Below are 72,089 nucleotides of genomic sequence, written 5' to 3'. Positions count from 1 at the left end.
ATTTTATGGTGGATATTTTTGTAGGATGGATTCCCTGAATTTCAAGAATTTTTTAGAAATTTTTTCTAAATTTTTAGGAATTTTTTGAGCATTTTTATGATTAAAAATGTATTTTTATACATTTTTGCGGGTTTTTTTCTGCGGGAATGCGATCAAATTTCTGTCAATTTCTACTGAAAATTCAGTAGGGGACAGTGTCTTGATGCATGAATTGCTCTCCCGTATGCGTGGGGCTCTCTCCGTCTCTCAAATCTGATTTTTCCTTCTCTTTTCCGTGAGAAAATCTCTTTAAAATAATTTTTTTAAACATTAATCATAATTAATGATAATTATGATTAAGATATGTTTAATTAAAAACTTAATCATGGATTTAGTTAATCTTTGATTAACAGAGGAGTAGAGAAGAGAGGGAGATGTTGGAGTGGGTATGAAGAGGATAGAGAGGAGAGGAGAGGACTATGCTACCTCCTCCTCTGTGGTTTTTGCACGCAGCAGCCGGCGGGCAAAAGTCGCCCCCCCCTTAAAAAATTAAAAAACCATATAAGCTTTAAAAAGCTTATTATTATTTTTTTCCCATTTTTTTTAAAAAATGAGTTTTTTATTTAAAAAAAGAGCTTTTTGATCTTTTTCAAGGAAAAAGCTTGGAAAAAAAGCCTGAAAATTTCAGAAAATTTGGAATTTGAGGTAAAAAAATCTCTGAAAATTTTTTGGAAATTTCTAATTGAAAAATTTTGGCTTTTCATCTTCCGGAAAACCTTTGGCTTTCCGTTTTTCCGAAACCCTTTGGCTTTCCGAATTCCGGAAAAACTTTTGACCTTTCGTATTCCGGAAACCTTTGACCTTTCACATTCCGATTTTTTTTGTCTTTTCATTTTCCCAAAACTTTTGGCTTTCCGTATTCCGGGAAAACCGTTGGAATTCCGAAATTTTTTGACCATTCGTATTCTAAATGCGTTCGAGGTAATTTAAAAATTTCAAAAAATTCCTAAAAATTAGTGGAAAATTAGACAAAGGTTATTTTAAATTTTGGAAAAATGTGGGGTTGGTGTTTGGCATGTGGTGTGTCCATTCGGGCGCCCGTGACCATTCAAATTCTTTTAAAAATATATTTTTTGAGCCAGAAAATTAGAAAAATCCATTAAAATTAAAAATTTTCATTGGATTTGAGAATTGTCGGGCGGAATTGGAAATTTCGTGAACGATGGGATTCTCAGGGAAAATTAGGAATATTCTAGATATTATATTTAGAAATCCTAAAAATTGGTATTTTTAAAATATCAATGGTATTTTGGCAAATTTAATTGCTAAAAATTTTCTGGAAAAATATAGGTTTGGAATGCCATGAGATAGGTTTGGTGGAATTCAAAATTATTATATTTTGAGGCCCTATAAATTTGGAAAAAATAGGAAAAAATCATGATAATTCTTTTTCTCGAGAATTTAATATTTTCGAGGGTTATTTAATGTTGAAGTACGTTTTCTCGTACTGACATTAGATAGATGCGTGTTATTCGCATATTATTAATATGATTATATCTCGTATTAATGGATATTTATGTTTGGATTAATTCTAAACGATATATTCATGATTTTTTACCATTGTTTAGCCATTCTTTTTGGACATGTTCCTTAATTTCTTTTGATGGCTATAATTTACGTTCAAAGTGTGTTTCACCTTTGACATTTTTCCATGATAATTTATTTTGCACTTATTAAAGTGTGGTTTGTGCTTAATTTCTTAAGCCTCTATCATGGGTTAGTTGATTGGTTTATTTTGGTGGATTTCTATTGGATGTTTTCCAAGTTTTATATGGACTCATCAAGTTCTGCCTAGATCACTTATGTCTAGGGTTTTCTTATGAGTGCTACACACATGTGTTTCACTTTCTTACTTTGGAGTTTTATTTGAACAACACAATGTTCATATACTCCGGATTGATGAGTTGGCCACCAATTTTAATGCTTCTTTTGGCATGATTTATGTCCATTAGATGGTATGCATTGATTTTTATGATCAACTATGGTTTTTATGGATTTAAGGAGCTTCTATGCTTTTATCCATGGTTTTATAAGGATCTTTTGATCTTTTGAATATTTACATGTGCTTGAAGGTAGCATTTGCCTGCACATAATTTTGGAGTATATTTCTTATACTCTTGTATATATTCCAACTCGGATACCTAGTTGCTTATGTATCTAGGTGAGTTATTTTTCTACCCTAACTTTATTGTGTTTTGGGTAGTTATCATTAGAAAGGCGCCAATAATACAATTTCTTTTCTAATGATGTACTCAGAAGGAGTTATTCCTTGATGTAGTCTCTCAAGTATATAGAGACAGGTTTAGTATGTGAAAGTCTGGATAAGGCCATCTTATTCCTTTTATACAGGATTTTATTCATATTTTCCTAGACGGCATACTAGGGAGTTTCAAATTGTTAAGGTATGTATGGGTGGTATCATGGTGGTATGGGACGCTAGGGATCCCTCACATATATTATCTTATGGGATAATTTGGGCTCAAGATTGTTGCTTTGCTTACATCACTTAGCATGTTGACCTCAACATTCATAGACAATCTTATTTTCTAAATTCACTAGAAGTTATAGTGTGGGTATTCTCTAGATAAATTTCTTTTATCTATAGCCTGCATGTTTTGATGAGGGAAATCTCGTCGGCATTTTCACTTGTTGAAAACTCTTTCTTTAGAGTTCAAACAAGTTTATCTTGTTGTGTTCGGATAAGGAAATTTGGATTCTTCCTTTGTTGGCATTTCTTTCTCTAGTTCCGTACTTTAGGTGATTTACACAATCAACCTGATAGGTTTACGGATGGACATATGTGACTCATCGAGACGTTGATGACTCTCTATGTTGATATGGGTAACTCGAGACGTTGATTATTCCATATGCAGATGTGGGTATGTCGGGGCGCCGATGAATCCCTGGTTTCTGCTGTTATAATGCCATGTTTTTCTACTTTATTCTGAATGTTTTACAATGAGAGAGTTACTTTGAATGTGAATTGCTCTGATCATCCGCAATAGTCTGATGGGCAAACAGAGTGTATGAATCAGATTGTAGAGGATATGCTTCGTGCATGTCTCTAGAAAATCATCATATTGGGAAATATCTTCCAATGATGGAATTTGCCTATAACAGTTCTAAATTTACGGCTATTATTTTAGTCCGTGCATACTTATGTATGGGTATCAACTCAGGGCACCTATTGATGTCAGTCTTAAGGACATCGAGCTTGATGCATCGAGGGATTTCTTGCGAGATATGCAGGAAATTCTGACCGAAGCTCGGGATTCTATCAGGAGTGCTCATGATAGGGCACGGTTTTATGCTGATAGAGAACGCTCATCTCGGTCTTTTGAACCAGGAGCGTTGGTTTATTTTAATGTTCCTAAAGATTTTCAGACTTTGTCAATGGGAAAATGCTCGAATTTATCTCCTAGATATTGTGGTCCATTTCGAGTTATATATCGAATTGGCACGGTTGCGTATGAACTAAAACTATCTCCAATTGTTAGAGTTCATCCAGTCTTTCATATTGATAGATTGAAAGGGAAACTGGGAGGTGAGGATGACATAGTTACTCCTCAAGAACTCGTTGAAGTCGATGAATTATCCTATGTTCCACATGAACTTGATAAGGTACATGAATTCAGGGAAAGGAAACTTTGTCGTTGACTTATCCTTGAGGTTAAAATTAGGTGGAAAGATAGGGAAATTGAGGATTCGACTTGGGAGTCGGTTGAGATTGTTCAGCGCAGTTCTCCTTCTTTTCATTGCAAGAGTGCAATGTTTTGAGAGAGGGGAAGTATGTTATATGTACATTATGTGTGCTATGTTATATACACATTATGTGTGCATATACTAGGAGGCTAACCCACATTAGACTTGTGAGCATGGGAGCATGGGAACAAGCTCTAGTGGAGCATGGGTTAGGACTAACCTTAAGGTTTAAGGTTAGGGTCAGGCATCCAAGGGTCACACATGAGAAATGGAAAGTCAAGAGTCACTTGAGGGCCCTCCTATATAATAGGGGCATGGGGCACACTCAAGGGAGCTTGGGGGACTTGGAGGTTTGGGCTCCATGAGGCCAAGGCTATGTTATGCTCTCTTTGTAGAGGTTCATATCTATTCACCTACCATTTCACACTATAGCTATATGCTATTGGATTGTGTTATACCTCTTGATGGTATGGGACATCAAGATAGAGGTATGATGTATTTCATTCATTATTCATGTGTGCATCCCTTGGGCTCGGGGGTGGTTGGGTGGTTGAGTTTATGCCTGATTTATGCATGTTTTATGCATAACAATTATCTAGAGAGATCTTAGGGTTTTAACACTAAAGTAACCTGGAACTTCAATGTTTTGTCCATTGGCTCCTCTTGCAAGACTATTGTTAGTAGGGATGAGTTTAGGTTGTCCCAATGACACCAAAGTGTCTATTGTCATGATGTTATGACTAGCTCGAGAGCTAATCAATGCGCGTTTACACTTAACATCATTCCTTGGGAAATCCAACCATACCATGATAGAATCTTCAAGAGGAACCATGGCTGTTTCAATTTTTGTTTCAGCTTTAGATCCTGTTTCTGTTTCATATTCCCATTCACTTTCATCCTCTGTTTGGCGCTCAGCTTTTTCAAGAGTACCCAATGTGTACACTGGCACACTTGGACCTCTGACAATTCTTAATGAGGTTGGTTTGGAAACTTGTGAATCTTCGCAGTCCTGTTCTATGGAGTTCTTTATGTTTTGGTATGTTGAGCCCTTAAAGGTGCAAGTGCTGATGTTATGATGGCTTCATGAAAAGATGCAGGGGGGAAGAGAGCTTGAGCTCTTGCAAGCACACACACACACTCACAAAACCCTAATAGTAAACACACAAGGTGAGAGGCTGAAAATCTTCTTCTTCTCTACACAACACTCAACACACCATATATAAGAATAAGAGTACACACAATATGAAAGGTACTCAACCAATACATACACGGGTTCTCTATAGTGTAAACCCGACTAAATGAGCTGGCGCTATAACTATGCTAGTCTCTAGAATGGCTGTCACACAGCCTGTCATCCCACTGGCCGCATATCACCCAAGATCTCACCAACCATGCCAGTGGTGTAAGTGCGGGGCCTATCCCCCAGGCGGGTCATCCAGTGTCCACCGCCTCACTAGAGCTCGATATCTCAACACTCCCCCTCGAGCTCAACTCCATCTCATGTACACCAAGCGAAGCCCTGAATCTGCGGAGCTTCTCTGTACCCAATGCTTTGGTGAAGATGTCAGCTACCTGATCCTCTGTGCTGACATAAACAAGGTCAAGGTCTCCTGCCAAGACCTTCTCTCTGACGAAGTGGTAGTGGACCTCTATGTGCTTCGTACGAGCATGAAAGACTGGGTTCCTGGCCAACTGTATACTACTAATGTTGTCACAGAAAATGACAACTTGTCTATCCACTGATAGACCCAAATCTGCAAGTAGCTTTCTCAACCAAGCTACCTCACATGCTGCCATAGCAGCTCCTCTGTACTCGGCCTCTGTACTGGATAAAGCAACTGTAGGCTGCTTCTTGCTGCTCCAAGTCACAGCAGCACTCCCCAAAGAAAACATGAATCCACTGGTAGATCTTCTATCTGAGATACTACCAGCCCAATCAGCATCTGTGTACCCATGTACACATATCTCTGTCCCAGTCTCATAGAATAGTCCACAATGCAAAGTAGACTTCACATACCTCAGTATGCGTCTCACTGCATCCAAATGCGGTTTCCGTGGAACCTGCATAAACTGACTCACCAACCCAACAGCATAGCTCAAATCTGGTCTGGTGATCGTCATGTAGATCAAACTTCCTACTATGCATCTGTACATAGTAGGGTCCTCCAAGATCTCTCCTAAATCTGCACTCAACTTGCCATTCTGATCCAATGGCACAGAAACAGGCTTACAGCCTGTCATACCATACTTGGACAACATGTCCAAGCCATACTGTCTCTGCAGTAATCCAATACCATGTGGTGACCTAATCACCTCAATGCCCAAGAAATATCTGAGCTCCCCAAGATCCTTCATCTCGAACTTCTGTCTAAGCAAGATCTTTACATCAAAGATCTCTGCATCATGGTCCCCCGTAATGATCAAGTCATCTACATAGATGACAACAAGCACAACCCCTCTATCACCATGTCTCACATACAATGAGAAATCTGCATTGGCTACATGAAAGCCAATAGTGACAAGATATTCAGAAATCTTGTCAGACCATGCTCTTGGTGCTTGCTTTAAGCCATACAAGGCTTTCTTCAACCTGCAAACATGCTCGGGGTGACCCACATCCTCATAACCAGGTGGCTGCAACATATACACCTCTTCTTGCAAATCCCAATGCAAGAATGCATTCTTTACATCCATCTGATGTAAAAACCATTGCTTTGACGGAGCCACTGCTATCACAACTCTCACCGTTGCCATCTTGGCAACTGGGCTGAAAGTTTCCTCATAATCAATCCCATATGTCTGCGCATATCCTTTGGCTACCAATCTAGCCTTGTACCTGTTTATGCTTCCAGCACTGTTACGTTTAACTTTGTACACCCACTTGCATCCAATGGCTTTCTTGCCTTCTGGCAATTGCACTAAATCCCAAGTTTCATTTCCATATAGTGCATCCATCTCCTCATCCATAGCTTTCTCCCAACACACATTTCCAATAGCCTCATCAATGCATGTGGGCTCAACAACCTGCACAACCTTTGCCATATATGCATAGTGATGTGCCACATAACCATCATAGGTAAATCTCTGCACAGGATTTCTCACTCTCCTAGATCTTCGCAGCTTCTCATTCATGGCTTCCATAGCCTTCTTTACACCAAGTGTTCTCATAGCTGGGATCCCAAGCTCCTCATCAAGGCTCATATCTGAGCCACTAGACTCTCCATCAACATGAGAATGCCCTGCAGAAATGTCAGGCATACCAAGGGGCTCAACCATTTTCTCTTTTTCTTTACGTGATGTAGTAATCACATTTGCAGGGCTGGTATTATGACGCAGCCTGCCACTCCATGGTCTATCAACAGACCCACTAGATGAGGACTCTCCTGGTCCACTCAAAGACTGTGATTGCTGACCTGCATTCTGTGCAACCACACTTCCACTCAAATCAGCCCCAACAGCTTCTTTTTCAGCAGCATACCAGCTGCTCATCTCATCAAATACAACATCCCTGCTTACCCTCAACTCACGTGTAGCAGGGTTATAACACCTGTATCCCTTTTGCTCAAGGGAATATCCAATAAACACACATTTTTCAGCTTTTGGATCCAGCTTAGTTCTCAGCTCATCTGGCACATGCACATATGCAATGCATCCTAACCTGCAAACCCTGCTCAATCATCTGGCCAACTGAAACCAGATTCTTTGTTATGTTCGGTACATGAAGTACATCTGCAAGGTACTTCACTTTGCCATCCTGCATAGACAATGGCACATCTCCAATGTGGGCAATTGGATGAGCAGTGCCATCCCCTGTTTCCACAAAACCTGGTCTTTCCGGGTTTTTCATCTCCTTGAACCACTCCCCATGACTCGTCATGTGGTTTGAAGCGCCTGAATCCACATACCATACATTATCTTTTTGTGCTGCATCAACATTTTCAGACATGGCATTCACAACATGCTGCATAACAAACAACCTTTCATTATCCTCATTATTTCTGCTTGAGGATGCATAGTTGTTTTGCTGCACTTTCCCATTTTGCATGTCAGCCTGCTTCTTATAACATTCTGCCTGCACATGTCCAGGCTTACCACAATAATAGCATTCACGTGTATCATTATATTGCCTTTGCCAATTTCCACGGCCTCTTTGACTCCCCCTGCCTCTGAATTTGCCTCTTCCACCTGCGTGTTGTTGTTGTTGTTGTTGATTCTGGGACTGTTGTTGTTGCTGCTGCTGCTGGCCATAATTCTGACTACCTGTTCGGCCACCTCCTTGACCGCGTCCACGGCCTCCTCTACCTCGTCCTCTTCCTGAACTCGTGTAGAAGGCCTGTTGCTCTGAACTGTTTTTGCTTTGTGAAGACTGTTGGTCTTCACCCAAGCTCTTCTCTTCGATAATCAGCATAGACACCAAATCTGTAAAGTTGGGAATGTTTTCCCGAGTCTGAATAGACGTCTTAAACGCCTTATATTGTGGCCCGAGACCACGTAGACAGACTTCCACCTTGTCATCATCATCTACTGACACACCAATAGATGCAAGGGATTCCACAATACCCTTTATCTTCAACGCATAGTCATTCACAGACATGCTCTTTTTCTCCACAGTATGAAGTTCATTCTTCAACTGTATCTTACGTGCCTTGGTATTTGTTTCATAAAGCTTTACCAAGGTGTCCCACGCCTCCTTGGGGGACTTGGCATCCTGAATGTGCCCAATCATCGTGTCCTGTATACTAATGGAAAGCCAATACATTACTTTCCTGGTTCCTTGGTTCCAGTCTTTAAACTCTTTCACATCTGCAGCAGTAGGATTTATGTCCGGTATCTCCGATGCCTCTTCATGTTCACCTTCTATGTAGTCCCAATAGCCTTTTCCCATCAGGAAATTAGTCAACCTGAACCTCCAAGCATGGAAGTTATTCTTATCCAGCTTCTCAGCCACAATCTGTGTTATCCCATCATTTGACATCTTGCCAAACACACAATTTTACCAGAAATTGCACTCTGGTTTTTCTGCACAACTGCTGTATTTTCTGCACAGCGGTACTGTAGTACTCTCAAATGTCACCAACAGTGACTTCAATGTGCATACATACACCCAATGGCAACTGTAGACCTCTTTGCAGCACCCACAGTGTCTGCACAGTCAATCTGTCTTCCTGCAGTTCGTAAAACAGAGTTCTGCAGAGAATTGATGACTTACCTGCAGTGCTCGAAATCGCCTGATTTCTGAAAAACGGAGGTCCAGACGCGCCCGAAACGCGTTTTCGGCTCCTACGAAGAAAGCTCCTCAATCAGAGACCATTTGCCGGTGCCTCCCGTAGAGCTCCCGACAAGGGTGTAGTCACCAACACAATAGGGAAGAGTAGTTGAAGCTCTTACCCTCGTACCGCTTCCTGTGGTTCTCTTGCTTGCAGCTCAGCCCTTAGCACGAACCAGGCTCTGATACCATGAAAAGATGCAGGGGGGAAGAGAGCTTGAGCTCTTGCAAGCACACACACACACTCACAAAACCCTAATAGAGAACACACAAGGTGAGAGGCTGAAAATCTTCTTCTTCTCTACTCAATACTCAACACACCATATATAAGAATAAGAGTACACACAATATGAAAGGTACTCAAACAATACATACACGGGTTCTCTATAGTGTGAACCCGACTAAATGAGCTGGCGCTATAACTATGCCAGTCTCTAGAATGGCTGTCACACAGCCTGTCATCCCACTGGCCGCATATCACCCAAGATCTCACCAACCATGCCAGTGGTGTAAGTGCGGGGCCTATCCCCCAGGCGGGTCATCAGTGTCCACCGCCTCAGTAGAGCTCGATATCTCAACATTCACCACCATGAGATAAGAGCATTCCTAAAAATGAGATTTTGAGAGACTGTTTTAATCATGTAAGGGAACTATCAAATTCCTCACGTGCTTTTTTTAGGGTATAATTCGTGCAATCTGTCACAAATGACTCTTCTGTAGAGAATATATCATCCTCTTGAAAGGGGAAGTGGTACTCCTTTGAGCTTTGTATTTTGGTTGCCCATGCGACGAGATCGAATTTTCTTTTGGGCCTTTGTACCATGTGTCACACATATGGGTTTTGTGGTTTGTATGGTGGCCTTTGAGGTGGACGTTTCTGCATCATGTATAGCTTTTGGCTCTTTTGGGTTTATGTCAGCTACTACAGGCTCCTTTTCCCTGTCTTTTAATTCAACCTTGGTTTCGATAGTTTGTAGTCCCTTGTCTTTCTTGGGTTTAGAATGTTTTGTTTTCTGTTTTGGGTTCTGGTTTAAAGCATGTTCTTCTGCCCGTGTTAAGGTATTGTCTTTTGCATTCTTTTTTACTATTTCTCGTGCCTTGGCTTGTGAGCGTGTAAGCACATTCAAAGGTACCATGGACAATTGCCCGTTTTATACACTACTTAAGATGTTAAGAGTTGTATTTTGTGAGACAAGTTGCATTGAAGCAATTTGTCTTGGGGCAATGTTGGAACATATGATCAATGCCACATCGTTCATACATGGGTTGCAAGGTGTCAGTGATTATGGACATGGAAGTATTCCAAACTATGCAGTCTACCACCTTGTGAGGTCCACAACAATAGAAACACTGAAGTGTTTGATTAACTGCTTCCTGAGCAGTTTCTACCCTTTAGACTGTTTCTGTTTGGTGCACAGGACATGGAGGTTTTGAGTCAATTATGGATGAAGTGGGATGCTTTTTAGTATCATGGTCAAAGGTTTTATAATATATGCAGTATAGAAAAATAGGTGCCTTATATGCACAATGGGGATTGGGATGGTCGTAGAGTGATTGCACTCAACACAAGGCATTTCATTCGTCACTTGTAGAGGCATTAAGGATGTCTGGTTTTGAAGGAGTTCATCCTCTCTTAGAGATGTCAATTGAAAGGTTTTAAGCAAGGTTGCATAGAATTCGGGGAATGTCAATTCCGAGATGGATCTTTCTTTTGTCCATTGCTTCACTTGGTTTAGATGAGGAACACCTCGTAGCATGATCATCTTCGAGCATGTTGTCATCTAAACGTATTGCTTCTTTACAACATTGATCGAATGTTTTCATATTGGATACAATGATCAAGTTGTGTAAGCGTTATTCTTTAAGCCCATTATGAAACATCTTTTTAATTGAATATCATTTAATTTTTCCCATGACTCACATCGTGAGTCCAAGAGTTTTATCCGTAGGATAAAGTCTCTAATGGATTCATTTGGTTTATGCTTAATTGAATATAGTTCTTTTGCTGCACTCCACCGATCACCTTGTCTGGAAAATCCATGTATTAAGGTTAATTTCAAGGTTCTGAAGTTGGTCTTGATTGCCGGCATCAATGTGATGAACCATCGACTAGCTTTTCCCTCTAAGTAGAGGTTCAACACATGTACCTTGGTAGGACAGTTGGGATTTCCAAAGACTTCACATCTATGTTCAAACATTTGAATGAATTGAATAGGGTCTGTTGTTCCATCGTATTTGCCCATAATTTTGGAAATCAATACAGTCGTATTTTTGTATGAGTCACTGAGGCCATATGTGAGTGCTCTTGTTAGGAGAGACTCACTGAGTCCTTGGGCTACCCCCCTTCCTAGACTAGCAAGTATGTCCAAGGTGTGGGCATCTAGGAAAGGGTCGGTACCTATAGGATTTGTGGGAATGTTAGGTAAGGGACCAAAGCCCAGTGGGATTGAAGTGACAGGTGTAAAACCCGATGACACGCTTGTTATGAGCATGGCCAATGGTATTGGGAGGTGCATTTGCGGCATAGATCTCAATGGCTCAAAGATGTCAGCCATTGGGTTCAGTCCTTGTACGATCCTTGGCAATCCCTCTATCGTTGCCATGTCTGATTGCCTAAATGCTCCTTAATGAGCAAACACAAGATCTTTTTTTTTTAATTTTTAAATTTTTTCACAGCCTGTTATAGCGTCAAGAGGCTTGGCGTTCTCTTCGTTGGGTCAAATGGGTGTCCGTTCGCCCTAATTAGCTTAGGCAATATATGCACGCGAATGATCTTTTAGAGATAATTTTCTAGAAAAAGCGAATGCTAGTAACTTACCAGATGGAAGAGGAAGTCCTAAAACCTATTTTCCATCACTGTCTCAAGACGAAAAAAATTCTGGAAATTTTTTCCCTCTTTCGCAGCATGTTTTTGAGGGTGTTCCAAAAGGAATTTTGAAAAACTCTACATGAGAGAGTTGTAGTATTTTTAGAGTACTACAACTTTGTTTCCCTGAGTCGTCCATGATTTTTTCATTTAGACTCTCAAAAAGTAACTTGAATATAGTTCATCGTCATTTTTGCGCCGTTTTTGTGATTTTTTGTGGTTTTTGGGCTGTATTTTGCCTCGATTTCTAGGTCGAATTTTGAGCCTGTTGGTCGAAGGCCAAAATGATCAATTTTGACTTTCGACAGCCAAGTCCAAAGTTGAAGAGCTCGATGTCAGCTTTTCAATAAGCCCTACAGCGCCTTCATCAAATATATGATTTAGGAGATATGGGCCTCCAAATAGTGGTGTTTTCCAGTCTCTTTTTTTTTTGCTGCGTAAACGAAGGATCTCATGCCGTGAACCCTTAACGGTGCACGTCATGAAGCGAACTTCATGAAAAATTTGCATTCGATATATATTTTTTTGGCCGCGTGAACCTTCAAGGGTCTCACCTCGTGAACCCTTAATGGTTCATGTCATAAAGCAGACTTCACGAAAAAATTAAATTCGATATTTTTTTTTGGCCGCGTGAATGAAGGGTCACGTCGTGAACCCTTAATGGTTCACGTCATAAAGTGAAAAATTAAATTCAATTTTTTTTCCACGTGAATGAAGGGTCTCACGCCGTGAAGCACACTTTATGGAAAATTTAAATTCATTTTTTTTTACACAAACTCCGCATCTACTCATTGAATGCTCGTTAGCCTTAATGAGTTATGTAAAAAAGTGATTAAGAATTAATCTAAGATTAATCCTTTCACTAATCTTTTCCTCTTTTACACTAATAAAGGACTCTAATTAACCACCACTAATCCTTAATTAATTCACACAATTGAGCACATCATTAGATAGAGCAAGGCAATGCTAATCTATGTGCATCATCAAATGTGTAAATTAATTTAAAATAGGAGAATAATTAGACGCTTAATTTTGGTCTCCTCTTTTAAGGCAAAATTAAGCAAAGAGAGTCAAATTTCTCTAATTAATGAAGAAATTGATGTAATGAGGTGTTTTGATATATCTAGATGCTCTCAAAACACTAACTTCAACTACTCATATGATCAATTTAGACCCCAATTAACACATTTTCTAAAATTTTTACCTTTTAAATAAGATTAATCACCCTTAATGACAAAAACCAACCCATTAAGAGAAGTTAGTCGAATTCAAGGATTTTTTGATGGTTTTAAGAAATTTTTTGAAGGATTAAGCTACTCCTAATGCTTGCTAACACTCTAATATAAACATAGTCAAACAAAAAACACATAATTAATGATTTTAGTTCTATGTTCAACACTAAAGAGAGCTAACATTCACTAAAAATTGCATTCTATTACATTGTTTGATGCAATGGATGCAAAGTAAGCCTAATACAAGCTATGTGCAAGCCCTAAGAACTTGAAAAACCACAAAAATAACAAATTAAGCAAAAAAAATTCTTTACAAAAACAAAAAAGAGAGCCATTCTACACTAAATCTCACACAAATCATCATCAAATCCACATCTTTTTCATGGGAAACCATTAATCAAGATAATGGGAAATGGGTACTACGTAGATTAGAGGAAAAACGATGGAAAAAGCCAAGGGATAGCTCCTCGATAGCGACGCCAAAAATGTTAAGGCTCACCCTATTGAAACACATCCAACAAGAGATTACCTGGTGAACCGCAACTTTCGTGAGGATCTTTCCAATGGCCGAGCTCGTAACCCTTGAGGTCTCCAAGCTCTACAACTCCTTGGGAAGCAATTCCATCGCACCTCCTGCAAAGCGTTGTCACACCGCCGCATTGCACTATGGATACCCGTCCCTCATCTCATGTAAATTCGCTCACACACACTCACTACCATGCATTAGGGAGAGAGATTAGCAAGAGCAAGGGTCGATTGCACAATGGGAGCGTATGTTGTATTATGAGAGATATTCACTTATATACATGGCCATAGGTGTTTACACTCACTTAAACTATGGCCAGCTGAGCACTTTAGGCTATTACAATGACTACTCTCATAATATATCTATGAAGTACATCACTTAGGACTTCATCCTAACTTGCTACCACACGCTCGACAATCACCATAAATACTATGTCACACCATTACGGGTGCCCGTCCAAGTTGTAGCATTAGACACCAGCACTTCATATCTTGAATGTATTATGACCCTTTGGTGTATCTATCGTGAATCCTTGATGTAAGATAATGGTAGTAGATCTTGTTAACCCTAGAATTGGGTTAACAATAGAGTAGATTAATCTTTCTGAAGGGGACCATGTGCATGATGGGTTTCCCGAAGGAGTGGGTTCGAGGTGTTTCGGGACTGTACACGGCTTCATATGGCCAGGTTCTTATTCATAGAGGTAGAGGGATAGATTTTTGCTTTCTCGCTTGTTCTAGTAGGGATATCCTCCAATACCTTATCTTTTCTTATTTGTCAGCGAGACCATGAGTGGTTTTCTCTCTGCCTCGGAGGCCAGGCTCTAGAGATTATGTCTTCCCATCCATGCATAGGAGGAGCTGCTTGATTTCGAGTTTGTTCGTTGGTATGCCGATGAAGCTATATCATATCTATCAGGACAAGGGGAACCTACAGAGATTCATGGAGGCAATTGAGATCTTTTGTCATGCATCTGGAGCACAGATCAACTACCACAAGTTGTGTGGATTTTGGGTTGACTCGTTGTCTACTCCGACTTGGCATCTAGTTGAGGCTTTTCAATGGGTCCCGAGGGGCATTGTAGTTTGTTACCTTGGATGCTAGGTCAGCATTGACATCTCCTGTGACAGCAGCAAGCCCCTCTCTTTTAAGCATTTGGAAGATCACTCTTTTCATCTAGCAGTACAAGGTGGCAAGCTTAACAATTGGCACTTGGTTGGCCATTGTGGGGATAGACCAGCATCATGTCAGAGGTGTGGCCAACCATCATCACTAGGAGCCTCAGCGTCATTGTCTTTGGGCTTGCTTGAAGGCTCATTAGGTTTGGTAGAGAATTCTACACATTTTCACTATGGATCAAGCCCCCACCTGTATTGTTACGTGGGGCATAGTTGCTTGGGCCATTGAGGCAAACATGCCATATGAGAAGGAAGGTGGGGGACTAGCCCTTCAGGTCTCTCACCTTCATATTTCTGTAGTGCCAGTTCCACCTCCTCCTACAAGTTGCTGGTCTCTAGGTTCTAGCTAGAGATGGGAGATAGTTGCGTGGCATGCATAGAGAGCTCAATGCAGCAAAGCCATTGAAGGCACCCTCACCCTGCTAGTAGAGTCTATCTAGAGCATGTGGCTTGATATCATTCATACCCTTCGTGGTCAATGGGGGTAGCTTCAAGGTGGCTCAAACTGCATGCAGAAGCATCGAAAGGCCTTCTTGAGGATTTGGCAGCACGGTCTCTTTCTTTCAGATAGTGGTAGCAAGCCCACTTTGGCACCTGTGTGGTTGTTTCCCCCTCCCCCTATTTTATGAGATAGCCTTCTCCTCCTAGAGAGGCCACGCAGAGGAGAAGAGCATCCTCCCCTTTTATACATCTTGACTCTCGCTTCCCATTTGGGGACAAGTTTTTACTTAGCCATTTTGGTTGTTTTCTTAGTAATTAATAGAAGATCTTTTTCCCATGAGAAAAATTTACTACCGATAATAACTAGGATTGGGAATCTTAATCACACCTATCAAGTCCAAAAAACCTCAAAAATTTCCAAAGGCCAAACCAGCCCTTAGGTTGGGAGACATGAGCCCATAGTCTCACAAAAAAAGACGTGAGTCACACATGTGAATCAACACACTTAATTACTTGCATAACCATCATTAACTAGGATTAGGAACCTTAAAAATCCCTATAAAATTTAACAAACCTATATAAACTCAAAAATCTAGGTCAAACCAGCTCTTGGTTTGGGAGAGACTTACCATAGTCCTACAAAAAAAAGACATAAGTTTAACACACATGAGCTTGGAGATATAGTCATGTTGCGTGACAGGCTTATTTAGGGCTCTTGTAAAGAGTTCCAAGTTGTAGATGCATGTGGGGATGGGCTTGACAATAATCCCACATGGGAACTTTTGGGAGTTTTAGAGTTTTTGTATAAAAAGTGGCTCCTTTGAGAGCTTAGACACACATTGGGCTAAACTCATGTTTGAGCTCTCTTGAGACTAGCTCTCCCTCTTTTTCCATAGAGGTGCAAGCTCTTCTCTCTCCCCATCTACATTATTGTATGAGCAATGTTCTTTTTTTTTTAATTCAATGCAATGAGTTGATGTTTGTCTCTCTTCTCATGTCTATTCTCTAGTGTGCATGTTTCTTTGTTGATAGCTTCAAGGTTTGTGTGCATGCTAGGGAAGTAAGAGCTTGAGAATGAAGTATGCTTTGAGCTTGTGTATGCATTAGCTTAGCTTTCTTCTTGTATTGGATGCACGAATGAGTGGGATGATGAGTGAGTGAGCAATGGCAAGACTGAGCTTGTGTGTGTGTGTTAAGTCTATGTCAATAGTAGTAGTATTCTTAGCATTCTCTCCATTTGTGGATAAGCTTTTGTGCACCGGTACGGGTTGAATCCCTAGCTTCGAAAGGGATGAAAATCCCATTGGATTGAGCTACACGTGGATCATGCTACTCTTGCTACAAGTGAGAGAGTTTTCCGTCTCTCCATTGGTGCCGCTACCAGGGAGAAAACTCAAAACCGGTTGAGAAGCTTGCATTACTACCACTATTTCTTTTTGTTTTTAGGTTTAGGGTTAGCATGAGTGGGGAATCTCGGAGCTAGTGATTAGAAGAAAATTAGTACTTCTTGTGCAGTTGAGATCTACTCCCGCTAATGTTTTCTCATTCATGTATATGCTTTCCATGATTGTTTTCATCGTTGTATTCATTTTTTGTTCATAGATTAGAAACGAAAATCTGAATAATACATTAAGCTCAATGCATTATGTGTGAGCTTAATTATTGTGCATTAAACTTGTGCTTAAGGCAATATTCCATAATGCATAATGCACTACCCGCAGAGCAGTGGAGGCGTGAAGGAGAGGCCGGTGTGAAGTGGCCCCGCAAAAGGAGTTGTAAAAAAATAAAAATAAAAAACAAAAAAAAGCCACGCGCTGAAGGGTGTGGAAGCGAGCGGCGCTGAAGGGCCGGAAGGGCAGAAGTCTGAAGTTGTCGCCATAGCCAGCACTTTTTTGAGCAGGCATACGCTGCGTGTCTGTGTCTTCTCCGTGGAAGGCGTCTTTGCACGTCTTTCCCTAGAGAGTGTTCGGCCGTTTCATCCTCTCTCTTAGATCTTATCTCCTTCGTTTCACAAGAAGGTAAAGGTGCGGAGGAAGGTGCGGAGAAAGGAGTGAGAAGGCGTGAAGAAGGTGCGCAGCTGCGAAGTGGCTGCAAGGAGGTGGTGGCTGTAGAGGCGAAGACGTGGCTGGCGTCAGTGGTGGTAAGGTGGCTGAAGGCAAAAAAAAATGAAGGGCAAGGCCGGCGACTCAGGTGAAGGGGCTGGCCTGACGAGTAGCCGGGTGGTGAGAGCTTGGGAAGGCGAGTGGCTGGCTGTAGAAGGTAAGGCCCAGGCGACTCAGACGCTGAAGGCCTGGTGCGAAGGCCAGTGTGAAGGTGACCGGCCGACTGCAGCAGTGAAGGGCGGCGGCGGGCTGCCAGTGGTGGAAGAAAAGAAGGCAGCTGGCGGTGAAGAGGGCGGCAAAGGCTGCATTGTTGAGTAGCAGAGGCGAGAAGGGTGTAGAAGTGAAGGTGACTGCAGCAAAGTGAAGGGGCGTAGAGGCCAGCTGAAAGCGAAGGAAGTGGCCGCTGAAGGGCCACAGGAAAGCAGAGGAGCCAGCTGGTGGTGAGGCGAGCGAAGAAGGAGTCGTGCGAAGCATTGAAGGCAAGGCAGTTTTGCAGGGAAATCCGGGAACGATGCAGAGACAAAGTAGGCAGAAAGATAAGGTTAGTACCTTTTTTTATTTTTTATTTTTTATTTTTTTATTAATTTTCATGTTTTTATATTTTTTTAAAAAAATAATAAAAATAAAAAACAATAAAACAATAAAAATATTTTTTTTTTTTAAAGAGAGAAAAGAAAAGAAAAGAAAGAAAGAAAGAAAAATTAAATTAAAATAAATTAAATTAAATTAAAAAAATTTATGTGTTTTATTTTGAGTCCATATTTTTTACATAATTTGTATTTTTTAAAAAACTTTTGTATTTTTTTTACATAATTAGTGTAACTTGCATCTTTTTAAATTTTTGTAATTTTGTGCATAATTAGTATTTTTATGTAATTAGGAAAAAAGTAAAAAAGTAAAAAAATAAAATCAAAAATCAAAAATAAAAAATAAAAAATAAAAAATAGATAGTTACACACATATTCATGTTAGTTACATTTAGCGGTTAGGTAGGGTTTATATTTAAAAAATACATATATATATATATATTGATTTATTTATTTTTGTAAAAAAATAAAAATAAAAAACAAAAAAACCAAAAAAATTTGACCTTATGCACTTGCGGTCGGGACGTCACATATACACTGCCATAGGGCCTAGGGCACCTTCTAGAGTACTTATGCAAGAAAGTGGGACCTAATCGGTAGGAAATTTGGTAGATATTGCTGAAACCTTTTTCGAATCCCAATCTGATACCTTTTCCAGAACAACTAGCTCATTGTCCATGGACAATCTAGGGCCGTCAAATAGTCATCCCTTAGCCCCAAATAGGACACCCACAAGATCTTTTAATCCATTTGAAGCCGACACCATGGGGTTACCACTCAATGTGAGACTCCAATATGTCTACACGAATGCTCAAGGAGCTGAGATCTTTAGGGATCCACAACAACGATATCTTGTTAAGATCGCAGACTTTTTCTCAGAACTTGATAGAGCACCTCTAGTCAATGTGACCAGGGTAACATGTACATGGGTGGAGATGGTGTTCGCTACGAAGTCACCTATCATCCAGAGAATGTAGACAAATTAGGGGAGCTCTCTAAAAGCGAGTTCTTAAACTTATCAAAGCTTTCCAGAGCAAGGGAGTCTAGAGATGATTGGCTCATTGAGCCGGACATGCTTGGACCATCCAATGCCCAGTCCTCAAAGCCATCCATAGATGATTTACTTCTTGTAGATCTAAATTTGGAAAGGGACAGGAAAGGCAAGAGCAAAGTGGATCAGGGGGCTGAGAACCAATGGGAGTTTGTACGACAAATTCCACTGACAAAGGTCTTACAGGATGACCCACTTCAAGAGGTCTATAAGGACTCTTTAGAGGGATATTACACCACAACTAGATTGCCAGAGCTAGATCTTCCTCTAGCACTTGTGGTGGTAGTCGAGAAGCTTGCAGGACACATGAACCGAATCGTTGATAAATGGGCCACGAACCTTAGATTGGAAGGAGATTCGGGAGCTCATGTGGAAAGGACAACCATTATTCATGGAAGTGTTCTCAACAAATACAGCTAAACCAGGAGAGACAGCCTTTCTTGGAGAAACTGTTGCTCCTCCCCTAAGAGAATTCACTAGAGAGGGACCCTCAACATCAAAGTGGACCACTGCAAGTAGCCCAACTCTAGCACCAAGATATTATCCTACACCAAAAGTGCGGCCACAGATCACACCACAACAACGTTTCTCTCACTATGACAATCGGAGGGTAGGGGAGCCAACTCGGCCTCCCATAAATGCACCTCCTGAAATGCGGGTAACAAGATCTTTGGAGGGGGTTGGTGAGGCAGGTAATAGGGGGGTTGGTGAGGCAGGTAATAGGGGACCCACACCAATTTGGGATGCATGTGGACCATCTCACCAAAGAGAGGAACAATTCCCACTGAGAGTGAGAGGCCGTAGGCCCTATGATGAGTATTCAAGACAAGTAAGGCCATCAACTCTTCAGAAACTAGTAAAGAAGTACGAAGGGTCGGGAGATCCATATGACCATGTAGCAGCATTTAGGCAAGCAGTTCGAGCTGAGCAAGTGACTGACAAGCATACGCAAATTGAAGGATTTGGGCTCACTCTTGAGGGAATGGCCCTTGCTTGGTTTCAGGCACTAGAGGCTTTAGACAAATCTTCTTTACGAGTTTTGGAAGAGAGATTCATTGCTGCTTTTTCCTTGATGGGGGTTCAACATGACATGGTAGCAAACATCTACTCTTTCAAGCAAGGCGAGACTGAGAGTGTTAGAGATTGTGTAAATAGGATGAAGCAGTACATTAATCGTTGCCCAAAAGATGAGAAGCCCACCCAGAGTCGATTAATTTCTCTCTTCTTAAAAGGACTCAAAAATTCAACACTGCATACACATCTCTATGCAAAGAAGCATATAAATTTCAATGAGTGTTGCCATGATGCTATGGATTTCACTGATAACTTCAAATTCCAAGATGGTACTGGCCCTGAGGTGAAACCTAGAGATCAGTGGGGTGATGACCAAAGTTCAGGGTCTAGTGCGCTAGTAAATCTAGACCAGATAGCTAACCTAGTACTAAGGAGATTGGGACAGACCTATCGCCCACCCATGCAGCCACAACAACAGCAGTAGCGAATGAGGAGTGTACTACCTACAGGTCCTCATCTTTGTGGAGCATGTGGCAGTAACCATAAAACCGAAGAATGTAATACCTTTTCTCCTCTAGTCACAAACCAATCCACAAAGAAGTGGTGCCAGGCCTGTGCTTGGAACTTTACCCACACCACACAGGAATGTACTCGCATTGCCAGAATGAGACAAGAGCGTGAGCAGCAAAGGGGTGGAGTGACTCCACAAATGCATCAACAGTATACTAATTTTGAACGTAAGCCATCGATGGCACAAGAGCAAGCACGACCTATTCTTGGAGCTCAACCTCCTGCTCCTGGGATTGCTCTTATGAGGGTTGTTGACTACGACAATTCAAATATGTGTAGAGACTTGGTAAACCCAGGCTATGTGGAGGAGGAATATGCATCATATTCATCCACGAAAAATCTCTTTGAAAGTCCCGCATATCCAAGCCAAGCATTGGCCAGGGGAACAAAATTCTTTGATGTTGCTAGGTGGCTACCAACCTAGGACTCCAGGCCCCTCACGTCAATGGCAGCAAAGGAAAGTAGAAGCCAAACTAATGGGCCCCTGTTATGAGTGCGGAGAACCCCATTGGGCTCGTGATTGTCCACATCACTCAAGGCAAGCAGCTCGATCCAATACAACAGTACCACAGTTTCCACCAATTGAAAGATATTGTCTAGGGTGTTGTGTAGAACACTTCCCAAAGGATTGTTTGCTGAAACCACATGAGGAAGGCACCTCTCAACCAAAGGTCTCACTCAACCTTGTAGGGGCAGTTCCATCGCCACCTTCATCAGAGAATGAGGATGTCGTGCCACTTAGAGTCATGACTAGATCACAGACACGAAATGCCGAAATGCAAACTGATGAGACACCTCGAACTAGGGATGCAAAGGCAAATCTAGTGGACAAGACCCTACATTCCAATAGAAAAAGGACCACTAGGAGGAAAAAGAACCGCAACAAGCAAACTAAAAGTGCATCCACTAGTTCTCAAGAAGTCTCTAAACAAAACACGAGGGATCAAGCTTTTACATCCCAAGAAGTGCATGAGGAGCATCAACCTCAACCTGGACCTAGTGCTAAACAAGATGAGGCTAGTACGACCAAGGATAGTTCTAGGGGTTCTATTTTTGTGGATAAGGTGAATGAGACTCTAGATGCCATCATTGATGCTCATAGAAGTCGCATTGCAGCTTTATCTGAGCTACCCAAGAAGCTTCAAGAATACCCAAACCCTCGTGGAGGAGAAGATCAATCTCGCTGTACATCAGCAACTCATTAGGGAAGCTCAGTCAATACTTGAGGGCCCACCTCCACCTATCCCTCGGGGCCCAACCTCTCTGAAACCAACATTAGAAACCATACCAGAAGTGTCATCAAGTCGGGAAATGAAAAGTGAGCTCATCTCACAATCTCATAGCGAGAAGTCTGCACCAATTGCCACCCCATTGAAAGAAGGTATTCTGCCACCACTTGTCTTCCCAGGCAATGATGAAGTTATTGATGCTAACGAGGACATGGCAAATGAGATGTGGGCAGCAGTTCATGAGAAAGTTAATGAGAATATGTCCTCTATTATTTCACCTCCATTCTCTGAGGTGGATTTTACCAGGAGCATAGAAAACAACTTTAGATGCCCAAGCATCCAGGAGGAAGTTCAAACAATTGTTTCTCCTAGAAGTAAGCATACAATGAAAACCTTACCATCATATTTGGGAGAATATGAGAACTGTTCTCAAACCTTGAAGATACCCTCCATGCATAAAAGGTTGACAAAGGAGATGGATATGGGTATCGTGCAAGCTATTTTGTCAACACCAGTGGCTTGTACCTTACCTTTGCTTGATTTGATAAAGCTTTGTCCAGAGTTGTGGAATGATATTGCCACATGTTTGTCAGAGCAGGTATTGCTACAAAAGGGTCACCATCATTGTACTATACACCCTGAGACAAAGCATGTTATGCCAGTTCCTATCAACAAAGTAGGAAAATTTTGTGAGGACGATCGGGGAAATGCTACCCTCCCATTAGAAGTGCGAAAAGTAGCTTCAACTGCAATACTTGGTAATGGTGCAGGAGTGGGCATTGTGACAAGGTCCATTTGGGAAAGGTGGGGCAAACCAGCTATTAGGAGTACCAGGATGCGCTTCAGCTAGCAGATGGAAGCTTAGAACATCCCCTTGGGCTGCTTGAGAACATATTGGTCACCACATGTGGGATTGAATATGAGCACACCTTTGCAGTAGTGGATTTTGGAAAACATCCAAACTATGAAGTGATATTGGGTAGACCATTCATGTGACAATTTCATGTGATTCAAGATTGGGGATACAATTATTTGTACCTCCGACATGATTCTGTCATCACAAGGGTCAACCTAAAGAATCACTCATATCGTGATGTAACAAGGTCTCCAATAGATGAGTTTGATTCTGCTTCATCTGAGGGCTCAAGAGTTACATTGTCAGATGGGTGAGAAGATCTGTGGATGTGTGGAGCCTCATGTAAGGATTTCAACACTGAGAGATTTAAGGGTAATCGAAGTGTATCAGATGAGGCATACATTCCACAACCCTTCCCTGAGCACTTAATTGATCCACTAGAATGGAGTCATGTCCTTGCAACATTATCGACATGTGCTTTACCTAAGCCAATTCAATTTTGTGACTCAGATGGATATGACATTATTCCTATACGAATGGTACAACCACGTGATCTTCTAGATGTTTTGTACTATGGGGATGCATCCACAACAGCACTGCATGTAGAGGAAGTCTCAGTGGAGGATTTAACACTCGAATCTGCTAATGATGCTGATAAGGAAGATGGATGGGACTCTGATTTTGATAATGATGTGATAATCCTTGAGGAAGAGTTAGGAAAGGCACGCCTAACTCTTGAGAGGAAGGGAGGTTCAAGTAGAGATCCCTCGAAGCCAACCTAAACGTAAATGCTGTAAGAGCCACAAGAGAATCCGTAAACAAGATGAGAGGGAACGACGTGAGAGACTACAAAAAGAAAAGGAGGAGTTCAAGAATGAACACTCTCGACCACCACCTCACTTCTCAGGAAAGAACGGATATCTATACTATGTCCGAGCACAAGATAGTATCAAAGACTAAGTAAAACGATCAGATGGATTCCAAGCAGGAGAAAAGCTAAAAACTATTAGCAAAAATCACAAAAAAACGAAAAAACAAAAACCAAAACTCAAGTCTAAGACTGATTCAAAAGAGAGTGTTGAAAGTGCAAAGATAACGGTTGAACAAAAAAATCTGATGCAAGATTGCAAAGGAGAGCTCAAAACCGCATGGTCTTCAATGAGTGATGACTCAAGTGGACAAGAACAAGGTCTCAATGTTCCCCCCAACTTCACACAGTACACTCTTCAAGATCGGAAGATTGTTCTTCAACAGCCCATGCGACAAAAACCAAGCGTGCCAGGGGTTTCATATGATGGTCCAGAAGATGCCAAAAAAAATTTGATATCGCTAAGCGAGGAGAAGAGCCTCGCTATGTGTGGATTGCCACAGACTTGTCCTTAGATGAGGAGAAGTTATTAATTCAAACAATAAAGGAGAATCGCGATGTTTTTGCTTGGAGTTATAAAGACCTCAAAGGAGTTGATCCAAGCATATGTCAGCATACAATTCCATTGTGAGAGGATGCAAAGCCTTCCAAGTAACGTCCTTATACTTACAATGAGAATTTTACATGAAAGATAAAAGAAGAAATAGACAAGCTCTTAGAGGCAGAATTTATCTATGAGATTGAACACATTGAATGGGTCTCCCCTATTGTAGTGGTGCCCAAGAAAAATGGAAAATTTTGAGTATGTGTAAACCTCAAGAAGGTAAATGTAGCTACTGTACGTGATCATTACCCACTTCCAATCAGGATCATGTTCTGGAACGAGTTGCAGGGAAAAAGGCATATAGTTTCTTGGATGGATTCTCCGGTTACAATCAAGTGTCAATTGATCCAAAGGATCAACACAAGACAGCCTTTGCTACTGAAGATGGAATCTTTGCCTATTGTGTTATGCCATTTGGTCTAACAAATGCACCACCAACCTTTCAGTGTTAATGAGTCATGTATTCAAGGAGTACCTTAGGCAATTTCTTGAGATCTTCATAGATGATTTACGTGTTCACTCACAAGAGCGTGATGATCATATAGAACACCTCAGACTTGTGTTTCAAAAGTGTCAAGTTTATCGTATATGCTTGAATCCTGACAAGTGCAAATTCATGGTAAGACAAGGGAAAATTTTGGGCCATATTGTTTCTCGCAATGGGATTTCAACAAATATGGATAAAATTGATATCATTGTCTTATTACCTCGGCCTATCAACCCTAAAGGGGTACAAACATTCATGGGACATTGTGGCTATTATCATCAATTCATCTACATGTACGCTGTCCTAGCCAGACCATTATATGCTCCTTGTAAAGTTTAATAATTGGACTAATGAGTGTGAGGAATCCTTTGAAAAGTTGAAGCAAGCATTAGTGACTGCACCCATCTTACGGGCACCAGATTGGAACCAAATCTTTCATGTCCATATTGATGCTTCAAACTTTGCAATTGGATGTATTTTGGCTCAATCGGGAGAACATAATAAGGATTTCCCAATCTCATATGCTAGTCAACAGTTGAACAATGCTGAGAAGAATTATACCACAACAGAAAGAGAAGGTTTGTCCATGATATAAGCAGTGAAAAAGTTTTGCCATTACCTTTTGGCAAACAAATTCATATTTTTTGTGGACCATCAAGCATTGCTATACTTGGTGAATAAGCCTTGTGCAACTGGAAGCATTATGAGGTGGTTTATCATCCTTCTTGAGTTTGATTTTGAAGTGGCAGTCCGAAAAGGAACAACTCATCGTAGGGTAGATCATTTGTCTCGAATCACCTCTGGCGAAGTTCCTGTGGGGTGTGGATGATGATATGTTAGATTCAACACTTTTCCTTGTAGAGACAGCTCCTAAATGGTCTGAATTCATCTTAGAAATTTTGACACAAGTGGGCATATACAACTAGCGGGTCCTAATGTGGACCTATGGTGACCATTCAAGTTAATCTCAGGGAGATTATATCGTCAGGGTAATGATGGAGTGTTGCGGCTTATACCTAACCCTGACCAATATGAGGAGATCTTGGAATGGGCACATGCGGGTATCGGTGGAATCCATGCATCAGCTACTACTTGTGTGCGATGTATATCTCAGGATGGGCAATGGTGGCCTACCATGCATGCGGATGCTGAAAAATTTGTTCGTAACTGTGCTTCATGTCAAATTCAACAACCGATTCATAACGTCACATTATTCCAAATTTCAACTACACCAAGTTGGAGTAAGTATATTGTGGACTATCTTCAGCATGGTCATACTGATCAAAAAATTCTTAAATATCGAAAGCATGCTATTGAAGTTGAAGCGGCAAACTATATGATGATAGAGGGCCAACTCTACAAGAGGGGCAAGGATGGCAACTTACGCACATGTGTGTATGTGAAGCTGACTACTTGAAAATCTTGACTCATGCACATGCAGGTGTTGGGGGTGGACACTTTTCGAGCAATACCATAGCTAAGTTGATTAGGTGGTCTGGGCTTTGGTGGCCAACCTTACAAATGGATGCCGAAGAATATGTAAAACGTTGTGATGATTGTCAAAGGACCAAACCTCCCATCACAAAGGACAATATGCCATTGCGGCCTATGTTAAGCACACGTGCTTTTGCAAAATGGGGTATTGATTTTGTCGGTCCCATTAAACCTCCAGCTCATCACACGCATGCCAAATATATTATAGTCGCAACTGACTATTTGACCAAATGGGTAGAGACAAAGGCTACAGTTAAAAATGATGCCAAAACCACAGCCAAGTTCTTGTATGAGTACGTGTTTACACGCTATGGCTTACCTATTGAAATTGTTAGTGATCAAGGTGTGCACTTTGTGAATGAGGTCATAGAGTTTTTGCTCCAAGAATTTATGGTAATTCACAAGCGTTCTGCACCCTATCATCCCTAGACCAATGGACAAGCTGAGAGTACTAATAAGATTCTCTGCACAACACTCACAAAGATTGTTGAGGGACATAGGACTGATTGGGAGCAAAAGTTGCACTTAGTTCTTTGGGCATATAGGACAGCCTATAAAACATCTGTGGTGGGCACAACCCCATTTGAGCTTGCTTTTAGGCTAGATGCAATTCTTCCCATTGAATTTCTTGTACCTACCCTACGGGTTGCTAAACAATTAGACTGGACTGGTCATGAGCTTTCACAATGCTTTGATGAATTGGAAAAGCTTGATGAGACCCGCTTATTGGCGGTAATGGGAATGTATGCCGAGAAGAGGAGACAAAAGCAATGGTATGATAGAAATGTAACAAGTGGCCGATTCAAAAAAGGGGACCTTCTACTCTTGTACTACATACTTAAGAAGCATAAGAGAAAGCTCAAGAAATGTGGCCTGGGACTGTTTGTGATTAATGAGCTTACTCCAAGTGGTGCAGTGCGTTTAGAGGCACTAGAAGGTGAGCAAATGCCTAACTTTATTAATGGAAGTCGTCTCAAGAAATACAATGAACCATTAATTGAAGCCATGCTTCAACAAATGCATGCTACACACACACGGAAAGAAGCACATGACCTACTTAAACGTCAGGCTCAAGAAGAGGCTAAAGCTAGAGTTGCAAAAGCCAAGGAGCGTCGTAAGGCTTCTATGTTGGCCTTACAGTTGGCTACTGATGAACCATATGTCGATCCTTTCAATATTCAAGTGTGTCTTCATCTTCATGCGACTACCTACTTTGTCTCTACCTTAATTGACTCTGGTGCAGATTATAATGTTCTCTCGTTTGACACATGGATAGCCTTGGGACAACCAACACTTGTGCACATTCCTATTGACTTACGAAGCTTCTCAGGTGGTGAAGATAACCCTATAGAGGGAAAATGTGTCATTATGATATCCATTCAGGATCACCTGATGTCAATGCCCTTTTACGTGGCAAGTAAGTCCAAGGCAGTGGTAGAGGCTGTTCTCGGTCGATCTTGGTTAAGTGCTACCAATTGTTCATTAGATTGGAAGAATAGACAATATAAATTGCAAATTGATTCTGATTGCGTATTGGGATCTGCTACTCCACGAGCTTTATCATGTCAAAAGGTGGTGTTTCTACCTTACAGAACCCACTTTCAAAATCTGCTCTTGAAGCTCCAACACAAATGATATGGATAATCGATGAGTCCTCAAGTGAGGGCCATGGCTGGCATGTTCCAACTACTTTAGTCACTGCTCAAAGAAGGCCAGGCAAGAAGGAATTATCAATTTGGCTACCCAAAGATGCGTACAAACTTGTACCATCTAGCCTAGTTGCTAAGCCTCCTAAAAGGCACATCTTTTCCAAGCCTAAACCTCAGATTATTACTCGTTGGGTTCCAAAGCATGTTCTTAAAGCACAAGGCTATTATGAGGGTGCAACAGCACTTTGGCTTTCCAAATGCCATGGTTTGCTAGAGGTAAAAGAGTGTATCAATAAGATTCCAGAAGCCACCCTTGGTTTTCCATATCAGTGGGTGCAAAAGAAATCAACACAACCTCTTCAAGATAGGATAGGTGGTTGTGATAGCACCTTCAAATCTCCTTGTGTTGACCTTCCCAAAACAAGTATTGAAACACCAGTTGTCCCAATTTCTCCTTGTTACACAATTCCACCATCAACTTGTGTACCTAAGACAAATCCAACTTTACATGAGTCTCCTTTGAGCATAGATTCTAGCACTTCAATGCCTAAATCCTCTTATCTTGCTCAAATTCCTCGACAATTGCTAACCTTCTCACCTCTTAAGAAGGACATACCCAAAACCAAAGGTAAGGCATTAACACTACAATTGAAGCTCTTTGGTAGATCAGTGTTTGAATAGTGTGGTTCCTTATGCCTTTAGAGGATTGTGTTCTTTTTGAGATGATCGATAGGGATTGTAATGATGGATATGAGTGTTTCTAAATTTCATTGTTCTATGCCCAGATACCTCCTGATGGATACTTGGCAAGATACATGTCCACCATGCATTGACCCTGATAGTACTCAACCTAAACATCGCGGGGGTTATAGTGCTCCTCCTTTTCAAACTCATTCTAGGTACTTTTATGCTCCCTTAGGTGAAAATTGCTGTGGGCATCACTTTGTCACTTTATTCTATCAACAGCATCACCCATTTCCACATTGTCAGGAGTGTGCACGACTCGTATTAGGAGAAGCTTCACACATTTGTTGGATATGCCGCTCTTACTTTCGACGATATGGCACGGGCTTAATGAAACAAATTGTGGAAATTACACCCCAATGCCATAACCTTCTTAATGTGAGAATACCAGAGAGAGGACCAAATCAACGTAGATTACTTGAGGAGGTTCAAGCACAACGTTGCAAGATAGGTTGTGTGTACGTCTATAATAGTGTATCGTACATCTCCCCTAGTATGCACACATTTTACCATTAGAAGGTCAAAAAAGGGGGATTAGAAGGCAAAAAGTGTGTGGGAAGAAGGCATTAAGAAGAGGGGCGACACTCTCCACATACTCGAAAGGTGAGGAGAGGAAAAAAACTTAAGGCTTGAGATATTCTCTGAAAGTGAGACAAGGGGATTTCTCTCTTGGCTTGGAGGGGAGTGGATCCTTCATAAAAAGTAAAAATAAATCATGTCAAACTCCTACATAAAATATTCACAAGAAAGTCTTGATGTATTTTGTTACACTACATAGTTGGTGCACTTGTTTAAGAACACAATTAGGATGGGTGACATTTTTTGTTACACTATTTTTAGAAGCTACATGGTTAGTACGCTTTGTTTAAGAGCACAATTGGGATGGGTGACCTCCTTAGAGTTTTTTTTCTCTACAAAGTCTTGAACATTCTGACCATACACATAGTTTGGAGTTGTTGAGCAAGGAAAGATTGGCTACTTGGTCATGCGTAGGCCTAACATAGGGACTCCACAGTGTACCCAAGCTCCCTCTTTGAGTGCACATATGTACGGACATCAATATAGCCAATTATCTATATTTACAACCAGTGTGCATTCTTAAAGACTCTCTTGTGGCCTGCTAAGCCAACATCTCAAGGACGAGAGTACACACGATTGCTAGTCGAGGAGGTATGAGCTTCACCATGCACATGGAAATGCCTGATATAGATCTGGAAGCCACAACCTTAGGTAATCACTATAATCCATGCTACACACACAGACCCCTGTGATATTACATCCTCTAGGGCTTTCACACCCACATTGGACCAGCACTGTCTACATGAATGTGCCATCAAGTCTCCTTGATTCCACCAATCATAGCTCCTTTGTATGACAACAAGTTTCATTCTAATCACTCCCTAACCCTCTTTCCCCTTAATAAAAAAAATATTTTCATGCTGAGTAGTCTAGGAAGGGGGGTTTCACAAGGGTTGTCTAGCATACTAAACCTTTCAAAGCCACCTTAGTGGAAATTTCCAAGCTTATGAGCAAATACGATGGAACCACTGATCTTGTTCACTTCATACAACTATTTGAACATAGGTGTGAACCTTTTTTAAAAATCCTAATTGCCCCACCAAAGTACACACCTTGACTTTACCCCCTAGTGGGCAAGGTCAATAGTTGTTTCATCACTTTAAAAAAGCTTGAGAACATTGAAGGAAGCTTTTCATTTACGGGTTCTCAAGGCAAGGTCCTAGACAAAGTACATCAAGGGAACTCGAAAAACAATAGAGCAAAAACCTAACGAAACCATACGGGATGATAGCTTACATATGAAAACCCTAAACTCACAAAATCTTTCTATGGAGGATAACCACTTACCTATTAGAAACAAGTTGAATTTAAGAGGCATGGGATTAACACTTTGTCCTACATGTAGTGTGCACTCATAGACAATAAGAGAGTGATTTTGGTTATGTTCCTCCTTGAGTATGTGTGTGAAAGGCTACCTCCTCTTAGTTTGAGGCATTATTTCTTATATACAAAGATGTTTGGCAATTGGAAAGTCCCCTATGAAGAGCTCCAAGTTTTATTTTGTTCAATAAGGGTTGGGACTCTTTAGAAAATACGGAGTACGAGGAATAGCCAATTTTTGCAGGAAAAGGTCTAAGCATCGAGTTTTCAATCTGCAAAAGCTCAAAGGACATGGCACATGTCTATAAAGTGTATGGCGAGGGCATTGCTAGAGTAAGCAAAATTCTCTAAAGGGTGATCTAATTCACTAGTGTCTGCTTTTTTTTTTAATACCTCACTTGCTTTGTTATTATATTATACTAGTATTGGACCCGCGCGTTGATGCGGCAGGTAGAGTTCCAGAAAAAATAGGCTTAGTTTCTCCAATTTAGGTCATGTTTTAAGTAAACACAATACATTATTTCAAGTGACTTCATATATACATATCTCAAAATAACATCCATGTCTCATAGATTTATAGCGAAAACAAAAATATCATAGTAATGTAGCATACGAAGATGCAAAAAAGGACCAATATTACATATTCTCAAAATGCACCACAAAATACATATTCTCAGTCAGTAATGTCAGAATCAACAAATTGAATTCTTCTCTTGTGTGAGAAGGATCATTCATTTGTCTCCTCACAATATGCTCTCTATTGTAAAGCGGTGATCCATCCCGCACATGCTCTATTATCAATGAATGCAAAGGACCTGCACAAACGAAACAACGATAAATCAAATCTCAAAAGGACCTGCACATAACGACACATCGATAAATAAAATCTCAAAAGGACCTACACATAACAACACATCGATAATAAAATCTCAAATAAATCTTATAATAGAAAAACATAATCAAAATTACCTCGTACAATAGAACATTGAGTGGATGGTACATGAGGAGCTCTAATATAAAACCCATAATGAATACCAATGGTCATGAAGGATGTAAGAAACAACCAGTCATCACATCGGGTACTGAATACCCCTCAAATGATGCAAAGTATCTGTCCATCTCTCTCCAAAATAAATAGACACCCCACTCCTCATCAGGAACACCGATCCTGTACATCTCAATGCCTTCGTTGACAACTCTTACCATAAACGTATCAATGTCATGCAATATCCTAAAATCAAAGCATAACAAATAGGTTATACAATTATTTATATATAGGTTCAAAAAATATTTATACAATGCCTAACGATTACACTTATACTTACCCATCCCTATAAGCATCAATCATAATCCCTGCTACGTGACTTGCAGTAATAGGAGCTGACCATAGCGGTGGCTCTGTGCAGATAGACATCAGTATAGAATGTCATGTTCCATACTTTGTAATCAAGAAAAGTTATGCAAATATAGAGAATAACTCACCTACTATCCTCGACAAAGGCATGTCCAATGTAAAGGTAATCTTAGACATGTCTGTCAAAACATAAATAACAAAAATAGGTATTTTTACCATGGACAAATATGTATAAAAAAAGAAATCACGACAAAATTAATCAAATTGTAGAACTTAAATAAGAAACCTGACTTGTCATCAACTTTGAAGTCATCAAGATCTCCTTATAAATAATATTGTTTGTTGTAGGTGTATAACTTTGAAGATCATCAAATGAACACTCCACATTAGCGTTATCCTCAAGTAACACCTTCACAGCATGAGGAGACCGTGCTTGTGACAACACGACATACAATTGCCCATGAGTAAACACTGAAGTCACCAAATACAACCCCAAGACATTTAGGGTTTGGCCTTGTGATTTATTTATTGACATGCCAAATGCCAGCCGCACAGGAAACTCTCTCCGCCTCATGGTGAATGGTAGTTGGGCCTCGCTGCATATAAAGGTAATCCGTGGAAGAAATACTCTTTCACCAACTTTAGTACCAGTGATGATTTCAGTCTCCAAGACTTCAGAGTGAAAGGCCTTACATATCATCCGTGTACCATTATAGAGTCCACGTCTTGGATCCAAGTTACGAAGCAAAATAACAGGAGCTTCTAACTTTAAAACCAAGCAGTGAGGTGGATATCCGCCCCGAAGGTCGATTGTGTTCAAAAATTCTGTGGAATATAGGAATGAATTTTCATCATTTTCAAGAATTGAATCTGCACTAAAATATTGCTTAGGCTCACTAGGCATTTCATCCAAAGCTATCTTATTCACAATATCCACTTGACTGTTTATTGGAGCAAGAATAGCACGCTCACTAAAGTATGAAGCATATGTCGTTTAGTGATAGCCAATTCAGAGTATACCCAATGTACCAAGTCTTTAAGAGTCGATCTTTGCAAGACCATATTACTTGGCAGTGTCACCATCGTATTATCATCGCTACAATCCACTCCATTCCCAATATTCATGACCCACTGTTTAAACTCATTGCATCCATTAGTATTGCTTGATTGAATATGCATATTTCCAGTTAACTTTAGAACTTTGATAGAGTTCCATAGAAAGGAATGACACAATGCTGCATTAACAATATCTTCATGTCTTCCCTTCATAATAACAGGCAAGATTTGTCTAAAATCTCCCCCCATTAATACAAGCTAATTGTTCAATACCAATAAACTGACTCCTGCTTCTCGATAACTGGTATAGAAAATCTTCTATCATTTCTTCTCGAAATCTCTTCCACGATATTCTTGGACAGGAAGGCTCACAAAATAGCAATATAGTACCAAAAAGACATCTCAACTGCAAGGCATTTTGCATGGATGATGCTTCCTCCATACATGCAAGCTGCCTTGAAAGAAGGATAGATGTGACCATTGAGCGAACGCAAATCTTCAAATGACTTAGATCCTTTACATATTGTAAGAAGTAGGCGAACATAGTATGCCTCACCTGCCAAAGGAGCTACAAAGTACATGCGCTCTATAGTGTTTCCAATCTTTCTTTTGGTCCATTTCTTCAACCTAGAGTTCCAAACCCATTGTTGAGGGAAATCACTATACAATGTATTGTTTGCTTCAAGATGTTATTGATTACAAGTAAACCATTCAGTCATAGTAGTCGCCTACATTTTCCCTCTGAAAAACATCTGCAATCATCTCTGAAGATAACGTTATAAATCCCATCTAAGTGTACCTACAACCGTTGCACATCAGGCTTCTCATTATGTAAATCATACTCAAAGAGTCTCCAACATGCCTCTAATGCAGAGACGTAACGTGCATCCAAATACCTTTGAATCTCATCAACTACACAAGCAGCATTAACATCCCCACCTTGTACAGTGCTAAATCTTATTGTTGCTATGTCATGCCCCTTGTATATGTACTTGTAAAGATATTTCACTGCTACTATTGTTGAGCATATTTCCATATTTACATGAGCATTATATGTGACTGAAAGATAAGGGTTATATGGCACAACCCATCTATTATCAACATTACACTTTTTCAATGCCACAGTTCTTCCATCATTTCGATGCATATACACGGGGTAACCACTCTCATCCATAGTAGTCTCTTGTGCAAAAGCTCGCGGATAGTTCCTTGTGCATTTCCCTTTATCCATACAAATTGCACTTGGATTGAATGGCCCACAAGGTCCATGGATATTGCAATGCAACACGACATCATGCAGAGTAGGAAACATTTGCTTGTCAGGTAATTCGGCACATACTAATTTGTCATAGTCTTGGATAGTCTTAGGTTTATGGGCACTATCCAAGATCAATAACGTGTGTGAATGAGGCAATCCTCTTTTTTGGAACTCAATGACACTCACATATCCAATCATCTTACCAAAGAGCTCCTTCTTCACGATATTTTTCATCATATCTGAATGTTTTGGGTGAAATACTCTAGTAGTCAAATCAGGCCGGTCACATGCACTTTGCCCCGGGAGTAAAGCATCTAATACCTCTAGCCACTTTGGGTTACAGGTGAAAGTAATGAATAAATTGGGCTTGCCCTTTGAACGAACAATTGCCATGGCATCCTGATAAAGTTGATACATTTGTCATGGCCCACCAGTAAAACTGGAAGGTAACACTATTCTGCTTCCCACTGTCCTTCCTGCAATACCACTTCCACTTCCTTCTACATGAAGCATGTCTGCTAAACCACTATAAACCTCTGAACGCAAACTTTCTTGAGTATGGCATAGCCAAGATAATCGTGACTCTTCAACATTGCAATAGGCATCAACCATAAACTGTTGCAACAATCTTCCACCACGTAGCAAGCATGCATTTGTATCTGGGTGAATTTGCAATCGATAAGCATAGTATTGTCGTTGAGTCACACAATGACCATTTCTCAATGCACTCACTTGTGCATCAGCATAAGGGATTCTCAAGTGCCATCTGTCCTCCCCTCTTGGAAATAACATGACGTACAAAAGAGGCATATAGCACCTATGCAAATTAGAGATGTGTTTGCATGTGCCTTCTTGAGTATGCAATAAAATATCACGACGACCAACATTATGATCATCACCTTGACCAATCATGATACCAGCAATCTCAGAAGCTGTTGGCATTGAGTACTGCTTAGATGTGGATTTCATCTCACATATAGTCATTTTCAAATCCAAACTCGGATTGTCACTCAACATTCCTCCCACATATTTAAAAGCTTGTGCAAATGGATTAGAAGTGTACATCATGGATTGAAGTGCTTCTAGGGTTGTGGATTCCAATCCATTCATGACACCTAGTCGATTTTGTAATTCGTGCACAGTATCAAACACATACAACTGTGCAAACTGTGGCTTAGGATTGTACATATTATTGGGGACCAAGGACCCAATCCGATGATAAACAGTCCCATGCACCTTGAAAGTATAGACACTACTATTGTGAAAGAGGGAGTCATCTATTTGTGCACCCAATGATGAAAAAGCCAACACACTGTTATAAGCCCTGATGTTTTCTCGATTTTTTTTACTTGTAGTGTCACTACCAATCAAAAGAGACCTTAATGGCTCAGGTGGTTCAGCAAGTGAAGGAACAGACACACGCCCATGTTTACAACAATATTTACGAAGAACCTGTCCACAACTCATCTTCTTTTCACTTGCCCATAACTGTGCTCCACAAAACCGACACTCATGTGTCATCCCTCCTAAATATATAATAATGAGTGACTTAAAGTGCACAAATATACCAAAGGCCAAGTAGCTGCATGTGTACAAGTAGCTGCATGTGTACAAGTAGTTGCATGTGTCATCCCTCCTAAATATATAATAATGAGTGACTTAAAGTGCACAAATATACCAAAGGCCAAGTAGCTGCATGTGTACATAAGAGGGAATTTCCCCGATACTCTCCCTTCTTATTGTATTAGCAAATGGCACTTCTCTCTTATTCGTTGAGTCTTCTCATTATCTTCTCTTACCTCAGATTGTTGAGGTCTTGAATACTCTGCACGATGGCTTCTATCCTCAACGTCCATGGAACACCTCACAATTTTCCCCTCGTTATCCATACTGTACATCATTAAGAAATATATTAATGAAATATTATTTAAATTTTATTTACTCTAGAAAAAATTATGGATTATGAAAATAATCCAAACGGTGAATCACAAACTAAATCACACGTATGTAGAATAGATTAAGACCCAACTACGCTCAAGTGAATGAATGGTAAAAAGGTATCCACATGAATATATATATATATATATATATATATGTATGTATGTATGTATGTATGTATGTATGTATATGTATATGCATATGCATATGCATATACATACATATATGTATGTATATGTATATGTATATGAATATGAATATGAATATGTATGTATATGTATATGTATGTATATACATATATGTATGTATATGTATATGTATATGAATATATATATATGTATATGAATATATATATATATATATATATGAATATATATATATATATATATATATATGTATGTATATATGTATGTATGTATGTATGTATGTATACGTATTTGTATATGTATATGTATATGTATATGTATATGCATATGCATATACATACATATATATATATATGTATATGTATTTGTATATATATCTATATATGTCTGAAGGCGGTTCACCTAATTTTAGCTTTTAGGAAGCTCATTTAAAAATATGGATGAGAGTGCGGGCTCAAGGGATTCACCTAGGAATATGTAAAATATCATGTGAGTCAAACAAAAGGAGCTTACAATTTCATCGACTTACATAAAGTTTTACATATATCCTCGATTTTTTAAATACAAAGAATGAAAAAAGTTGTAAGTTTAACCGTAGTTTATTACCTTGAAGTTAACAAAATGGGTATATTTAAAACATCAAGCTTCATAGATCAAAGAGTTTTAAACTACTCCTTTAGTGAACTCCCTTACACTTATCGTGAGAACCACTCTCTTTGTCTCAACAACATGCATGTTCCCCATGTAGAGGACACATATTGTGTCAACTTTCATAAAGAAATCTGTTCTTGAAGGCGTTCATGTCAATAATTCGAGCATAAGAGGTATGAGGGGCAATGCTCTCTGGTGTCACCAACACCAAGAAGCCTTTCAACATACACGATGCAGGTCGCGGGATCAATTGCAAGGCAATAGCTGTCAATGCAGAAGGGATTTGGTCCCATGGGCTTCTCACGTATCACAACAAAAACCAAGGCAGTGATCGATCGTTTCCTTCTGGCCATGGCAAAGGGGCTGCGTTGGCCGCACCGTTGACATCGAGCCGTTCATGAATAGCCTCCTCTCCCATCCATGAATGCATCGAGTTCAAGGTAACAACGCAGTACCAGTTCTGGTTTGTAGCACATTTTTGTGTACGTTTTAAAACCTTCTTCTGCCTCCTACTGTCAAATTATAAAACTAAGCCGAACATGGCATTGCTTACTTATCAAATTATACCTCCTTTTTGCATGCTTGCCTTCAAAGCTAGCCACCTCGATGCAAATTATACCTCCTTTTTGCATGCTTGCCTTCAAAGCTGGCCACCTCAATGCACACTCTGTAGAGGCCATGTTGAAGGGGCTGCTGTTGGCCGCACCGTTGACATCGAGCCGTTCATGAATAGCCTTCTCTCCCATCCATGAATGCAGTACCAGTTCTGGTTTGCAGTGCATTTTTGTGTGTGTTTTAAAACCTTCTTCTGCCTCCTACTGTCAAATTATACCTCCTTTTTACATACTTGCCTTCAAAGATGGCCACCTTGATGCACACTCTGCAGAGGCTATCCCAGTTCAGGGCTTGGTTTGCAACACAGACGGGGGGTGAGGCCTTCAGTCAATTAACACAGTTGCACAGCTGAGCGACGGGAGATGCTAGATAGCCTTTAGACAGACGCACACCGATGATGTGTCACATGGCTGGACGGCTGTGCGCTCATATTAGCATCACCATTATACGGGTACGGAATGTAGAATGTGGAGGTGGACTGAAGCAGGTGAACATGTAGGTGGACCGTAGGTGTGAAGTGCAAGCGTGATCAAACTTTTGGCTGGAGCACATATTTTAAAAAACAAAGCACCTCCGTATTTTGCGCTAATTAACCCTCCTTTTGAATTAACCTCGCTTTTGGCTGGCCACGTGGAAGGAGGGGGAGTCGTGGTTAATCTTGTATAGATATAGATAGACATATATAATACATTTTGTTTAAAATCTTTAGGTAGTCCTCTCTCTCTCTCTCTCTCTCTCGTGGTTAATCTTGTATAGATATAGATAGACATATATAATACATTTTGTTTAAAATCTTTAGGTAGTCCTCTCTCTCTCTCTCTCTCTCTCTCTCTCTATATATATATATATATATATATATTCTATATAAATAAATCTTTTATTTAAAACAAAACAATCCAAATCTTTTTTATTTAAATCTTATACACACACACACACACACACACACATATAACACTCATGTATACAATTGGACCTATAATTAGTAATTATAGATCGTCAGATATGATAATGTTTTTTTATTGATGCGCAAATTTAAAACAAAACGAATCATTCTACGCTCTCCCTTTATCTTGTATACACTTTGTTTATATAATACATTTTGTATATATAAAATGACCTTGAGCAAAATAAAAGACCTTGAGCAATGAAGCACTTGGAGGAGGAAAAGGCAGTCGAGGAGCTCGAGGAGGCGAAGGCACGACCACGTGGAGCTCAAAGCTGGCAAACTGAGGTGCCTGGCATACATAGAATAACCAAAATTTTTAAAAATCTGAAGGCTAGCCAAAATGCAACCACTTTTTCTCAATCATTTTTTTATTAAAAACCCAAATTATTCTACTTTCTCTCTCTCTCTCTCTCTCTCTCTCTCTATATATATATATATATATATATATATATGTGTGTGTGTGTGTGTGTGTGTGTGTGTGTGTGTGTGTGTATAACAAAACAAATCATTTTTTATTTAAAAAGTCCAAAATCATTTTACAAAATACACTTTTAGAACTTTTAGAAAACTAATTCATAAAGATGGATGAAAATAAGTCTGAGGAATATGTAAAATATCATGTGTGTTAAACAAAAGGGGCTTACAATTTCATATATATATATATATATATATGCCCTTCAATTTCTAGTTTTAGTTTTATTGGTATTGACACACACACACACACACACACACACACACACACACACACACATACTCAACCCGTAACATTTCAGGTCCAGACTCCAGAGACAGCTTTCCAACCTCCTTTTACACTTCCATGTAGATAGATAGATAGATATTTAAAAATCTGTTATTTAAAACAAAACAAATCATTTTTTAATTTAAAAACCCAAAATCATTCTACTCCCTCCCCCCCTCTCTCTCTCTCTCTCTCTCTCTCTCTCTCTCTCTCTCTCTCTCTCTCTCTCTCTCTCTCTCTCTCTCTCTCTCTCTCTCTCTCTCTCTCTCTCTCTCTCTCTCTATTTACACACACACACACACACACACACATATATATATGTAAATATTTCTTTTATTTAAAACAAAACAAATCATTTTTTATTTAAAAAACCCAAGGCTACCTTCACCTTGCGGATGTCGAAGGCTGGGAGCAGACGGGCTAATCGGCGTAGAGTGCTAAGTGTGGCCTTTGACGTGGGCGTGGTGAGCTTGTAGGTGCGCATGAAGGCCTACCTGTGCAGCACGTGCTGAGAACAGGGCGGCTACTCTCCTTCCAGCTTAGGGTTGCTGGTGATCACAGGGCACGCGGAGGATGTTCCCCAAGGCTAGCTTCACCTTGCCGATGTCGAAGGCCGAGAGCAGATGGGCTAATTGGCGTAGACTTGGCCTTTGACGTGGGTGAGCTTGTAGGTGCGCAGGAGGGCCTACACGTGGAGCTAGCAAGACGGGTTGAGGACACCTGAGTTGGCGGGGGTAGAAGACGACTGGAGCTGGAGAGCAGAGGACAAATGGAGCTGCAATCGCACGCGATGACGTGGGTGAGCTTATAGGCCGGCATGTGGAGCTGGCGACGTGCTGAGAACACTTGAGCTGGCGGGGGTAGAAGATGACTGGCCCTTGCCGATGTCGAAGGCCGAGAGCAGATGGGCTAATTGGCGTAGACCTGGCCTTTGACGTGGGTGAGCTTGTAGGTGCGCAGGAAGGCCTGCACGTGGAGCTAGTGTGACGGGCTGAGGACACCTGAGTTGGCAGGGGTAGAAGACGACTGGAGCTGGAGAAGCAGAAGACGAATGGAGTTGCAATCGCACGCGAAGATGTGGGTGAGATTGTAGGCTAACATGTGGAGCTGGCGACGTGCTGAGAACACTTGAGCTAGCGGGGGCAGAAGATGACGAGCTGGAGAGCAGAAGGCGACTGGTGATGCAATCGTGCTTGCAATGGTGACCCAGCGTTAGAGCGTGAAGTTCACGCTTCTCCACCTCATTCAAATTCAAAATGTCGAAAAGCGGACACACCTCCGAATTTCGTGGAGAGGACCCAGATTCAGCACAAAGGACTGGTGCCACGTCAACGCCAACCTCCTTCTGCTTAATCTCTCTCTCTCTTCCCCCCATGTACATATAAGAGACAAAAAGCCATAAAAAGAGAATTTTCTATAAAAAATCATTAAAAGAGACATTCTCTATAATCTCCATATAAATACTAAGAGATTATATCCACATATATAAATCAATCTCTCTCTCTCTCTCTCTCTCCCTCTCTCTCGCAATGATATCTGAGAGATACAAAGGACCATCATTATCATTCGAGTACTTAGAGCCCAAAGTTACAAAAAGATAATATTGTCATAAGCATTACAAAAGGATCATAACATCAACTGCTAGTCGGTGAACCAAATGAATAATTACATTCCACATGTTTGCAATCTATAACTCATTTTGGTAAGTAAAGGACCATCATTATCATTAGAGTACTTAGAGCCCAAAATTACAAAAAGATAACAGTGTCATAAGCATTACAAAAGGATCATAAGATCAACTCCTAATTGGTGAACCAAATGAGTAATTACATTCCACGTGTTTGCAATCTACGACTCATTTTGGTAAGTAAAGTCCCAAACCTATTCAATGTTACTTTAAGGCTTGATACTTCCATTCCAAGCCTATCAACATGGGCACTTAACTTGTCTTGTTGCTCTTTTATAGCATCAATTGTCTTTCGACAACCAATATCACAAAGGTGTGCTTCTCCGAAAGCACCACATGTATCCATATGAGGTAGGTAGCTTCAACAATATCCTTGATCTCGTGATTGCCACTTATAATGGCAGAAACTGATTCTTGAGTTGAACTGCTCTCCCCACTTCCATGATTTCGTATGCACTGACCAAGACCAGCAATCAAGCTCTCCACATTTAACACATGGGAGTTTGTGTCGTTGACCAAATGGAGTATATTCTCTGATGTTACATTTATTATCTTCTTTCCATGGTTACGTCGCACCCACTTAGTAGAGGTTTTTAGTTTCCTCTGGCATTGCTTAAAAGCATGCATTATTCGTTGAGTCTTCTCATTATCTTCTCTTACCTCAGATTGTTGAGGTCTTGAATACTCTGCACGATGGCTTCTATCCTCAACGTCCATGGAACACCTCATAATTTTCCCCTCGTTATCCATACTGTACATCATTAAGAAATATATTAATGAAATATTATTTAAATTTTATTTAATCTAGAAGAAATTATGGATTATGAAAATAATCTAAACGGTGAAACTAAATCACACGTATGTAGAATAGATTAAGACCCAACTACGCTCAAGTGAATGAATGCTAAAAAGGTATCCACATGAATATATATATATATATATATATATATATATATATGTATATGTATATGTATATTGCATATGCATATACATATACATACATATATGTATGTATACGTATATATATATATATGTATGTATATGTATATGTATATGTATATTGCATATGCATATACATATACATACATATATGTATGTATACGTATTTGTATATGTATATGTATATGCATATGCATATACATACATATATATATGTATATGTATTTGTATATATATCTATATATGTCTGAAGGTGGTTCACCTAATTTTAGCTTTTAGGAAACTCATTTAAAAAGATGGATGAGAGTGCGGGCTCAAGGGATTCACCTAGGAATATGTAAAATATCATGTGAGTCAAACAAAAGGAGCTTACAATTTCATCGACTTACATAAAGTTTTACATATATCCTCGATTTTTTAAATACAAAGAATGAAAAAAGTTGTAAGTTTAACCGTAGTTTATTACCTTGAAGTTAACAAAATGGGTATATTTAAAACATCAAGCTTCATAAATCAAAGAGTTTTAAACTACTCCTTTAGTGAACTCCCTTACACTTATCGTGAGAACCACTCTCTTTGTCTCAACAACATGCATGTTCCCCATGTAGAGGACACATATTGTTTGAACAACATGCATGTTCCCCATGTAGAGGACACATATTGTGTCAACTTTCATAAAGAAATCTGTTCTTGAAGGCGTTCATGTCAATAATTCGAGTATAAGAGGTATGAGGGGCAATGCTCTCTGGGTCACCAACACCAAGAAGCCTTTCAACATACACGCCGGTCGCGGGATCAATTGCAAGGCAATAGCCATCAATGCAGAAGGGATTTGGTCCCATGGGCTTCTCAGGTATCACAACAAAAACCAAGGCAGTGATCGATCGTTTCCTTCTGACCAAGGCGAAGGGGCTGCGTTGACCGCACCGTTGACATCGAGCCGTTCATGAATAGCCTCCTCTCCCATCCATGAATGCATTGAGTGGCAGAAGATGACTGGAGCTGGAGAGCAGAAGACGATTGGTGATGCAATCGTGCTTGCAATGGTGACCCAGCCTTAGAGCGTGAAGTTCACGCTTCTCCACCTCGTTCAAATTCAAAATGCCGAAAAGCGGACACACCTCCGGATTTCGTGGAGAGGACCCAGATTCAGCACAAGCACAAAGGACGCATATGGTGCCACGTCAATGCGAACCTCCTTCTCCTTAATCGTGTATAGATTATTGTATTCCCACATTTTCTTTTTCAAATTTCACTATACATGTGCTATGGATCAGACCTAAGGTTCGCGCCACTGCTACTCATTCTATTTCCTAGTACGTGATATGATGTGAAAACTTCGCTCGGGCTCATATGGGGAGGATTGCAGCGATGGCGGGGGCTTTCGCCGCTGGCTCCTACATGGCCTGTCATCACCAAAATGCGGCATCAGCATATGCAGAGAAGGCCCGCGAGGGCTCTTCGTTCTTCTTCCCCTTCATCTCCCGTAAGGCTCCAGCTGCGCCGCCATCGCCGCCCGAGGATGCCCCCACCGCAAGGCCAGAGGACGCCAGCAGACATCCTTCTTATTCCTATGACGACTCCAAGGCTGCTTTCGACCCCGAAGCCCTGGAGCGTGGCGCCCGTGTCCTCCGAGAAATCAACAACTCTGTCCACTCCAAAAAGGTTTTCTAAACCCTAACCTCGACCTCAGGGGATTGTTGCTATTGCTGGATTTTTTATTGGGCTGGATATGGCAAATTAAATAGTAAGGAGAGAGAGAGAGAGAGAGAGAGAGAGAGAGAGGCCTCTCTGAGACTAAAGTAGTGCACTGTATACAATCTGTGCCTAGAATGGAAGACCAAAAGGCTTATGAGACCAAAATCTAAGTAGATCATGCCAGACATCCCATGTAGGGGGGATGGAGGTGTCTAATACACCCGACACAATATGTATCCCAGACAGGTCTGTCCAGAAGCAGTGCCTAAAGCCCCCAGGCCTGCGGTGTCTCCGAAACACGTCGGAATTCTGCAGCTGTTGTCTACTAATCTTCTCCGAATCTCACTCTTGGGGCAAAGTGCCAAAGTCTGCTGTGAGGTAGTCTTAAAACAGGAGGGAAGTGGTCTCCATGCAGGATCTGATGTGAGAGACTGGAGCTGTGAGTGAGCCTGGCTACAGTCCCAACAAGTGCCCTGGTGCCTCGTGAGTATGTCTGACTTTTGGGAGTTCTTGTTCACTGTCATGCCCAGTTATTGGGTCTTCCGAGGTCATGCCTTAAGGACGTGGCGAAACCGTTCTCACGACCGAGACGGCGAAGCTAATGACAAAAGCGTTTCTTTGCTCGAGTCTCAAGACGAGCATGCTCGTCTCTGACCCCGGCTTGTAAAACAAAAAGTATGTCTGACTGTAAGGGGGCAGAGCTATATCTGAATCAATTAATCGTAAACAAGATTAAGATCACTAATGGCAACACAACACATGCACTCAAACAATAAATGAATATCTGCACAGTACACCACATTGGGGGGTCAAAGATGGGCCGCCCCTTGTTAGCAGTCCTCTCCTGTCTGAACCCTGTCATACCATACTTGGACAACATGTCCAAGCCATACTGTCTCTGCAGTAATCCAATACCATGTGGTGACCTAATCACCTCAATGCCTAAGAAATATCTGAGCTCCCCCAGATCCTTCATCTCGAACTGCTGTCTAAGCAAGATCTTTACATCAAAGATCTCTGCATCATGGTCCCCCGTAATGATCAAGTCATCTACATAGATGACAACAAGCACAACCCCTCTATCACCATGTCTCACATACAATGAGAAATCTGCATTGGCTACATGAAAGCCAATAGTGACAAGATATTCAGAAATCTTGTCAGACCATGCTCTTGGTGCTTGCTTTAAGCCATACAACGCTTTCTTCAACCTGCAAACATGTTCGGGGTGACCCTCATCCTCATCTCAAATCGGCAAACCCTCGACGTCCCATTGTCTCCAAGCTTCAAGCCACCTGGGACTCTGATACCATGTCAAAATGCACAACGGAAATGAAGACAACTGCTGTAGGGAGTAAAACGCAAATGAAAGGGAGAGAGAGAAGCTATGCAACTCTGCTATATACACCAAAGAAAATCCCAGAATGACAAGTGAAGTGTGGGGGAAAGGGGGCCATTTTATATGACTCTAGGCTGCTGGTCGACCAGCCAGCCTAAAACAGGCCGACAGCAGCCCATGCTCACGACCAGCCAATGAGCAGCCCCTGACCAGCAAATAAGCAAGTCAGCCAGGTGCCTGAAGTCGGCCAGGACACCTGACCAGGTCGGGTACCAGAGCAGCAGTTGGAAAGCTTCTGAGGACAGCCGACAGCCCTCCACATCTCAGGGAAAAATGGGAAAATACATGGAGTGAGGTGCTCATTGGAGATTGTTTGGGCTGTACGAGCAAATTTTTCTTTATCCTTGGAACATACAACACTTTTGTCATACATATATTGGCACCATTAGCTGCAACAAGTATGACATTGCCAATCCCCTTTATTGGATAAGTGGTACGATCTGCACATGATAAAGTGCGGCCATGAGAAGCATAAACCAAGTGTTGAAATACATCTTCCACTATCAAAATACCATGATACTATTAGAAGTCATCTCCTGTCTTTATGTAGACACTAGGGCCTTTGTTGTGGGTGTGGCCGCCCTTGTAGGTGTTGTTCTCATTTTTCCTCACTCCCCGTATTTTTCTCCCATTTTTTTTGTGGCTTGGGTGGTAGCCCTGATGTGGCAGGATGTCCTTTTTGGTAGCCGATTGCATCAGTCTTCTTAGTGGTGCTGGCCGACTGGTGTATACAGTCGTGGGCACTTTTGGACTCTTGTCGGCTGTCCTGCAATTGGCCGACTGCTGTTTGGGGGCCATATAAAATGGCCCCACAGCCCCTTGCCACATTGTATCTTGTATTTGGGATCTTCTTTGTGTATATAGAGGAGAGTTACACGCCTCTCTCTCTCTCTCTCTCTCTCTCTCTCTCGTGTTATTTTTTGCATTGCGTTTGCTCGTGTTCCCAGATTTGGTCATCATCTCCGTTGCGTATTCTGACATGGTATCAGAGCCCTAGGCTCTTGATAGTTCTTGGGATTTGTGTGAGCAAGAGGGGGGACTGTTGTGTTACTGATTGCTGGACTGTACGGGACTGTTCAAGAAGAAGAGAAGCAAGAGGACGACGGGTTGATTAGCTGGACAGCTACTTGCAGGTGTAAGTTCTTCTTTGTTTCCACCCACCCACCCTTTTTCAAAGTACATCCCCTCAATGGTAGATTTGTTAGAGATGGCTAAGAGACATGTGAAGATCCCTACACTCCCCACGTTCCCGGTGGACCGTCGGTTGGATGAGAACAACTACGGCATATGGAAGGGTATGATGGAATCTGTTCTGGAGTCTTACGACCTCGCTAATTTCATCGTTGTTGGGGTTCCACGGCCGGAAGTAGAGGAAGGGGAGTTACTATCGATTCGTAAGGACCGGGAGGCACAGGCACAGCTGTGGGATCGTGTCAATGCTAAGGTCTGATTATTTATCTTCCTTAACTACACACCGCAGGTAATCAATCATGTAAAGCATACGACGTTGGCCAGAGGTATATGGCAGCATTTGGCTTCTCTTTACAACAGGGTATCGCCCATGAAGAGGATTTCCTTGGAAGTACAGATGCGGGTTATGAGCCCTGCAAAGTCGTCGACGATGCGAGAGCATATTAACAAGCTGCAAGCTCTTCAGCAGGAAGTTCTTCAGGCTAGAAGGAGATATCGTCAGAGAACATGGCCATAACGTTGTTGTCGCACTTGCCCTCTCAGTACTCAGCATTTTACTCGTCTTTGATTACCAGTGGGAGGCTCAGCACCATCACGTGGGAGGAGCTTGTGCCCATGGTCTTGGACTAGGAGGAACGATACATGAACCCTCCACAGGGCGGAGGTTCGGAGGCCTTAACTGGCCAATGGTCGAAAGGCCGTAACACGGGCAAAGGGAAGGCTTCATCGGAGAAGTCTTCTGAGAAGAAGTCCGACGCTGACCGCGAGAAACTAAAGGCAGAGAGGACATGTAATGATTGTGGCGAGAAAGGCCACTATTGGAGGCAGCGTCCCAAGCGGAAGACCGAGAAGGGTGAAGATTCCTCAGCAGTAGTCATGAAGACTCCGGCTTTTGTGCACTTGGAGGTGATTGACACCGATGTTTCATTCTCTTCAGGCAGGGAGAAGGTTGGAGGACTCTCCGCAACGGATACTCGGGAGTGGATTCTAGATAGTGGTGCTTCTAGGCACATGTCTCCTTCCCATTCAGATTTACAGGATCTTTGTAGGTATTCTGGTCACATTCTTAGTGGGGATACATCCACTATCCCAGTTCACAGTGAGAGCAAGTTGGAGATAGTTCTCGATGGCAGAGGGGGGAAGCATTCCTCCTAGGTATTGTATGTTCCATCCCTTGGTTTTCATCTGTTGTCAGTGCATCAGGTTTGCAAGACTGGCGTACGAGTGGAGTTTGATGAGCATTTTGTTGCTCTGTGGGACAAAGCAACAGGCCAAGTAGTTTAGGAAGGCGGAGTGGACAATGGAGTTTACAAGCTTTCAACACTCTCTCCCAGGTCCTCGGGTTTGTGATGAGTGGCAGTCTGGTAATGGCCACTGAAGTGTGGATACGCTGCAGGTGCAGGCTTTCCGGGACCAGATGGTGGATAGCTTGCTAGTTGATGGCAGCAGTTGGTAGGAACTTTTTAGTACTGATGTTGGTGGTTCTTGTGTTCGTTAGTCAGAGGAAACTGAACAGGTAACTTATGCTTTGATGTCTCGTAGTATTCGGGACAAAGAAACTCGTGTAGATGAGGATGTTCTTTCCACGGGGACCTTTTGGAAAGCCAGGCAAGTAGCAGTTGATTACTCGCAGAAGGAGGTGGATTCTCCAGGCTTTGTGGTTCCAGATTCAGAGGGGGTGTTTTACAGGTTTTAGAAGGCCTTGCGTGGTCTTCAACAAGTTTCCAGGACTTGGCTTTCTATTGTAACAGGTGTTGATCCTTGTGAGCAGCGTGATGCCTATTTGACTCAGAAGCAGAATGGTTCATTGATTTGGTTGATGGACACCAGATTGGACGTGAGCTTCTTGATGAGGTAGTTGAGCTCATGGTTGCAGATAACTCTTTGGGAGACAGGATTGCGTATCTTGTGGTTTCTGCGGCATGCGAAAGATCATGGACTCTTTTACGTAGGAGGGGGATTGATGGATGGGGTCCGACTCCACGGTTAAAGTGACTCAGATTGGGGAGGAGATCCAGACACGAGAAGATCTACTTCAGGCCCAGGAGCAGTTTTATGGAGCAGTAAGAGGCAGTCATCTTTTGCCTTGTCATCGACAGAGGCAGAGCACCGGGTTGCTTGTGAGGTGGTGAGGTTTTGCCTTGTCGTTGCTGATGACATCTTGCTAGAGTTCTGTTCGACGGAGGACAGTACGGTGAACCTCTTCACGAAGTCGCTATCTCAAGATTTGCGCAGGCGGCACCCCAGCTCCCTATGGTTGGTTTCACAGCCAGGAGCTGAGAGGGGGTGTTAGAAGTCATCTCTTGTCTTTATGTAGACACCAGGGCCTTTGTTGTGGGTGTGCCCTTGTAGGTGTTGTTCTCATTTTTCCTCGCTCCCCATATTTTCCCCCCATTTTTTTGATTTTTTTTGTGGCTTGGGTGGCAGCCCTGAGGTGGCAGGATGTCCTTTCTGGTAGCCGACTGCATCAGTCTTCTTAGTGGTGCTGGCCGACTGTATGTGGATGGGTCGTGGACCTTCTTCGTGCTTGCCAACACCCCTATGAGCTGGCCGACTGGTGTATACAGTCGTGGGCACTTCTGGACTCTTGTCGGCTGTCCTGCAGCAGGCTGACCGTTGTTTGGGGGCCATATAAAATGGCCTCACAGCCCCTTGCCACATTGTATCTTGTATCTGGGATCTTCTTTGTGTATATAGAGCAGAGTTACACGCCTCTCTCTCTCTCTCTCTCTCTCTCTCTCTCGCGCGCGCGCGCGCTGTTTTTTTGCTTTGCGTTTGCTCGTGTTTCTAGATTTGGTCATCATCTCCGCTACGTGTTCTGACAAATACATGCTGTCTGTCAGATGCAATGCAAGACATATCATTGTCTGAAGCACTTGGTGTGTCACTAGTGCATGTGATCAAAAAAGTGTACTCTTCTTGAATTACATTAGCCGATTGCTCTGCTTTGTCAACAGAAGAGTTTGCTACTGCATTGCCTGCATCTTTCTTCTTCTCTTTTGCAATCCGCTTTCTACATTCATTGATGTAGGGGCCAGGCTTATTGCAGTAGTGACATTTGCCCTTCTTTTTAGGCTTGTTTGCATCTCCTTTGTCAAACTTTTTCATCACCAAAAGAGGGCTGTCATGACTAGACTGGTGTCCCCCATGCTTGAAGCTCTTTGCTTTGCTGTCTCCAGCATGGTTGCTAGATAGGTTTGCTCTTGTTTGCTCTTCCTGAAAGAGTAATCTCACTAGCTCTTCAAAAGTGATGGGATTAGCACCCCCTCTCATAGAGAGGTTGAGAGAGGGGTGTGAGCCCAAATAGGAGGGTGGTAAAGAATTAAGAGTGTTGGTGACCAGTTGTCTGTCTGGGATAACCTCATCAATGTTGAGCAATTGTTCCTGCAAATCTTTCTCTCTGGTGAGATGATGTGACATGGAGTCACCCTCATCGATAGAAAGCCATGGACATTTCTAGGGCTAGATCCAGAAGAGGCAAGCAGATAAAGATTATGAACCAGTAGAACCAGAAGGTAGGAGCTTCAGGTGACTCATCTGAGGTGAGCATGGAGCAGGACCAAGTGGGATCATGCCAGAGGGGCTGTCGGCTGCAAGAAAAGGGATGCTGGCTGCCAGAGGAGCTGTCGGCTGAAGCCATCAGAGAGGTTGGGCAGCAGGCGCATCAATGACAAGGACAAGCAATCGGGATGCTCCAAAAAGGGGCTGTATGGACATGGGACTGGCCGACCAGCAGTCGGCCAGCATAAAGTGTCAAAAGACCCATATAAATAGGGCTCCTTGCTCCTAGTTTTAGTCATTCAACCCACTAGGGGTTTGAGTCAGTAGGATCCTAGTCTAGGGCAGATTTTAGGTGTGTTATCACCTTTTCCAAGGAGGCAGCAAAGGGTTGCAAGATATGTACCTTTTTGTACCATAGTATATACTGAATTTCCAGCACTTCTCACTCTCTCTCTCTACTCTCTCTCTACCTGCGTTTTTGCATCAGATGGTGCGTTTCTGCATCAGAAGGTTTCCAAGAGTGTTTAGGGCTGAAAGAAGACTACCCAGAGCTTCCGCGTGTTACATTCGACAACACCGTTGGAGTCAGATATTCCAGCAGTTCGGTGGTATGATTGAGTACCTTCCAAGGAAGGCCGATCCAGTGGCCGATGCTTTGAGCAGGAAGGGACAAGTATTTACGATTCAGACCACTAGACTTAACCTTGTTGGTACAGGACTAGAGGACATGAAGCACACGTATGCGGATTCTGAGGAATTCGATACTCACAGTGTGGGAACAGGCATTGTATGCCACAGGGTCATGCCATTTTCTGATACGCGATGGTTGGCTTTTCTACAAAGGCCGACTATGTGTCATGAAGTCATTCCGGGCAGCTCTTCTCCATGATGCCCATGACACCATTACAGGTGGTCATAGGGGCATGAATTCGACTCTGGAGAAATTAGAACGGCAATACTATTGGCCAAAGATGAGGCGTGATGTGTTTACATATGTACAACGTTGTGACATTTGTCAAAAAGTGAAAGCTCCTCGTGGAAAGAAGATAGGGTTGTTACAGCCCTTGCCAATTCCTGAGGGTCCTTTCCAGGACATTTCGATGGACTTTGTCACAAATCTGCCTCCCAGTCCGAGTAAGCGTAATACGCAGTGCTTAACTATTGTTGATAGGTTTAGCAAATTTATTATGCTTATTCTGTGCAGGGCCAATGTGACCGCCGAGGATGTTGCCCAGTTATTCATTCGGCATTGGTACCCGATTGGCGGGATTCCTAGAACCATAGTGTCAGACCGAGATGCCAAGTTTACAAGTCATTTTTGGAGGGCATTGTTTGATAATTTTGGTACTAAGCTGAATTTTTCCAGTGCATTCCACCCACACAGTTGGCCTTTGATGTGCTGAAGTGTTACGTCCACGATCAGCAAGGTAAGTGGGAATCGTTTTTGCCTTTAGTTCAAGCTGTTTTGAATGACTCTTTTTCTTCAGCTATTGGCAGGACTCCATATGAGGTAGCGTTTGGAAGACCTTTCCAGTTGTTGTTAACCAGGACTTCGTCTTCAATATCGGAGGCGAACAGAGTGACAGAGTCTTACCAGGAGATCCTAGAGTCAGTAAAAGACAGATTGGCTAAAGCACAAGAGGCCTACACTCGACAGGCCAATAAAGACCGAAGGGATATGACATTTTTGGAAGGAGATTGGGTGTATCGTCGGATTATGAAGCAAAGATTGAAGCAGGTGGGCAAGCGATGCCCAAATTGTCTTTCAGGAGCTTCGGACCTTTCTCCATCCGGTAAAAGATTAATGAGCTGTCTATGCAGTTAAAGCTACCTCCGAGTTGGACTATGCACGATGTATTTCATGTCAGTTGGTTAAAGCCATATGCAGGTCCACCCCCTTCAAAGGTTTAAAGACGAAGCGGAACCAGACATTGTGGATAAAGCAGAAGTAATGGTTCCAGAACAGATCCTTCTGCACCGTTTCAAGCATGGCTCAGGCCGAAGATTACGACAGTTCCTCACAAAGTTTCAGGACCGAGGAACTCATGAAGCAGTATGGCTCGACAAAGAATTTTTCGAAGACTATCCGGTGTTATTTACGGATTATTTGGAGGCTATGCAGCTTCCGTCAAGTTAGGAGAAGGAGATGTCACGTTTATCCCGCACTTGGATGCCACGTAGACATTTCTGTACAGAAGGTGCAGGACCTGGGATGGTGAACTGGTCCCATGTGAGCCCAGTCCGGGACGAGTCAGCCAGGGATCCATCTCAGTCGTCCGAGGTCAGGTGTGCATTGTCCTGCACATGAGTCCAAGGTCAGGTGTGCACTGTCCTGCACATGAAACAGTGCCAGTCCGCGATGTGAGTCTCCCTCTAGAATGATGTCAGTGGTTCTGTGTATCTGGTAAGGTACCGGATGCCAGATCACTGAGTAGAGTATGTTTAGAACAAGGGGCCAGCCCATAGGGCTACCCCGGAGCTTAGTATGGGCATGGGAATGGTGTGAAACCATCCCCATGTGGGCCAGTAAGGCCTAGGCTGGACCCACCAGCCATGGAAGGGCCCTAGGATAGTCCTAGGGCAAAGATCAGGCCATTTTCAAGAGGGTACAGCCTTCATTGGGCTGTAGGGCAAGTATGGGGCAGCCCATACAGGCTGCCCAGCCCATGGATTGTGGGCAAGGGCTATGCCCAGCCCTTCAGAAGCAGGCGCCTGATGACTAGCCAGCGAGGAAGTGATGCGCAGGATTTATAGGAATTTTCCTAGCATTTAATGGGATTTTTCAGCATTAAATGCTGAATATCCAGTCGTGGGACATATCTGATGCTGGCCGCCTGCCCCTGAAGGGTAGTATAAATAGAAGAGGTCCACAATCCCATCTTTCATCTCATTTTTCACCAAGTGCTCAAGCAAACCAAGGGGCCAAGACAGCCAAGGGCTTGCTAATGCAAAGGGGTGAAGGATTCAAGTCATGGGCAGGATTTTCCAGCCAAGAAAAGGTCAAGTTTTTTGTATTTGTTTTCAGATTTACATCATTCTAATAAAGCAAATACACCATCCGTGGTGGGGGCCCTACAGAGGGTAATTGGGACCCAATACTGTGTCCTCTCCATCTCCCTCTTCTCTCTATTTTTTTGCACATCTCCTTTCAGTTTGTGCGTTAATCTCGTCGCGAAAAGAGTGCTGATTTCTGAGTTTTGAAGTACCGATCCTTCTCCGAAGCTTCCGCATATTACAAGCACAACCTGTTTGGGAGAAAACACGGTCGGGATGCAGACAGGCTGGTGACATTGATGGCAATGGCGAGATGGAGAAGAACGGACGGTGATGACAAAATGGCTCGAATCACCGACGGTGATGAGCTGTAGGGCGAGCAGGCGACGGACGTCGAGCTGAAGGGCGACGGAGTTGGAGCTAAAGTGCGATGGAGCAGCAAGTGATGTCGACGTCGAGATGCAGGCGAAGACGCTAGAATCGGTGACGGATGTCGAAGAAGCTGGACGGAAAGGGGCTCGAAATATTGGAAAATATGGCATGTGCCACGTAAGGCACAGGTGTGGCTTAGCTCCGCCCACCTGCGCCCCCTGTGGAAAGAGCACTGCCGACGGGCTGGTTGGCGGTGGTTCGCTGTCTAGTTGCACCGCCCGAAAGGGGGAGGCGGAAAGGAGCGGCTAGCGGCGGCGCTGGCAAAGCTGCTAGAGGCAACTGTCGACGAAAACTGTGGAGCGCCAGAACAATGCGGACACAGTCTGGCAAACAGTGACGGACATAATAGTTGATGGAAGCCTAGTGGCGTGCAGGAGCAGTAGCCGTGCAAGAGCAGGAAGGCTTTGATACCAAATGTTGGGACTCTCACTCACACACATGAGGATTTCCTGCAAAAACAAGCAGCTGAGAGAGAGAGAGCGAGAGAGCGAGAGAGCGAGAGAGAGTGTGTGGTGATCACAAATGCAAGTCAACCCTTGCATGTGAGTCACATCAATATAATATACGAGTACAAAAGTTATATGGATAGAGTGTCCTTTCACACTTGATATCCAAGGGGAAAAACCACATGGGAAAAAGTGCCCTTGGTTAAGCCCTGTTACACGTAGCACTACTATAAGTGAGCATCATTGACAGGTACAAGGCCAGGCTTGTGGCGAAAGGGTATGCCCAAAAAAAGGGTATTGATTATGATGAGACTTTCACACCTACTTCTTGTATGGCCACAATTAGATGTATTGTTGCATTGGCTACCCATCATGGATGGAAAGTGCATCAGTTGGACATAAAATCAGCTTTTCTCAATGGGGATTTGCAAGAAGTGGTTTATGTAAATCAACGAATTTTTTGAGATGCCTAGTTAAGAAAACAAGAGTGGATTCTAGATAGTGGTGCTTCCAGGCACATGACTCCTCCTCGTTCCGGTTTACAGGATCTCTGCAGGCTTTCTGCTCACATTCTTACTGGGGATACATCCACTATCCCAGTTCACAGTGAGGGCAGGATGGAGATAGTTCGCGATGGCAGAGGGGGGAAGCATTCCTCCCAGGTGTTGTATGTTTCGTCGCTTGGTTTTCATCTGTTGTCAGTGCATCAGGTTTGCAAGACTGGCGTACGGGTGGAGTTTGATGAGCACTTTGTTGCTCTCCGGGACAAAGCAATAGGCCAGGTAGTTTGGGAAGGCGGAGTGGAGAATGGAGTTTACAAGCTTTCAGCACTCTCTCTCCCAGGTCCTCAGGTTTGTGATGAGTGGCAGTCTGGTAATGGCCACTTAAGTGTGGATACGCTGCAGGTGCAGGCCTTCCGGGACCAGATGGTGGATAGCTTGCCAGTAGATGATGGTAGCAGTTGGCAGGAACTCTCCAGTACTGATGTTGGTAGTTCTTGTGTTCGTCAATCCGAGGAAACTGAACAGGTGACTCTTGCTCTGATGTCTCGTAGTATTCGGGACAAAGAAACTCCTGTAGATGAGGATGTTCTTTCCACGGGGACCTCTCGAAAAGCCAGGCAAGTGGCAGTTGATTACTTGCAAAAGGAGGTGCGCTCTCCAGGCTTTGTGGTTCCGGATTCAGAGGGGGTGGTTGACAGGTTTCAGAACGCCTTGCGTGGTCTTCAGCAGGTTTCCAGGACTTGTTTGTGCACCGTAATAGGTGTTGATCCTTGTGAGCAGTGTGATGCCTCTTTGACTCAAAAGCAGAATGGTTCATTGATTTGGTTGATGGACACCAGATTGGACGAGAGCTTCCTGATGAGGCAGTTGAGCTCATGGTTGCGGATGACTCTTTGGGAGGCAGGATTGCGTTTCCTGTGGTTTCTGTGGCATGCGAAGGATCATGGACTCTTGTACACAGGATGGAGTCCGACTCCACGGTTGGAGTGACTCAGTTTGGGGAGGAGATCCAGACACGAGGAGATCTACTTCAGGCCCAGGAGCAGTTTTACGAAGCAGTAAGAGGCAGTCATCTTTTGCCTTGTCGATTACAGAGGTAGAGTACCGGGCTGCTTGTGATGCTGCTTGTGAGGTGGTGAGGATGCAGAGGTTGCATTGCAGGTTTGGGCTTCCACTGGAGGAACCCATGGTCATCCAGAGGCACTTTGTTCGTGAACAGATCGTTGCTGATGACATCTTGCTAGAGTTCTGTTCGACGGAGGACAGTACGGTGGACCTTTTCACGAAGTCGCTGTCTCAGGATTTGCTCAGGCGGCACCCCAGCTCCCTGTGGTTGGTTTCACAGCTAGGAGAGCTGAGAGGGGGTGTTAGAAGTCATCTCCTGTCTATTTTTATATACCAGGGCCTTTGTTGTGGGTGTGCCCGCCATGTATAGGTGTTTTGTCATTTTTCCTCACTTCCAATATTTTTTCCCTATTTTTTTCCATTTTTTCAGTGGTGTGGATGGATGCCAGATGTTGGCAGGAGCCTCTGGTGGCTGGCCGACTACCCATTCAGCAGTTGTGTGGCTGGCCGACTGCCTAATCAGCAAGCGTGGAGTTTTTTCTATTGGCCGACTTGCTTTATGCAGTCGTGGAGGAATTTACTACTGGCCGACTGCTTCATGTAGTCGTGGAGAGCCACTACCGCTGGCCGAGTGCATGCATGGGGCATATAAATAGGCCCCATGCTCCCCACCACTTTCTCATTCAGTTTTGTGCAGGATCTTGTGTATAGAGAAGATTTTACACGCCTATTTCTCTGTGTCTCTTGTGTTGTCTATTTTCTGCATTCTACTTGCTCTTGTCAACCCAAGTTTGGTTATCATTTCCGCTGCATATTCTGACAGCATTTACATGCTTACAGTGATTCAGACTGGGCTGGTGATTATGACACATGGCAATCCACCAGTGGGAATTGTTTCCTTGTGGGGAATTCATGCATATCATGGTTGAGCAAAAATCAACGCACTGTTGCCACAATACTTGTGAGGCTGAGTGCAAGGCAACCTTTATAGCCACAATAGATTGTGTATGGTTGAGGAGATTAATGGCTGATGTTCGTGAGTGTCAATAGACACCCACTACCATATTCATTGTCAGAGTGCCATAGCCGTGGCACGAAACCCAGCACGCACTAAGCACATCGAGATTCATTATCATTATGTCGGGGAGATGATACATGTAGGGGAGATCACATTATCTCATTGCTCTACACATGATAATGTTGCAAATATGTTCACAAAGGCGTTACCTCGTGAAGCTTTCTGCAAAGCTTTGGGCTTACTCTCCTACAATGAGTGATCTTCTACTGACCTTGTATAGGTTCACAGTGCCACTACAAGGGGGATTTATTGGCATATATTATATGGGTGTAGTGCCACATGTGAACAGGGCATAACTAGGGGGACTTTTTCCCTTTAGATTTTTTCCCCTAGCACACATGGTGTGAAAGGACACCTTTTCATTATTGTTGTATTTTCATATTATATGTAGGTTGACTTCTCAGCTCCACACTGTCAGAATACGCAGCGGAGATGATGACCAGATCTGGGAACATGAGCAAAACGCAATGCAGAAAATCATAGCACAAGAGAGAGAGAGAGAGATAGAGGCGTGTAACTCTGCTCTATATACACAAGAAGATCCCGAGAAATGATACAAAAAATGACAAGGGGCTGGGGGCCTGTTTATATGGCCCCCCATCAGCAGTCGGCCTGCTGGGCAGCCGATTGGACACAAGAAACCTCCACGACAGCATCAGAGAAGTCCCACGACTCATGCAGTGCAGTCGGCCACTTCCAGAATCTCCACATATGCAGTCGGCTAGGTTCAAGGTCCTCCTGCCACTACTAGACTACCTCCCATGCCATAGAAAAATAGAAAAAAAATGGGGAAAAATACGGAGAGTGGGGAAAAATGAGAAAACACCTCATAAGGGCAGGCACACCTGTTCAGTTTCCTCTGACTGACGAACACAAGAACTACCAACATCAATACTGGAGAGTTCCTGCCAACTGCTGCCATCTACTGGCAAGCTATCCACCGAAAAGCCTGCACTTGCAGTGTATCCACACTTAAGTGGCCATTACCAAACTGCCACTCATCACAAACCTGAGGACCTGAGAGAGAGAGTGCTGAAAGCTTGTAAACTCCATTCTCCACTCCGCCTTCCCAAACTACTTGGCCTATTGCTTTGTCCCGGAGAGCAACAAAGTGCTCATCAAACTCCACCCGTACGCCAGTCTTGCAAACCTGATGCACTGACAACAGATGAAAACCAAGTGACGGAACATACAACACCTGGGAGGAATGCTTCCCCCCTCTGCCATCGGGAACTATCTCCATCCTGTCCTCACTGTGAACTGGGATAGTGGATGAATCCCCAATAAGAATGTGACCGGAAAGCCTGCAAAGATCCTGTAAACCAGAACGGGAAGGAGTCATGTGCTTGGAAGCACCACTATCTAGAATCCACTCCTGAGTATCCGTTGCGGAGAGTCCTCCAATCTTCTCCCTGCCTAAAGAAAATGAAACATCGGTGTCCTCCACCTCCAGGTGCACAAAAGCCGGAGTCTTCATGATTGCTGCTGAGGAATCTTCACCCTTCTCGGTCTTCCGCTTGGGACACTGCCTCCAATAGTGGCCATGATTGATTACCTGCGGTGTGTAGTTGAGGAAGATAAATGATCGGACCTTGGCATTGACACGATCCCACAACTGTGCCTGTGCCTCCCGGTCCTTTCGGATCGACGGTAACTCCCCTTCCTCTACTTCCGGCCGTGGAACCCCAACAACGACGAAATCAGCGAGGTCGTAAGACTCCAGAACAGATTCCATCATAACCTTCCATATGCCGTAGTTGTTCCCGTCCAACTGACGGTCCACCGGGAATGTGGGGAGTGTTGGGATCTTCACATGCCTCTCGGCCATCTCAAACAGATCTGAAAAGGGTGGGTGGGTGGGAACAAAGAAGAACTAACACTTGCAAGTGGCTGTCCAGCAAATCAGCCCGCCGTCCTCTTGCTTCTCCTTTTCCCGAACAATCCCGTATGGTCCACCAATCAGCAACACAGCAGTCCCCCTCTTGCTCACACAAATCCCAAGAACTATCTAGAGCCTAGGCTCTGATACCATATCAGAATACGCAGCGGAGATGATGACCAGATCTGGGAACACGAGCAAAACGCAGTGCAGAAAATCACAGCACAAGAGAGAGAGAGATAGAGGCGTGTAACTCTGCTCTAGAAGATCCCGAGAAATGATACAAAAAATGACAAGGGGCTGGGGGCCTATTTATATGGCCCCCCATCAGCAGTCGGCCTGCTGTAGGGCAGCCGACTGGACACAAGAAACCTCCACGACTGAAAAATCACAGTCGTCCGGCAGCAGAGTGGGTCGGCCAGCATTAGAGAAGTCCCACGACTCATGCAGTGCAGTCGGCCACTTCCAGAATCTCCACAGATGCAGTCGGCCAGGTTCAAGGCCCTCTTGCGACCACTAGACTGCCTCCCATGCCACAGAAAAATAGGGAAAAAATGGGGAAAAATACGAAGAGTGGGGAAAAATGAGAAAACACCTCATAAGGGCGGGCACACCCACAACAAAGGCCCTGGTGTATAAAAATAGACAGGAGATGACTTCTAACACACACACACATTCCAATGTAGTCCACACATTTGTATCTCCATCTCTCACCATCTCCTTGATCTGTGTGCTGTGCACTGCTGTGTGTAGCTGTAGCTCCCCTCCTGGGCCAACATTAACGTCTTCAAAAGACCCAAAGGGTCTATGAGACCAAAATGATGTGTACATAGTGTCCATGAAATCTCGTCATGGATGAAATAAGAAAAAGCAACAGTAAACTAAAACTGAAAACTGAAAGCTAAGATCTCAGACTTTGAGATTATACAAGATCAAAAAATCTAGATCCTACTATGCCAAGAATAGGGTACAATAAGTGATGCAATATGGGAGAGCTGAATAAAAATAGTCAATCAACCTTGTATGTCAGGTAAGGGCCCATCCAAGATGCCCATCATGGGTGATACAAGAAGTCTAGAGATTTCGATAGTTTGCTATGAGGATGAGGCTGCTCAATGGCAGGCCAGGATCTCGTGAATCTGGGGCTGATGAGCTGGAGGTGGTCGGGGTCCGATTGGACGAGGGCGTCTAGCTCTCTGGAGTGGTATAGGCTCCCATATCCACTGTGATGGGCTTTGGTGCCTCACTATCCACCCCTCGGCTGGAAAAAACTGGTGATGGTAAGCTAAAAGGAGGGCTATTGGGGGTGAGGATCTCTGAGTAGTCTCTTTGTGTCAGCTGAGAGAGAGAGAGAGAGAGAGAGAGAGAGAGAGAGAGGGAGGGAGGGAATCTTTCTCTTATACATTAATATTTAAAGAATAAGTATACGTGCATATGAATGCATACAAAATAAACAAACACTTGGGTATGTGTGCCTGATTTCTTGCACTCCTTATACATGAATAATTAAAGAACAAGTATACATACAAAATAAACAAACACTAGGGTACATGGCCCTAATTTCACTCCTTAGTAGCCATTCAATCGTGCATTTATTGAAAAGAGGGTTGTCTTTCTTTGCAACTCTCTTGCAATCTTAGCCGGCTAAAAGCTGCCATGAGCTTTTAATTGGCTGGAACTGAGCAAGTTTTGAGTGCGCTTGAATAACCCCATGCCTGCATGTAATCTGAAGTCTGAAGTATGGTTTTGAGAGATTGTTAGAAAACTACACTCATTTGGATATCTACTAACCTGGAGAATTTTTAGTGCATGATGCCTGTTCTGGGACCATATGACAGGTTTTTGACTTGATGCGCAAGCAAGAGGAGACTCGCCTTGCAGAAGAAGCCACGCGAAAAGCAGAGTATGCAGCTTTTCAGGTTCAGCATGAAATCGTAAGTGATCGTCGAAATCTAGCCCAATGTAGTTGCAAGTAGCTCTGTTTCAGCATACAGCTGCACTAATCTGTCCTCAATAGACAAAGTTCAGGGTCTTTGATTTCTTGTAGCATGTTAGCAGCCAGCAAACAAAGATTGCTCATGAAGCATCTCAATGCTCTGAGACTATTGGCCCTACAGATTTGCATATTTGTGTGTTGAAATGTTTCTATAGTGTGAGTATAAACCATCATGTCTCTAATGATTGGAAATCCCTTTAGGTTAGACCCCTGAAAGGCATCGTGACAGTTTTGTAGCTTCCATGTAGTAGCTTCCGCTGTCTTGGATAGTGCGTATCAAAATCAACCCATGGGCTGGCATCACCTCAGACGTTGGGTTTGTGTGCTTCATGAATTTATACCGTGAGCTTTTAAGCAATTGGCTGCTTATCATCTCCCACAGACTTCTTAATAGGTTCTGATGTTGGCATTGAAAACAATTGGCATCTTTGTGGGGATCATGTGCCACTAATCTGGACAGCCAAGTGCTTTTGGGCTGTCACCAAGAGAGCCCCATGTCTGTAGCTTTGCCTTATAAATGTGGCAGTAAGGGGCTGCAGGACATGACATGAAGGCATAGTGCTATCACAATTCATTGCCTGCTTGGGAATGGTTTGGATGTTGTTTAACCTTGAAGGGATAAACGGTGTCTCATGCGAAGGAGTACTAGCATATGATCATGTACTGTTTTCTGTACTTTTTACATCCTTGTTTAGTATATCAAGGTGTAAGGCATTTCTTCAATGTATCAAGACTGAAATTTCACAAAATGTATTTTTGTGGAAAATGTACCCATCATAATGTAAGGTTTTTGGGCTTCAGAAAAAGGAACAAGCTATGTACGAAGAGCAAAGGAAGCTCGTTGAGCAGCAAGCACAAACAAAGGCTCAAATGGCTCGCTATGAAGATGACCTTGCAAGGAAGCGGATGCAGGTATATATCTCACCATTTGAAAGTTGTTATCCTCTCTTTATTAGTCATGCTGTTTGTATACCTAAACTTGAGTGAACTTCTTGAGTGCTCAGTCAGAACATGAAGCCCAGAGAGCAAGGGATAAAGAGCTGGTGAAAATGCAAGAAGAGGCTGCAGCACGTCAAGAGCAGTTGCGGCGCCAAACTGAAGAGCAAATCCAAGCTCAGCAGCGGCGGACAGAGAAAGAGAGAGCTGAAATAGAAAGGGAAACAATAAAGGTCAGAGCCTTGGCTGAGGCAGAAGGGCGAGCCCATGAAGCCAAGCTGGCGGAAAATGTGAACCGAAGATTGCTTGTGGAGCGGGCAAATCTAGAGAAAGACAAATGGTTGGCTGCCATTAATACCACGTTTGGCCACATAGGAGGTATGCTTCTGTGTGTAAGCATTTGAATGCTTTTTTATCAAATCTAGAAGGCAGCAATATTCTGTTTAAAAAACTATTCACAAGGTGAGAGTAGGAATATGTGGCCTATTGTAGGAGTGTAAAAAGGGAGGGGGCTATGAGGACTTTTTTGAGAAGTTTTGTATAATATATTGTTGGAGATCCCGTAAGAAAGATGAATGGGGACGGCTCTACTTACGAGGAGGATGGCATAAGTCTCGCCCTCTAGCTCACACACTTTTGTGTTTTTGCCATTCTTGTTTCCTTGGTACTAGTCCCTTAATGGACCTAGGGGCCTGTCTGAGCCAGAGGTGGGAGCTCATTAATAGCATTGCCACTTGGGACATTTGGCGTACAAATGCAGTGAGGCCATAGATGGATCAGTCACCCCGCTGGCACAGAGACTATTGGCTTCATTTGGATGGACATCATCCACACCCTTTGTGGGCGATGTAGCCTTCTTGTGCACCTGGAGTCCAGGTCACTTCTCCACTGCATCGTGGGCTGGGGGAGATGGGCTCCGAGTGTGGCTTTTTCCACCCCCTCCACCGTTGTAGCCTCCCTCTGCTGGGCTGGTTGGCTAGCAAAAAAATCCCACATTATCCTCAAATCAAGGGTTACCTTCATACAGGTGGATGCCAAAACTTGGCCGCCCCATTCATGGTTTGCTGTCTCAGAACAGGCTACAAACTAAGCGCCCTTTTTCTGGCCTCTTGTCCATGCTGTTCAAACTACCCAAACGGGGCCCAAGCTGCTACTTGCATTGTCGATCCCAGGGTTGTCGGCTGATTTGGAAGTGTGTTGTTACATCCTTAAGGCCGTAGCAGTGTTAGCATGTCTATTCTGTGTTTGGTTAACCAAGGATTGGGAGTTAGGCTTCTAAACGGGGAGGTTAGAGGTGTTTTTAGAGGCATGGGCTATTTATGGCTCCTGGTTTATAGGAGACCTTTATAAAGCGACTTTTAAAGTCAGTTTGGGAGAGTGCTCCTGAGACGTGGACTATTAGAAGCATGGGCTATTTATGGCTCTTGGTTAAGGGGAGGCTTATATAAGTGACTTTTGGAGTCAGTTTGGGAGAGATCTTGGGTTAGAGGTATTTTTAAAGGCATGCGCTATTTATGGCTCTGGTTTATAGAGGCCTATATACATGACTTTTAGAGTCAGTTTGGGAGAGCTCTCGTCAGACTTGGACTTGAGACCCATGAGACTACTCCATGCACACTCGGGGGTGAGCCTGAATGGCACTATGGTGGTTGGGTGGTGAGCTAGATGTGAGTGTCTATATGTTTCCTATGGATTGTTCTGCTTGCAGCTCCTGAGTTGTGTTTTTCTTGTACAGGATGAGATAATGAGCCTTTTGGTTCGATGCTGCTGTCTCCTCTTAGAGTCAGATTCTCTCATGGCAGTCTTGAGGGTTATGTCCAATTGCATCTGAAGCTGCTTTATTTTAAATTCATGCTCGTACTGCAGTCGTGCTGCCTTCTTAGCAAGATATTGCTTAGGATTAATCATGGGAGGTTGGGGCTGTGGAGGAATTGGCTGGGTGGGTGGTGGTGAAGATACGGGTTGTGCACTAGATGGTGCATGAGTAGGTTGGTTTCATGCACCAAGTGCTGGTTGGTTGTGAGAGTGATTACAGGTGGGGTTGGTGGTGCTGGTCGTGCAACCACTGGTTTGGATACTTGGGCAGCCAAGGCCTATGCCTTGGTCCTAGACTCCTATTTATAGCATCTAATGTTGATGAGTTGGCTACCAACTCTGATAGAATATGCAGCAGAAGAAGGGAAAGTGGAAACACAGATACAAAACAGCTCCCGAAACTGATCTCAAGTGAAGTAGCTGGAGATAGGCCCCCTCTGAGTGTAACCTGAAAATTCAAGTCAACCAGTGTCCACACCTATGAGGAAAAACGCTAAAGAGAAGGTACCTTCGGGTCCAATAGATGAAGCCCAAATGAAGTTAGAGCTACCAACAAGATCGGTGTAGCAACCATGGCTGAAAATCTGAAAACGCAGAGGTAAAAGGGGTTGTAGAATAGGCTGAATATGGAAACGCTGAAGCCTCAGATCAAGAACTGTTGCAGAGAACAAGTACAATCGGGGGGGGGGGGGGGGGTGGAGGGATGGCACAAGATAACCAGAAGGGACAGGCAAAAGAGGAGCCCAAAGAGCTCCAAGAACAGGGCGTGGGAAGCAAGCCCAAACAGGCCAAAAACGTAGCTTGTTGGGACAGCTATGTTGCTGCCCAGACCTGAAAAAAAAGTCGCCTGAGAACCTTGGAAGGTGCCGCCAGAAGGGTAGGTATGCTGTCCTGAAAAAAACACCCCTGTTAGGCTGCCTAGAGGCTGCAAACTGACGCCCTGATGAGGAGGAACTGCAACCCACTGAATTTGGGGATGAATCAGCCCTTGAAGAAACCAAGCTTCAACGCATGAACAAAAACACAGATCTGTCCATAGGCAGAAAAACGCAGAAATGAAGAGGAAGAGGAGGGAGCATCCAACGCTGACAATCACCGGCACTTTGATACCATGATAGAATATGCAGCGGAAGAAGGAAAAGTGGAAACACAGGAGAGAGAGTGAGAGAGAACCTCATATGTGAGGGATTGCAGCTAGACAAGCTAGGCAAGCAATGAAGATATGAGGGAGGCATGCCGGCTATATATACACCTACATGAAGGCAACTGAGTGGAGATAAAATGCCTCCACGACTGGGAAAATACCCAAGACCATAAAATGGGGAATAAATATGGGTAAAATATATGTGAGGGGTGACCAGCCCCTTTGACTAACATGGTCAGCCCTAGAGGCTAAAATAGGACACCAAATAGGAAGCCAACAAGTAGGGGATGATGTCTAACAAACTCTACCAACCCTAATAGTAATGTCCAACTAAGTGTGCTCACACAATAACCCAATAATTCGGTTCACATTGGGCTGCTCATTGGGCGCCTGGACAATATTACAATGATTTGGCATAATAGCCCTTACAAACACATGAATTTGGCCACATACTCGACCTCTGAGTTGGCCAATGGTGGGTAGAAGAATGTCCATGTCACACTCAGGAGAGCATGCACACAACACCGAGTCATCACAAGCTTTGGTGAAGAAGTAACCACCGTTGAAATGGTGGTGTTAGTCTCTCTATCTCTAATCTCCTCTTCCATGTCCATAGTGGGGGTGATCAAGCTCAAAGCTTTGATACCAATGTTACATAGCTTTATGGAACCTTTTACTTGATTAGCAGAGAGCAGTCACAAACTGAAATTATGCAAGAGAGATGCGGAGTGGAGAGAGAAAGAGAGAAGAGTACCCAAGGTTGGGTCCCAATAACCCTCAGAAGGGGCCCCACCCGTAGGTGTATTTGCTTGTCATGCTGTAAATGAATGTATGGACTGACCAAGATGAACTGTGCAGGAGTCGGTGTGGAGGGCTCATTTGCAAGCCTATCAGGTGTCCTTCTGCTGGCAGCTCCCGAGCCTTGCATTTTTCTCCTACAGGCTGAGATGATGAGCGTTTCGCTTCAGTGCTGATGTGGTCTGCCTACAGACCTCCTGCTCCTTGCGTCGATGGCTGAGGGTTCATCTGTATCGGCCATGCATGTGCAAGGGAATGCTGAGATGACTACTATGACAAGATGCACATGCTTATTTAGGGCGGTGGGGCTGCTGGCCAACTAGTGAAAGAGCAGGCTGCCCCAGCATTGGATGGCCAAAAGGCTGCCCAAAGGCCCCCAAAGGCCCCCAAAGGATTTAATGCAAGTCCCCCAAAGATTTGGTGTTGCTAGTACTAGAACTGATGATTTGCACACCCCCAAAGCTACACCTTTGTCCTAGACTTGCTGATGGGCACCTGACCAGTGGCCTAACAAGTGCCCGAGATGATACAACACCTTATATCATACAAGAGGTTACAATGTGGGCTGGCACGATGCTAAAGTGTGCGTGCTGTGCATGATATTGACCCCAACTGCCCCTTGGCAGTACACTGGCAACTTGTCCCTGGACAAGGGCTCACAAAATGCTTGGTGTCAGGCCTTAGGGACTTGTACTTGAGTTGCTGCAACTGGAGTGCCTTCTCCAATGTAATTCCTGTGAGGCATGGTGGCTGAGGTAGCTCTGATAGAGGCACATCATCCTCAAGAGACTGGAATATGGTTTATAGTGTATAATGCAGTGCATGTAGCAGGCAATGTCCATGAATATAATATGTGTGTGTGTGTATGTGTGTGTGTGTGTGTGTGTGTGTGTGAGAGAGAGAGAGAGAGAGAGAGAGAGAGAGAGAGAGTTATAATAACGTCTTCAAAAGGGTATGTGAGACCAAAATGATGTGTACATAGTGTCCATGAAATCTTGTCATGGATGAAATAAGAAAAAGCAACAGTAAACTGAAAACTGAAAGCTAAGATCTTAGACCTTGAGATTATACAAGATGAAAAATCTAGATCCCACTATGCGAGGTATAGGGTACAATAAGTGATGGGATATGGGAGCTGAATAAAAACATTCAATCAACTTTGTATGTCAGGCAAGGGCCCATCCAGGATGTCCATCATGGCCTATACAAGAAGGCTAGAGATGTCGATAGTCTGCTGTGAGTATAAAGGTTGCTCGATGGCGGGCAAGGATCTCTTGAATCTGGGGCTGATAAGTTGGGGGCAGTCGGGGTCCAACAGGACGAGGGCGTCTAGCTCTTTAGAGTGTGCGTGCCTGATCTGATGTGACTCCCATGGGCCTACTGTGAGGGAGCATTGTGGTATAGGCTCCTGTAACCACTGTGATGGGCTCTGGTGCCTCCCTATCCACCCCTCTAGGCTGGAAAAAACTGGTGATGGTAAGCTGAGAGGAGGGCTGTTGGGGGCGAGGATCTCTGAGTAGTGACTTTCTATGTCGGCTGAGCTCCAGTAGGAAGAGTCCAAGCACCTTTGATCTGAGTACTTCATGATCCGGGATGAGTTTCCAAAGCCCTCTGTGAATAGATAGTGAAATCTCCCTTTGATCTCATAGTAGACTGGGCACTGGCGAACATAGTACTCCTCTGACTCAACCCCCGTCTGACAGAGTCTACATGTCCAAAGCCCTCTCTAAGAGAGAGAGAGAGAGAGCTTGCAAGCAATGCCACATCGTAAGTATGGTCTTCCTTTTGTGCAGGTGGCTTGAGAGATCTTGTCACAGACCGTGACAAATTGATTATTGCTGTAGGTGGAGTAACAGCCCTTGCAGCGGGTGTTTATACTACTAGGTTGGTAGTTGCTAGCATGATGTGTACATTATATCATTTAACAGTTCCCATCAATGAGCATGTGTGGTATTTGGAATGCATAACTTTGGAACTGTCCACCTTATTTTTATAAATATTTAAGGAGTGTATGCATAGGAATTTCAAGAAAAGAGAAATTGAAATTTGACCTTGTTGGAGATTCTCGTTCCTGCTCAGAAAATGCCATTCATAATTTAGAGTCTAGACACAAGCTATGCTAAGGTGGAAACAATTTGCTTTATTTTCTTGTGCATTCCAAGTGCTGTTTAGTTTTTCAGAACATTTGTAACATCTACATATGAACAGAGAAGGCGCACGAGTCATGTGGGGATATGTTGAGCGGATTTTGGGACAACCTTCATTAATCAGAGAGTCATCAAGAGGAAAGTATCCTTGGTCTCGATGGGTTTCTAAAAAAGGCATTGCTTCTCTTTTTGGAAAAGGCAGTTCAAGTGAAGCTGCACAAAAAATGAAGGATGGAGATGGGTTTGGGGATGTGATTCTTCATCCAGCTTTGCACAAGAGGATCCAACACCTTGCTGCGGCCACTGCAAACACCAAGCTACATGAAGCTCCTTTTCGCAACATGCTCTTTTATGGTCCACCGGGCACAGGAAAGACAATGGCTGCGAAAGAACTTGCTAGAAAATCGGTATAGTTCAGTTTCAATAAAGTGAAGGTTTTGGGGGTTTTCCATGTCAATATCCACCTCTTGGATTGATAGAAAAGGCCCCATGGCTTACATTACCTTCTCACTGAGGGGATGACTCCTTTTTGGCAGGGTCTGGAATATGCTCTCATGACAGGCGGTGATGTGGCGCCTCTGGGATCTCAGGCAGTGACTAAAATTCATGAGCTGTTCAATTGGGCTGCAGCGTCTAGAAAGGGATTACTGCTTTTTATTGATGAAGCAGATGCTTTTCTTTGCAAGTAAGTTACCAATTTGCCTGGTGGAACTGGGAAGTGTGGTGCCAATTGATAAAAGATGTGCACTTGTCAACTGGCCTATTATTGCATAGGACATCCTACTGAATGCCTTTCTATGTGGCAGAAGTGGCAAACTTACAAGGATTATTTTTCACACGGAAGTGTATCTTACATCCCTGGGATACATTGGCCACTGGTTATGGTTAATACTCAATGGTTCATGCAAGGTGTAACATGGGTTAGCAGTTAGCAAGGGTTATTAGCACCTGTAACTGTGTGTCTGTGACAATATGTAGGTCTATGCAAGTGTGTGCCTGTGACAATATGTAGGTCTAGATCTAGTCTTGGCCTTAGTGGGCTGCCAAACCCCCTGGAGGTTGCTGGGTGTGATACGGGATGGTTCTGGCAGTCATCCATGGTCTGTGGTCTGCGGGCTGGAGGTCTCATAGGTGTCTCACCGGCTTTAACTTCCCCATGCACGTGGGTGGAGTTCATCAAGTGCTTTCCATGTGTTCTTCATGTGTGCGAGCGATTGTGTGCGTGCGCGCAGGTGCACCGTGTGCTGTGGATGGAGGTTGTGGTGGATGGTTGCACAAGGTTGTAATAGTGTACATGCTTGTAGCTTTTTAATCTTAGCCTTTCTTTAATCTGTTGTTGTGCAGGCGCAGCAATAAATCTACGAGTGAGGCTCAACGAAGTGCACTAAATGCCCTCCTGTACCGCACTGGGGATCAATCCAGGGACGTTGTTCTAGTTTTGGCAACTAATCGGCCAAGCGATCTTGATGCAGCCATTACAGACCGAATTGATGAAGTGATTGAGTTTCCTCTACCAGGGGAAGAGGAGCGGGTGAAACTTTTGAAGCTTTATCTGGATATATATATTGTTCAAAGCCGGAGTGAGAAGAAAAAGGATTGGAGGTCACGTATCTGGGGTGAGCCAGACAGAATTGAGATAAAAGGTATCACAGATGACATTATTCTGGACGCTGCAAGGAAGATGGAGGGATTTTCGGGGCGGGAGATTGCGAAAACGACGGCAAGTGTCCAAGGTGCCGTGTATGGCAGCAAGAAAGCGGAGCTAGATTCTGACTTATTTAGGGAAGTAGTTAATTATAAAGTTGCAGAACACCACCAGAGGAGGAGAATTGCAGCAAAAGGCAGTGGCTGATTGGTGTGCATGGATCTCGTTTAGTTCAACAAGGTGGCTGATGGTTTCCCAAATTTTCCTACCCCCTTTTTTTGGTCAGGGAATCTGCACCTTGATTTTCAATCTTTTACTTCTCTAGGTGGCCTTCAAACATTTGTGCAGCAAAGAGGGGGAGAGGGTAGAGTGTACCAAGCGCTGTTTTGTAATGATAGGTGTTATAGCAAGGATTCTCTTTTATAATAAAAAGTGAGACTTTTTCATGATTGTGTTTGAGGGAGAGTGGATAATAGAGGATCTTGGTTTGATTGAAACAACGTACAAGAATGAAGCTTAAAGTACTTTTTCAATTGGTGGATTTGTGCACTTTTTAGACTTTAAAATTAGAGTGGGCTAATAGACCTGGGTAGGATTATAAGAGTGCACAACTCATGGACCGGAACACTACATTTGTCTGAGGAAAGTGAGAACCTCTTTATCTTTAAGCCTACTTTGGAACCTCCACACATATGTAGGATAGGCATGTAACTAAGCAACCTCATCTGTGTTCTCCAGGCAAGAGTTAAACCAATCTTTTAAAGTGGCTTATTATGCAAAATTAACCCTAAAGTAGCAGACTATCATTACAATCAAGGTTGCATCCTTTGCTCACTTAACTCGCTTGATTGGTGGCACAATTGAAAGTGCAATTTTGCTTAAAGCTTATCCTGCCCATGAAACTGCCTTTGTTCTTCTAATGAAGCTGTTGCATATGCAACCCCAGCTAGTTCATCTACTTGCATCGCGTAATAGACAAATGCCTACGAGCTAGTCTGGTCATATCACTTTGAGACCAATTTCCATAACAAGTGTGTATCCAAGCATGAAAGACTAAAGAGTAAGCTTCTCTCTCTCTCTCTCTCTCTCTCTCTCTCTCTCTCTCTCTCACACACACACACACACACACACATGTTGTAAGATCCCCATAGATCTAAACACAAGCAAACAAGATTAGTACCAAATAGAAGAGGTGTAGGCTAGCTCACCTCCCAATTGTAGGTCCGCATTTGCAAACCACCCTCAAGCCCATAGGCTAAGGTTCCACCATGGATTGAGTCCCAAGCCAAGTTCTAGGTATGTGGCCTCCCACATCACTCTCAAGATAGCTCAAGGATACAATACAATCTGAATAGGCTCACCCCACTTATATACCCATAAGTCAACCTATAAATAGTTGTTGACTTAACAATAGCTTATTTATAACTTATAGGATCCTCTATTAAACCCTTAGCCCATGTTATTCTAGCTTGCTACACTAATCTTGAGGGTCCCCTAACCAATGATTAGGCTATCTAACCATATGGTTAGTGTCAGGTAAGTGATTTACTTTCCTACCTAGAACATTTCTACTCTTGGAAATGAATCCGGGAAAGTCTAGCCACATTAGACAACTGACTCCAAAATCCAGTCCACACGTCCAATCTTTCCACATAGCTACCTATATAGGAACCAACGTAGTTATAAACCAATACTCGAACAAGACTATCTTTGTGGAACAAAAGACAAAATCAAAACCAACTCAAGGCTCCAATTCCCATGGAATTGGATAACCTCAAATAATGGTGACAAGTATCATAGCTAATCAATTACCTATCCATACCAGGATTATAATGCCTCAAAACTTTTGGGTGCTCTCAAATATACAAGCATTCCCTTGCAAAACTACCTTGGCAAACACTCCCTGCAAGGTTAGAACTGCGCTCTAACCTGAGCACTACTGATTGAAACTTCCTTCAAGTGAAACTGCATAATTTTGAATACCTAAATTCTTAGGCAGCTCAACCATTGGGAAGTACTTCTCCCAATCAGATGGTTGTCTCTAGAAACGTATGTAGAATTGTCCTTGCCTATAATGCCTCAAAACTTTTGGGTGCTCTCAAATACACAAGCATTCTTTTGCAAAACTTCCTTGGCAAACGCTCCCTACTACAAGTCTAGAATTGTGCTCTAACCTAAGAACTACTGATAGAAACTTGAAGTGAAACTGCATAATTTTGAATACCTAAAGTCTTAGGCAACTCGACCATTGGGAATTACCTCTCCCAATCAAATGGTCGTCTTTGAAAACGTATGCACAAGGCATATCTTCCAAAACATGGGTCAACATTTCTGTTTGCCCATCAGACTGAGGATGATCAACAAATACCTCCTTGGTATGTGAGCATTCTCAATATGAGTAACATCAGAGAATGCACACATTAGGACCGTGTTCAAAACAGAACACCATTGATAAAACATACCAGAGCCTGTACCTATCCTAATTTTCACCACGAATCAAATACAATTTTGACTATATCAAATGATCTTTTGGTGTCAAATGAATATAATGTTCCTCCAAAATCCTCGTGCGTTCGACAAGAATCAAATGCAATTCTAACTATATCAAGTGATCTCCTGGTGCCGAATGCATGCAACATTCCACCAATATATTGGTGTCGAGAATTCATGTAGAATTTCACTTAAATTTGATATATCCTCTCTATTGCCTCATAGATCGAGGACAATCATCATAAGCAGGAATTGAAGTCAATCACTAGCTAACTAAAGTGTCCAAATACCTCAAGTTCCTCTCACACATGAGGTTAGGATAATCGTTATGCGAAATTGCACGAGTTCTCTACTCGGCTTGGGTAGTAAAACATCTGCCTCATCAAGGGCTAGTAAAATTGCATGTGGTAGATCCTAGCATCCCATACCACTAGGATATGCCCCCATATATGTTCTACAAATCCATCACATACCACTTTGCAAACTCTCAAATGTCTCATCGAGGTATAATACAGTTGCATACATTTCCCCCCCAACATCGCACACAAAACAATGTAACCTCGGTGGAATAAATCATCCCAAGAAATCAACTAATATGAACATGAGTGATACATGTTTTGAGGATAGATCTCTAGAAATGAATATTATATGCACACGCATCTAGATCTAGTGGCTAATCGAAACAATGTGACTTTCCCCTAGCACCACTCAGAATTGGTAAAACATAATAGCTTCACCATACTAAACGACGAAATAAATTGTTGCATCAATCATAGTTGCAATTAACAAGCAACAACACTCCAATCATCATCATTCCTTAATCTATTCCTTGAAGTTGTATGCCTGGTGTACACTCGTACAATTTCAACTCTATAAGACAAAACACACCACATGTTTAATCCTAGTTGTCCTATTCCAAAAGGGATATCTATTATGTAGAGCCTTAACCTACACTTTTTAGAATTACTAGTGAAATACCAGTAAAACTAGTGCACCTCAAGGAAAATCAATTGGTCGAAAGACCCATCCTCCACATGCTGATAATTGAACCAGCTCATTGATTTGGTCTTGATGCTTAGTCAAGACTTCTGCTCCACATGGCTTGGACTCATCCATCACAAAAACTACCACACGACATGGAGCCCCACTGAAACCCTAGCATAAAGCTGTAAACTCAAAGTTAAACCTCCAAGAGTACC

The 72,089-nt window shown here is 42.8% G+C and overlaps 1 protein-coding gene across 2 annotated transcripts; it reads left to right on the top strand.

Moving 5' to 3' along the window:
- Positions 1-42,966: 42,966 nt before the first annotated feature.
- On the top strand, positions 42,967-68,897 carry LOC147619658 (uncharacterized). Of its 2 annotated transcripts, none has more exons than XM_086773343.1 (8): positions 42,967-43,398; positions 59,758-59,853; positions 60,717-60,827; positions 60,920-61,229; positions 66,402-66,492; positions 66,958-67,162; positions 67,292-67,440; positions 68,100-68,897. In XM_086773343.1, the coding sequence occupies exons 1-8, from the start codon at positions 43,087-43,089 to the stop codon at positions 68,605-68,607; spliced, it is 1,782 nt and encodes a 593-aa protein (XP_086629469.1). In that variant the 5' UTR covers positions 42,967-43,086; the 3' UTR covers positions 68,608-68,897. The 2 variants fall into 2 exon arrangements, with proteins under 2 accessions (XP_086629469.1, XP_086629468.1); XM_086773342.1 differs by having other exon boundaries at positions 66,817-67,162.
- Positions 68,898-72,089: the final 3,192 nt, after the last annotated feature.

This window comes from Cibotium barometz, chromosome 33 (genome assembly GCF_041138505.1).
Source record: "Cibotium barometz isolate CiBa-2024 chromosome 33, ASM4113850v1, whole genome shotgun sequence".
Classification (NCBI taxonomy): Eukaryota; Viridiplantae; Streptophyta; class Polypodiopsida; order Cyatheales; family Cibotiaceae; genus Cibotium; species Cibotium barometz.
Note: the sequence above shows the minus strand (reverse complement) of the source record. Positions and strands in the feature narration are given on the sequence as shown.

What these genes read in the sequence shown, in the direction of transcription:
- LOC147619658 (XM_086773342.1), top strand. Translation starts at nt 43,087, where the DNA reads ATGGGGAGGATTGCAGCGATGGCGGGGGCTTTCGCCGCTGGCTCCTAC. An exon ending in TTCAGGTTCAGCATGAAATC is followed by an intron (nt 59,854 to 60,716) that starts GTAAGTGATCGT and finishes TTTGGGCTTCAG; the next exon opens with AAAAAGGAACAAGCTATGTA. An exon ending in GCGGGTGTTTATACTACTAG is followed by an intron (nt 66,493 to 66,816) that starts GTTGGTAGTTGC and finishes ACATATGAACAG; the next exon opens with AGAAGGCGCACGAGTCATGT.